Source organism: Lipophrys pholis (genome assembly GCF_963383615.2).
Source record: "Lipophrys pholis genome assembly, chromosome: 10".
NCBI classification, from domain to species: domain Eukaryota; kingdom Metazoa; phylum Chordata; class Actinopteri; order Blenniiformes; family Blenniidae; genus Lipophrys; species Lipophrys pholis.
This window is the reverse complement of record NC_137640.1, coordinates 29,381,665-29,446,576: the sequence shown is the minus strand read 5'-3', so window position 1 is coordinate 29,446,576 and position 64,912 is coordinate 29,381,665. Positions and strand designations below refer to the sequence as shown.

The 64,912-nt window shown below is 44.5% G+C and overlaps 3 protein-coding genes across 12 annotated transcripts in view; 1 reads left to right on the top strand and 2 right to left on the bottom strand.

Moving 5' to 3' along the window:
- The window catches only part of palld (palladin, cytoskeletal associated protein), a 37,127-nt gene extending 25,835 nt beyond the window's left edge, over positions 1-11,292 (top strand). For 2 of the 4 annotated variants that reach the window (XM_080473502.1, XM_080473504.1), the window contains 12 exons: positions 914-1,579; positions 2,335-2,479; positions 2,763-2,864; positions 4,130-4,168; positions 5,100-5,321; positions 5,684-5,833; positions 6,362-6,450; positions 7,724-7,856; positions 9,470-9,677; positions 9,747-9,912; positions 9,994-10,127; positions 10,822-11,292. In XM_080473502.1, coding sequence (XP_080329628.1) covers positions 914-1,579; positions 2,335-2,479; positions 2,763-2,864; positions 4,130-4,168; positions 5,100-5,321; positions 5,684-5,833; positions 6,362-6,450; positions 7,724-7,856; positions 9,470-9,677; positions 9,747-9,912; positions 9,994-10,127; positions 10,822-10,982 — 2,215 coding nt within the window. In that variant the 3' untranslated portion in view covers positions 10,983-11,292. The remainder of the gene's footprint in view (positions 1-913; positions 1,580-2,334; positions 2,480-2,762; positions 2,865-4,129; positions 4,169-5,099; positions 5,322-5,683; positions 5,834-6,361; positions 6,451-7,723; positions 7,857-9,469; positions 9,678-9,746; positions 9,913-9,993; positions 10,128-10,821) is intronic. The other 2 variants (XM_080473503.1, XM_080473505.1) reach the window with 1 other exon arrangement.
- A 529-nt stretch (positions 11,293-11,821) lies between these two features.
- cbr4 (carbonyl reductase 4) lies at positions 11,822-16,954 on the bottom strand. Of its 7 annotated transcripts, none has more exons than XM_080473509.1 (7): positions 16,844-16,946; positions 16,072-16,137; positions 15,358-15,532; positions 14,676-14,796; positions 14,448-14,584; positions 13,715-13,849; positions 11,822-13,630 (listed from the first exon to the last, which is right to left on the bottom strand). In XM_080473509.1, the coding sequence occupies exons 3-7, from the start codon at positions 15,500-15,502 to the stop codon at positions 13,452-13,454; spliced, it is 717 nt and encodes a 238-aa protein (XP_080329635.1). In that variant the 5' UTR covers positions 15,503-15,532; positions 16,072-16,137; positions 16,844-16,946; the 3' UTR covers positions 11,822-13,451. The 7 variants fall into 7 exon arrangements, with proteins under 7 accessions (XP_080329635.1, XP_080329634.1, XP_080329632.1 ...); XM_080473508.1 differs by having other exon boundaries at positions 11,933-13,630; positions 15,358-15,505; positions 16,072-16,134; positions 16,844-16,954; XM_080473506.1 differs by having other exon boundaries at positions 12,384-13,630; positions 16,790-16,951.
- A 3,759-nt stretch (positions 16,955-20,713) lies between these two features.
- sh3rf1 (SH3 domain containing ring finger 1) lies at positions 20,714-64,643 on the bottom strand. The gene is made up of 12 exons (XM_080472774.1): positions 64,406-64,643; positions 63,064-63,569; positions 35,972-36,247; positions 35,311-35,406; positions 33,456-33,761; positions 30,659-30,769; positions 28,364-28,491; positions 27,474-27,644; positions 25,139-25,422; positions 24,765-25,060; positions 24,056-24,429; positions 20,714-23,939 (listed from the first exon to the last, which is right to left on the bottom strand). Exons 2-12 carry the CDS (start codon positions 63,442-63,444, stop codon positions 23,771-23,773), a joined length of 2,592 nt encoding a protein of 863 aa, XP_080328900.1. The 5' UTR covers positions 63,445-63,569; positions 64,406-64,643; the 3' UTR covers positions 20,714-23,770.
- Positions 64,644-64,912: the final 269 nt, after the last annotated feature.

Genomic DNA, 64,912 nt, shown 5'->3' with positions numbered 1-64,912 from the left:
ACAGCGAGGAATTGAGTGTGTAGCACGCTGGTTTCTTGGTCTCAAGAAACAAGTTAATTATTATTATTATTAATAATACTTTTTTATAAAGTTCCAAAAACATGCTTGTCTTTAAGTTGGTCCCATTCAGTGTGAATCACTTGAGACCAGCAGGGAGGACGGCTGCTGCTAACGGGGCTAAACAACACACTGCAAGCTTTGGTAACTTCACAATGTCCTTCTAATTATTGAAAAATACATTTTAAAACACGTAAATAACCTCTTTTTTATGAAAAGGTCATATTGTTTAAGATTGACTTCAATATTCTGCTCTGGGATGGTTAGACATGAATCATGAACTGACCAAACTAACTAACTAACTAACCTCTCTACGCTGCAGGGTGACCAGTTACCTTCAGGTGAGCCTGCTCACTAATCACTACAGTGCTGTTCATGCTCCTGTCCTCCTGACAGAAGACAGGATGGTGCGCTGCTCATGTGGCGGCTTCCCTCTGAAGTCGTCCACGTCCGTCCCCCTGCTCCTTGTCCTGACAGGCCGTCTCCTTCAGAGGAAACGCTTCCCCACTCTAATACACAGCGGTCAGGCTTTGTGTTCACGTCGTTCTGAAGTCACGTCTCGGTGCTCGCTGTGTCTCCGGCCCACTCGGCGGAGCCTTTCATTGGCTTTTTAAGTCTTCACTCACATGTGCAACACAACCTTCCTGCCAGCTGTGGCTGGCTGCAGCTGGAAGGAGATCACACCACTGGCTCGGGCGCAAAGTGAAAGCAGATGCACGATTCTGTAACATTTTTACTGTTAATTGAGAGATGAATTCCATAAAAATGGAAGCGATGTTCAGAATGAGTCAGACGGGATGACTGTTCTTCCATTCACAGTGCTTCTTCTTCTTCTTCCTCCTCCTCTTCCTCACAGGAACGCCTTCCAACTAAAGCAACTACAGGATCAGATTCTGTTGGAGCAGCAAGAAGCAGCCATCTGGCAGCAGCAGCAGAACCAAGACATCCCGCCTCCGCCTCAGCCTCCGCTTCAGGAAGCACCTCCACCTGCTCCACCTTCTCCACCTCTCCCCCCTCCCCCCTCCTTCCAGGAGCTGGAGAGCAGCGCAGCCATGCATGCCACCACGTTCAACTACGCCCGACCCAAACAGTTCATCGCCGCTCAAAGCCCGGGCGGGTCGGGCTTCGTTACCCAGTCATCAGGTTCCTCTGGGTCCAACCTGTCCTCACCTCTGTCCCCACCAACCCCACACAAGCCCTTTGGCCGGATGGCCCTGCCCCCCTTCACCAAGGCTGGCAGCATGGAGTCTCCAACCTCCCCTTCCTTCCCGCCTCCGCCACCGCCCTTCCTCAGCACCAGCAACCTGCCCTCTCCATCCAGCCACGACTTCCCACCTCCACCACCTCCTCCCCCTCCACCCGTCTCTATGTCTCCGGCCTACTCGGACATGTCCTCGCCGTTCTCCTCCGTCCCGCCGTCTCCTGCCTCCAGCTTTCTGTCCTCAGTGTTACCCGCCACTCCCTCCACACCCAGCAGCCCCACAGTCAACGCCCTGGGTCTGCCTAAAGGCAACGGGACAGTGTGAGTGTCAATCTGTCTCTCTCACACACACACACACACACACACACACACACACACACACACACACACACACACACACACAAATGCAAACACAGTCACTAGTGTAGGAACCATGTCACCTGCAGAGCACAGAAATTACTGCCTTGTATTGAGCTGATACAGACTGCCGGGACTGGATTCTGATCCTGGGAATATGCTTATTGATTTAGCTAATAATAATCCGGTGTCCAGGTAATCCAGATCCAATCCAGGTAATCTCTGCAGGGGATATGTACTTTTGTTATCTCCATCAAAGGGCATTCCACCCTCAGCGCTGTGCCAGTAAATTTTCATCGATGATGACTCCTCCTCCTCCTCCTCCTCCTAGTCCCCCTCCTCCTCCTCCTCCTCCTCTTCCTCCTCTTCTTCCTCCTCCTCCTCCTCCTGGCATTCCTGCTGCAGTTGCAAGAGATAAGAAGACACATTGCAGAATGCCATAGCTGGACATGCACAGATAAGGGTGAATGTGAGGGAGCCTGAGAGAGGGTGAACGAGGAAATGGGAGTGTAGATAGTGCGTGTGTGTGTGTGTGTGTGTGTGTGTGTGTGTGTGTGTGTGTGTGTGTGTGTGTGTGTGTGTGTGTGTGTGTGTGTGTGTGTGTGTGTGTGTGTGTGTGTGTGTGTGTGTGTGTGTGTGTGTGTGTGTGTGTGTGTGTGTGTGTGTGTGACACAGAGGTGAAGCAAACCACAACTTAAGTAGTTTTGTCCATCTTACAGCAAAGCGTTTCCGAGGAAGTCCTCGATCACCAAGACGCCGCGCATCGCCTCTGACTCAGACATCCAGGGATCTAAAGACGCAGTCATCCAGGATTTGGAGAGAAAACTGCGCTTTAAAGAGGAGCGCATGAGTAATGGTCAACAGGTGTGTGTCTGTGTTTAGTTACTTTTTGATCTCATGCAATTGAAAATACAAGTGTGTGCGATCAGAGAATGAGCGTGTTCAGTAACACGTCATTAACAAAGATTAACATCATATCATGCAGGAGTTCCTGGCAAGACAAGTTTTTCTTTCATAAAACTGTGTTTATAGTTTCATGCACCTTCAAAATGACTCCAATATCCCATTGAGAGATAATTCCATCCCATGTGTTTGTTGTGCGACTCACACACTAACCCGCGCTGACCCCATTAATCCCTGCTTCCAGAGGTTAACCTATGAGGAGAAGATGGCTCGCAGACTGCTGGGTGCTGACAACGCTGCCACAGTCTTAAACACACAGGAAACAGAGGAGGAGCCAGTCACACAGGTACGGTGGCTCTTTATCAAGATCTGCACACCTGCAGGGAAAATTCACACACGGAGGCATGGAAAACCAACACTTCAACATTTCTTCCTCACATGCATGCACACAGTGCACACAACCATCACCTCCCTGTTTTGTGCTGTGATACTTGGATGGTGTCACTCCTATCTCACCACTGCAGGCTGTACTTCACGTACTGATGAGGCCCTTCCTCTCCCCCTCCGTCACCGTGAACACTGCATAGGAGCGGCGTATGAAAGCTGGGTGTGAACACTGCACACTCATCCACGGGCCTCCATAAAAAGCTCTGTTTATGCAAACTGCTGGAAAAACATTTGTTGTAGCAAACATGCTGGGAAGTAAGACTGTTTGGACTCTGACAGCGAGACACAGGAAAGCAGCTGCAGCTTGGCAGGTTGTCGTAGCCGAAAGATTCAGAGAACAAATTAGCTTGTGTGTTCGTCATTCATAGCTGCATTAATCAAAACTGTTCCGATAATCTTTTATGTAGACAACGCAACTGGTACGTGATTATTGCTAACTGTAGTTCAAGAACAACTGTTGGATTGAATACATGACAAAGAACAGATGAACAGTATATTAGGTGTACCAAAATACATGAAACTTTAACACAATCTTAAATTTACTTTGTGTCCTTCTGAACAATACCCAATGTACTTATTTTACCACCAAACCTTCTATTTTATCTTCTTTTCTTTTTGTGTCATCGTGAAAATGGAGAGGCTGCCGTTCATTACTAGTAATGGAAGCAGCTTTTCACTTATTAATTGATTAGAATTAAAAGGCAGAAAACTGAAATATATAAAGATAATGAATCATCAAGTTCTGTCCTCATTTAGCATGGATATGCGTTGATTTCATGGTTTGTCTGGCTCTGAGTCAGCCTTCAACATGAAGTGTGGATAGTTGAGAGGAACCAGCAGTTCCACTGAACATCAACAGGTCACACGTTGCGTCGACACCGAGACAAAACAAGGCAGACCTCAGTGTGAGCTGAAGTCTGGAAGCACGAGAAGCAACTCCATTGCTTGGGTGTGGCTTGGTAGACCTGCATGCCTTTGTGCACCGACTGCTTTGGCCAGTGCATGGAGCGACCCTGTGTTTTCACGCTGTATGGTGCTTTTCTGAAACAGGTAAGACTGATCCTGAGACATATGCAACACACGCAAGGACAAACTTGTGTTACCTTCCCTGTGAGACACATCTCAACATGACACACAAACAAAACCTCTGCTTTCTCTCAACAGGAAGACAAGCCGTCCGATAGAGACTCTGATCCTCAAAAGGTTATTGAAACCTTCTCATTTTGACACCTGCTAGTTCTTCCCTTCACTGCGTCACTGCGTGGAGCTTTGCACACAAAGCCACCCCGCCCTCTTAGATGTACACAAGTCGCCTTGGGCAAGTTAAAGCCTGGGAATAAGCTGATAAGGGCATGAATAGCAAACACAAGAGACAGAAAAAGTAGTGTGTCTGCAGCATTTGTATGTAAATCTGGTTCTTGTCCTTCAGAATGTGTAGTTATAATAACAGATACTGAGGCATGTTTCCAGTTGCAATACAACACGAGCGTCTATCAGCACCCAGTCCTCGGACTATTCTTCATCACTCTGTTGCCATCATGCACTGCATGCTGCAGCTCTCCTCGGAATTAAAGGAGGGATCCAATCATATTTATGCTTTTTTCAGCAGTGAGCACAGTGTGAACCTAAAGAGGCTGTCTAAAGGAAGCAGCTGCCTCGAAGCTATTACAGGGGTAATACCTCAGCGTACGAGGAGGCACCACTTCTGTGGCTGCGAGCGGCTGAGTGAGCTCAGGAGGATAAATGGCAGCTCTGCAGCTGTGCTCGTGGCCTGTCATTATCTGCGCCATGTGTCATCAGACAGGCCCGCTCCGCAGATGTTCCCCCGCTGCCTCCACAGAGCTGCGGGGGTTAGGGATTGACGGGGTGGTGGGATGGAGGAGTGGCGCCTCTGGATAAAAAGAATTAGGAAGTTGGACGAGAGCTGTGAGTTTGGGTGACGATGAGGACAGGTTGATGAGAGTGAGAGGCCTTTAGACACAGACAAGCAGCGTTTTATTGATGGTTCAACTTCACGCTTTCAAACATGTCAGCCATGGCCGCCTGTTTGTACAAACTGCCCTCTCACTGGTCTACCTGTCCAGTTTCAGTCTTCCTCTGAATCCTACATTTGTTTCTCTCTGTCTGCTTGTAGGAGTACAAAGTGTCCAGCTTTGAGCAGCGCCTCATCAGTGAGATTGAGTTCCGTCTGGAGCGCTCTCCGGTGGAGGAGTCGGACGACGACGTGCAGCACGATGAAGACTCCGCCTGCCGAGGTGTGGCGCCATCCTTCAACCAGAAGCTCAAACACTACAAAGTCTTCGAGGGCATGCCAGTCACCTTCTCCTGCAAGGTCAACGGAGACCCGAAGCCAAAGGTGGGGAATGTAGCAGGCGATGATTGTCAGAAGATAGGTTTCATATCATTCTGAAGCATTTGGCTGCCTTTTGCCTGGCGAGTTGCTGATGTGTGATGCTGATGATGGAGGGTGGAGATATTATACATGTGCTGTGTGTTGAGATAAGGAGAGGCCCTTTGCAAGAACACACACTGAACCGGGAAGGCTGCCCGGCTCTGTTAATGATACGGTGATGACAGGCCTCACCATGGAAAATAAATGAAGTGAGATAGGAGCATAAGAGGCACTATGAACTAACCAGATGTATGTTTAAATAGTGGAACTTGAAGATGAATCCAGTAAATCAGACCTTTTCCCTGTTTGGTCATTCTGTGCCACAGGTCTACTGGTTTAAAGACGGCAAACAGATCTCAAAGAGGAGCGAGCACTACAGGATCAGCCGAGACCCTGATGGAACCTGCTCTCTGCACACGGCCGCGGCCTCGCTGGACGACGACGGCAACTACACTATCTTGGCAGGAAACCCCGAGGTGAGCTGAAGGGCACATCGAAATGAACCGGGGTGAGAAACTGTATTTATGAATGTTCCAGGAGAAACCAAAAGTGATCTGGCCCTACCCATAATGCTCTGCACCTAACAACAAACCGTGAGTGAGCCACGAATAACTGATAAAGAACAGAATCAGTAGTTCTGAAACTTTAAAGTTGACCTGGTCCTCCTACCTGGCCAGTGTATGTAGTAACCCATGACCTTTCAACAGGTTCAAAAACTTTTCCTCTCCACTGCATAGAAGCTTTGAGAGATCAGGACCTATTAGATGGAGAATAATGTGATCCGCCTGTAAGGGGAAGAGGGTGTTGAGCAGGGCAGGAAATGACCAAATCCCTGGCGGGGGTCAGGAGTTCATGTTATACAGGCATTCAAACAGCTTTTTCCAGCTCCAACACTCACTTTTATTTCCTCCTCTCAGTCTGACTGCTGCTTGTGGCATGTCATCACCTCATCAGCTTTCTCTCCCTCCCTCCCTCCCTCCCTCCCTCCCTCCCTCCCTCCACAGGGCAGGGTGAGCTGCACCGGCAGGATGATGGTCCAGGCCGTGAACCAGCGAGGCCGGAGCCAGCGCTCAGCTCCTGGACACATGCGCAGGTGAGGCTGCAGCCTGACAGGAGGTGCAACAGGACAGATCTGTGTGTGTTTTACTCAGACTGCAGCTGCTGGATGGCACATCTGTCGCAGGCTGCTGTTCAACATCTGCAGGACTCCTGGGCTCGCTCACTCACACTTCACACAAATGAAACCCGTTTGGAGAGGCTGATATTTACATTTGTTGTGAGCCAAGTGGCACGTTGTTCTTTGTTGAGCTGTGTGTGCTCGGCGCTGAGGAGAGGGAACACCTGTTTGCTCCGCTGTGGTTTCCATCGCTCCAATGATGCGTTCAACCGAGCCCAGATATTGAAAAACGCACAGATGATCACAGGACGCTCCAATGGCAGGTCACAGAAGATAAAAACCACCTGTGAGCCGTTATCTAGATGTACGGTCCCTGATTAGATGAGAGCTCGGGGATGTTTTGAGCCAGGAGGAGAGATGGAGATAAGAGTGAACGTCTCACTCTGTCTTTGGCCGATGTGCAGGCAGGGTGGTGAAGTCATTGTTGTTCTGAGCGCCTATGAGTCCTGACCTGCTGCAGAGGGCTTACAGACCCTCTCACAAAATAGAGGGTTGATATTATGACTATGAAGATGCTTCAAAAGGAAACGGACCATTGTGTTCGTTTTGTCAAAAATATTTAAATTCTACGTCATCCTGATTTTAAAATTCACGTTGAAGTAGGAGATGAACGTGAAAGGTTTTTATATTTTTATGCAAATTTTTATTTTTACCTTCCTGCATTTGAAAGTTCAATTCTTTTTTGATCATTTCATTTGCACTCGAGGAGTTTTTGACATTTTTGCATGCCTTCTTTCCCTCTGAACATCAAGGACTGAGTATAATCTAAGCAGATGTGGCGTTTTCAGCATGTTTCACCTTGTTGGTTCATTTGTCTGGCAACTCCAGTGTGAACCGTTCAACAACAATTCATTTCTAAATTGCCCTGAGGTGTGAGTTTGCTCTGTGATGGACTTGTCCAGGGTCCAATGTTAAAAGACAAAGACACTTGAGTGAAGAAGCTGAACAAGTCCCTTTTTCTGGATACCTTTACATGATCAGCTCAACTTCCACCTCTGTGAACACAGTTGTTACATGACTAGAAAAGTCCAATTCTGCACTCAAAGTTCACAGTTTCTCTTTTATCCTAACTTGTTTTCTGTCACTGTTTAATCACCTTGTGTATTTCCTGTATCTAGTTCTTTCCTGTACCTCTGATTCTGTTGTTGCAAAGCATGTGGGACATAAAGTTTTGGATTCTTGTTATCAGGCCCAGGTCTAGGTCCAGAGACAGTGGCGATGAGAATGATAACATCCAAGAGCGTCACTTCCGCCCACATTTCCTGCAGGCGCCCGGGGACCTCATCGTCCAGGAGGGCCGACTGTGCCGGATGGACTGCAAGGTAAATACCCTTCAACCCAGAGCTGCTGCCGGAGGCAACAAGCATGCAGGAGGTGAAGGAGGGTCAGGCTACTGCCATTACCACCGACATCCAAACACTTTTAAAACTCAGTTCCAACATGTCTGATTTAACTGATTTACCATCAAGCAGCTTGTCATGGAATTAGTCACTGCAGGTTTGAGTCATAAAAAAGTTAGTGGAGAGGGGAAGTTTTTTAACCTAAAAAGAAAAAAGGACAAATTATAGAGCGTTTGTCGGTTGGGGATGGCATGTCAAGCACTAAACTTTAATGTGACCTTGGTTTGAAAGCCTGAAGTTCAGTCAGAATCGGTCATTTTGACTTCATAACAGCGCAGCTCGCTTCCAGTGTGTTGAGTGTGAAGAGAAAATTGATTCAAACATGGAAGCAAGGCAGAGCTCCACTTTACTTTAACCTGCTGCTTCTATGAAGTCTGTAGCTGAACACCTTATCTTTTCATTCTGTGATGAAACAGCAAGATTGTCTAAAATAACTTGAATGGAAAGGAAAAAAATGCCTGCGCCAAAGAGAATATGTTAATCATAGTAATAGAGAAAGCCAGTGTGGATCCGCCCTTTAATTCAGCGTCTGTGTTGCTTTTAGTCGGCACTGCCACACAAACACTTCCCTTCCTGTGCATTCCACTTTCTTTGGCACACACACACACACACACACACACACACACACACACACACACACACACACACACACACACACACACACACACACACACACACACACACACACACACACACACACACACACACACACACACACACACACACACACACACACACACACACACACACACACACAGATTTTTCATCACTCCCTCCAGTATCAGTGGCGAGGAGCAGGCTGGGAGAATCCCAAGGTGTCACTTTTCAGGGATTATGTAGGATTGGATTTTCTGCAATTATTATTTCCCCTCAAACCACTCCCACCTCTTGTGCTCATTCTCTTTCTTCATCCACTCTGTCATCACCTCCCTGCAGCTCCAAGTGCTCAGGAACTCTTTGAAAGCCGGTACATGTCATAAACAAAGAAAAAGACCCACAGTTCACTCGCTATGAAAACTCTTCTTATGTCTGTCAGAAATAAACCGACAGCCTCCTGTCCTTCTGAGGCCCTGATGTCAAAGATATTCAGAGCAAATATTTACTTCCTGGTCGTGTATCAGTTTTTTTCCGTTGTAAACATGTTTGGTCTGCTGTGTTTTGTGATGTCTTTGAATCCTGTTCTTCATTTGTCACGGAGACGTTTTCCCTGGTGGGCTGGGTGCAGTACGGGAGGTGTTGGGTTTCTCTGCAAAGAGCAGCAGCTTGATTCTCAGGGCGGCTAATTCCCATGACAGAAACACACAGGCGATCGGGCTCCTCCAGATAAACACAACACAGACGGACTAACCAAACACTGCTGTTTTCATGCTCCCGGCAAACACGGGCCGGCCCCACAGAACACATGCAGCTGATATACTCATTTTCTGCAACCAAAACAAGCACAAGCTGCAGAGACTCAAAGCATCTTGAACTTTGGAGCGTGAACGAGCATTCACACACTCACCTAGACCACTTTGGGTTTGAACCACCTGCAGGTGAGCGGCCTGCCCACTCCTGACCTCATCTGGCAGCTGGACGGACAGACCATCCGCCCTGACTCCGCCCACAAGATGCTGGTGAGGGAAAACGGGGTGCACTCGCTGGTCATTGAGCCCGTTACCAGCCGGGACGCCGGCATCTACACCTGCATCGCCAGCAACAGAGCCGGCCAGAACTCCTTCAACCTGGAGCTCATCGTTGCAGGTAAGCAGACGTGACACACCTGAGGCCTGAGGTCACAGGCACAGTCACCTGACTCACTCTCTCCCGCAGCCAAAGAGATACACAAGGCCCCTTCGTTTGTCGAGAAGCTGCAGAACACAAGCGTTGCAGAGGGTCACCCAGTGCGAATGGAGTGCCGCGTCACAGCAGTGCCCTACCCGCAAATCTTCTGGAAGAGGGAGAACGAGTCCTTCACTCACAATACAGACAGAATCAGGTAAAATATAAAACACTAAACCACTTATCACTTTCCAAACTTTATCTATATTCTTAAATATGTGTTGATGCTTGTTCCCAGCATGCACCAGGACAACTGTGGTTACCTATGCATGATCATCCAGCCTGCTATGAAAGAAGACGCTGGCTGGTACACAGTGTCAGCCAAGAATGACGCCGGCATCGTCTCCAGCACCGCGCGGCTCGACGTCCACGGTAGCTTTTATCATTTAAACACACACAGCTCATTCAATCAAACGACTTTTTGACAAAACATTATTTGATAACCTCAATAAACAAGAGGTGTTTGCTTCTGTATATTTCCATATTACTGGTAGAACTACTTTGGAGGAACAGTGTGTCACAGTTTCTCATTTATAACCTTTGATAATAAGCTACAGAGTGGACGACAGTCCCGATGCTGTCCGTCTATATGGCTACTGAAGTTAACTACCTCACCAGCTGACCAAAGCAAGAGATTTGATCTTGAACACAACAGAAGTGGGAGCTGGTTAAAGTCTGACTCATTACTGCCGCCTACTGCACAGAGGTGGAATCGCCTAAATGTCAGACACACACCTTGAAAGCAGCAGGGACACGTCCACCGTCCAGGTTCAGCTGTGTGTGTGTGTGTGTGTGTGTGTGTGTGTGTGTGTGTGTGTGTGTGTGTGTGTGTGTGTGTGTGTGTGTGGGGAGATCTCAGTTATTTAATGCAGGAGCACAAACACCAGCGAGAGCAAAATGAATCTTCAGACATTTGTCACTGTAATGTACAATTAAAATAATGTAACGTAAATGTGAAACCTGTAAAAACAATTCTTTGCTGATTGTCTGGCAGAGCTCAAGAGATGAAAAACAATCCCACTGAACCCAGATAAGAACTGATGAAGCGTCTCCTCTCTGTCCTCAGCTCAATGGCAGCAGCCAAACATCCCCAAACCCAAGAAGGTCCGTCCGTCCACCAGCCGCTACGCCGCGCTGACAGAGAGGGGTCTGGACGTGAAGGCGGCCTTCTTCCCAGACTCCAGCCCACTGCCTGCCGGCAGCCTGGTGGAAAGTGACGACCTGTAGAGACGACGACGGGGGGGGGGGGGGGGGTGAGGACGAACAACCCCAGGAAGCTGCCCTGGATTCCAGCTACTCCTGAGACCCGGCGAGGGCCGAGGGCAGCGTGAGACCTTGTCCACCTCCACTGGACTGCACAGGGACGGATGGCTGGAGCAAGACGGTGCAACCGTGGTGGTTATGTTTGTTTGTTTGTTTGTTTTTTACAGAATGTTTCTCCGAGTTTTGGTTTAATCAAGTGACATCTGGAAAAAAAAAAGACGTATGAGAAGAGACACTGGTTAACACAAACTGGTACGGCTGACTGTGCAAGAAGTGCCTCACATTTGTCTCCAGATACCACCGGTTAAAGAGTAAAACTTACTAGTACTATGCATGTTGAAGTGGTGCCGCCTGCAAAGCACCGACTATTACTGTTTCTCCAAGTAGCGCTCTCTCCAGCTAAGTGTGGAAAATAAAAAAAAATAAATAGAAAGACGGGATTCAAAGCAACATAGCTTTATGGAAGGACATTTTAATACGCAGGACTGTGTAGGACAGTATCAGACGGTAGTTACAGTATCAGGCTGTCTCAGTCATGTCAGATGAGCTTAGCGATGTAGGGGAAGGCCGGGCCTTACACACTTTTTTAAGAAGAAACGAGGAAGGATATAAACACCAGGCTGGTTCATGGCAGAGCCTCTGTGGCGATGAGCTGAACAGGACATGAGGACGATGGAAAGAGCAGGTCAGTCAGAGGAGCGGGAGTATGGTGGAAGTGCAGTTGTGATGACGATAAATATATTAAAACAAAAAACTTCAGAGAGGCGGGTCATTTTGCGGATTTTCTTTCTTCTTTTTTCTTTGACGGTTTTATTTGTAGAAGTGTGAATTGAAACGTTCTCACCGGAGAGAGGGCGCCGCGGACGCTTTCAGTGTTTGTGTCACACACATCACAGATTATCCATTTTATTTTTGTATGGAAAAAAAAAAGACTTTGCTTTCTGACAATCTTGACATAAATTATACCTGCAACCTTCTGTTCACTGATAAAAATAATCCTGTCTGTATCATGAAGTTTTATATATATATTTACTGCCTTAAATCACTTATTGCAAACACTTGGTCTTTGCATGTTCTTCCTGGACACTTGTATGATGTCATAGTACTTTTACAAGGATGTATAGATGCACAACAGTTTTTTGCAGTATTAATGGGGTGGTAAACACCAACATGACAAACAAAGACAGATATATTTATAATCGGTGTTTCTGTAAAACGCTCCAAGGCGGACCTCGCCTCCTGTGTCTGTTCGGAGCTCGTATCAGCCGACACCTCGCTCACTCCTTCCTCTGCCAATCCTGGCCTGTATATGGATTGTTCTCCTGATATTATTTTAGGTTATGAAAGTAAATAAAAGTCAGACTCTTCAGAGACAGTGTGAGATGTTTGTGCAGACTGGCAGACTCCTCCTGAAGAAATAACATGAGACAAAGGCCAGAGGACAGTCATGGGAGTGGGAGTGGAGGATCAGTCCTGTAATGGGAGTTTAAAGTGACGCAGCCATTCGGGACACAAAGAAAGAAAAAGCTCGTTTGCAGTCAGGAGTTTCACACTCATCAGTGGCAGCAGCGTGTTGAACGAACACAGTGAGACAATCACCTCCAACCTCATCCATCCACACTGCAGCTCCAGAGCTGCAACCAGAAACTCAAACATTCCCAGAGCTAAAAATACCCCCCACCTCCACCACTGCCTCTAATTTCCTCCAGCTGCAGCCACACTTGCCAACCCCCCTCCCCCACTCCCCAACGCTCAAACCGGCCCCTGCAGAGGTGGGCCAGGGGGCCGGTGGTGGGAGATGCCGGGGCAGCAGCGTGCCGGCTGTGCGGAGGTCTCCCCAGGGGGGCCGGAGGTGAAACAAAACATGTTCCAGGGTTACGATCGGCGGCGGTGTGCTTTACAGTCATGGAAAAACATCAGCAGTGTTAAATCTACAGATTACATTTAGGAGCTCGGGGGCAGCGAGGTCTGGACCGGGCCAGACACTCTGGAGTCGGCCGTGTTAGTCATGATCAACTGTCGCATGCATCAGGTCACGCTGCTGCGCCTGGACAGTGACTCAGCAGAAAGTCAAACACACACACTGCCAGATGTTTGGTCCTTTTTGTTTTTTAGGCTCCCTTTGTCAACCACATGGAACGGCCTGTTTAAAAACAAATATTTCGTTCACTCTAGTATCACACTGTAAGAAATGAAACAAACAAAAACACCAAATAAGTCCTACAATTCAAGTGAGGGAGCTTTAACTTTATTGAGTCCTCAGGGGAAACAGTGGACGTCACTGTGCAGCTTTAAGTCTAAACCTCCTGATTTCCATCCACATTGTCCTCAAAACAAGAGAGAAGCCTCTTTCTCTTTAAGCCTCTTCAACTAAAACAAAACATACCAAACCAAAAGTGTAGAGGATCCTGCATTCACCTCCTCTGACCCCCCCTACATGGCCAGCTGCAGACCGCCATCCACCACCAACACCTGTCCTGTCACATACGGAGACTCCAGGAGGAAAAGAGCAGCCTGGGCCACCTCCTCCGGTTTCCCAAATCTGCCAAGAGGGATGTAGCGCCCTCTGTCTTCTTCCTTCAGCGCTGCAGTCATGTCGGTGTGAATGAACCCTGGAGGCCGGACAGCGTCGACATGATGAGACACAGAATTAAAAGGAACCGAGAGCTGAAATGAAACGCGGGACTGGGCCGTACCCGGAGCCAGCAGGTTGACTCTGATACTCCGTGAAGCGACTTCTTTAGCGAGGGAGCGAGTGAAGCCTTCCAGACCCGCTTTACAGGCGCTGTAGACACACTGACCTGCGTTCCCCTTGAGGCCCACAACAGAGCCTGTCAGAACCCCACACACACACACACACACACACACACACACACACACACACACACACACACACACACACACACACACACACACACACACACACACACACACACACACACACACACACACACACACACACACACACACACACACACACACACACACACACACGTCAGTCAGATAAAAACACTTTTAAAAAACACGTTTTGACTTTTCCAACAAATACTACTAATTACTAGAATATCTTTCTGTGTGACAAATTAAGAGATCTAACCTGTGTTATCGTTCAAAAAAAGCTTTAGACACTTAATTAATCCCAAGACTCGTTAATAAATTCCTAAATATCCCATAAATGAGTGTAGACGAAAACTATTTGTCAGTCTTGATTGTTTAAAGAAGTGAACTGCTTATGATTTAAAATATGTAAAATGTTAAGAAAAGTCTCAAAGTGCCAGATTTGTAGTGACGAGGCTTTAAATGTCCACAAAAACTAAGAAATACTTTTGTATCTTTATCATAACGGCACAAAAGTCAGTGACAGTGAGGAACACTGCCATCTAGTGGCCCAGCTGACAACATAGAGGCGGTGTGGTAAAGCGTCTGTACCTATATTGAGGATAGAAGCGCCCTGGACATGCAGCATGCTGCGCAGCGCCGCCCTGCAGGTCAACATGGGGCCCAGCAGGTTGGTGTGAAGAAGATACGTCATGTCCTCCTGCTTCGTCCGCAGCAACAAGGAATCCCTGAGGAATCAAGAAGATGATAGTTCATGAAGTTGAAATGAGATCATACATATATGAGACATGTGTTATTAAAACCTCTGCGGAGCCTCACCTGTTGATGCCTGCAGCATTTACAAGATGAGTGATGTTTCCACAGGTTTTCTGAATGGCCTCAAAGGTTTTCTGCACCTCCCGCTCAGCGGAGACGTCACAGCTGAAAGCCACATGATCGCCTAAGGAGCACAAACCAGGGGATCCAATCATTCATCTGTGCATGTGGAAAAGGGTTGTGGAGGCATAAAAAGCAGAAAAGGTTGATCAAACTTTCCTATCAGTGAGTTTTCACACAGAACATAAGAATATAATCCCTTCAAGCTGCTCCGAGCTCGCAGCGGTACCGAGACATTCTACTTGGTCGTGTCCGCTGAGCTCTGAAACCACCGCAGGGATCAAACCATGAAACCACCGCAGGGATCAAACCATGAAACCACCGCAGGGATCAAACCAATGACGTGCTGAGTCGTTTCATTGGACGTCAATCTTCAACAGATTATTGTTCCTGCCTGAGGGACGCTTTAAAAAGGCCATTGAGGCGATGTGTAATCCAAAGTGTAAATAGATGTGGGGATGTTATTGTGAACGTGGCTTCAGTTCACCAGCTCTACACTTTCTCTAAACTGAGCAAACGAGTGGCCGTGATTTCTTATCAACGTGTGACTGGAAGAGCTCCGTTAACTTCCCACTGAAACACATGGATGTGTGTACGTCTGTATGAATCTGCACAGTCGTTTTACCTCCATGGAGAGACGCCACAGTAGCCTGGGCGGCGTCTTTGCTCCTGGAAAGGACAGCGACCCTGCAGCCCCGCTCCGCCAGCAGCAGAGACACAGCCTTCCCAATGCCCCTGGAGCCGCCGCACACCACTGCCAGCCTGGACATGTCCTGCAGAGACACCCCCCCCTCACCCCCCTGAGCAAAGCTCATTCTGAACCTCACGACTCGGTACGACTCGGTACACCTGCTCCATTCGGAGTGTGTGTGTGTGTGTGTGTGTGTGTGTGTGTGTGTGTGTGTGTGTGTGTGTGTGTGTGTGTGTGTTTCAATGTCAGTGGGAATAGGATTCAGCCTCCTGCAGCCATAACTGGGCCAACGCAGGCCAAACAGAAGGAAGGATGCTATGACTTTGTGTCTGAATTGTTCCATATAAATAAAAGGAATCACAGATGTCAAAGCAGCATGAGGTTTACTAATAGATTAACTGTGTAAGGACAACTCACTGCAAAGTCCTGACTGGCCCTCATGGATCACTGATTTACTGTGATTACAGTTGTTCTTGTTATCACTGTGAAAACTGAACATGAGGAATGTACTTTGCTTTATTGACCCCAGTGTGTGAGGATTGTGAGCGACTTCACTACTCGTGGTGTCAGAGTGAAAAAGGAGGATGAATGAGGAGTTGAGAAAGGATTCCTACTGCAACAGCACATCATCAGTAGGGTAAAACTAACCTGCCTCCTGACGGTGTGACCCAGCTCACGCTCCCTGTTCACTAATCCAGCGTTTAGTGAATTCTGCTTCACAAGAGAGAAATTCATATCAAAGTCAAAGGTGAAGTCGTGTGTTGATTTTGTGGCCATTAGGTGGCTGTGTTAAGGATTACAATCTGAATTATAAACATTACAAACACAAAACACTGAGCAGAGACTCCTCTAGACCCTGGTGTGTGTGTGTGTGTGTGTGTGTGTGTGTGTGTGTGTGTGTGTGTGTGTGTGTGTGTGTGTGTGTGTGTGTGTGTGTGTGTGTGTGTGTGTGTGTGTGTGTGTGTGTGTGTGTGTGTGTGTGTGTGTGTGTTTAGCAGCAGGGTGTGTAGAGGTCCACATTATTCAGCTGGTGCACAATATAAGAACAATGTAATGTTGAGCAGGTTGATCCTTTAGTTTAGGACAATCCTTTTCAGATCATTTGAATTAATGATCCCACTTTTGTACCCAAGTTAAGTTTAAAGTAATAGAATAAAGACACTGTGGAGCTTTCCATGTCCACACAGTGAAACAACAAGACTGTCCTGGTGAAAAGGGATCCTAAATAAAGCCGTTTGGACTTTGACAAACAATAACATTTTAAACATTTGCAGATCCTGGTCCACCAGCCAAACCAGCAAACAGCTCAGTCTTATACCTTCTTTGCTTTTGTCTCAGAACTTCGCAAACTATGACGTCACTTTACCATAAACATGTGATTTTCTTGCAGGTCGGGTTTAAACTCCACGCGGTGCCTCACCTTGCTGCAGGGCTGAAGAGGTAAATGTGTTTATAGGCAGAGAACAGGGGGATGAGCGGAGGAGTGGAGGCTCCTGGGCGCCGCCATGTTTCTTGTCAGTGACGTTGCGATGCTCGCGACGGGCCAGCAAGTGGCGCTGTGTGCGCGCTGCGCGGGCACGTTACAGGACTGCGCTTTCTGTTGACCAGGCTTCGCTGAACATCAACAACATTTTTATAAATAAATGTGTCCTTTGGTTCTTATTGTGATGATGATGATGATGATGATGATGATGATGATGAAGGTCAGTTGACTGCTGCAGGATGAAGAAATCATTGATTTTTAATTGTCATTATTTATCCTCTAAGGGATGCATCATTGTTCCCCACAGAGAGTCACACACACACACACACACACACACACACACACACACACACACACACACACACACCTTTACTTCCTGCAGACCTACCCCCCAGCTTGACCCTGAAACTTCTCTTCACACAAACATTTATTGATCTTCATCATCGGAACTTGATTTCTGTCCTCACAAGGAAGGTAAGTCAACATGAAGTGAGTGTGTAAACATACTTTTGTCCCAATAATACTAAATACCTGTTTTCAGGTGTTCCAGGGACCTTACAGTGACTAACAGTGACTAACAGTGACTTACAGTGACTTCAGATGGAATCGACTGCGACTAAAGGACGAGCGACAGCTTCTGTCATACACGACCACCTTCAGCCAGACTCATCGTCCTCAGTGCCGCCACAGGACGTCTGGCCGGCTGTTAGTGTTATTGAAGGGAGACAAATCACTTCCTTACTGGAGGATTTCACTTATCTGATTCTGATAAATCAAAGATGTTTTCTCCAAAAGCTATTCCTCTCAGACACCTCCACCATTGTCCCCACAGTGACACGAGTCAAGAGTCTAGTCAGGTTTCGGTTCACCAGTAGAGAAGCACCGACTCACATTAACTTTCTGCAGATTGATTCTAACCCTAACCCTCCTCGCTCAAATCTAAACTTAACCTGACATTAAAGAGAGTCTGAGCTTGAAGCAAGTTTCACTTACGATGACTTGTTTTCTGTGCTTGAACAGTTTTAAATACACAAGATTGCAAAACCTCCACATTATCTTGCAGCGGAGTCACTCTAAAGTCAACCTCGTCTACTGCTTTTATTCTCAACCTTGACCTAAGCCTAATCCCTCAATCTGTGTTTGACGTAAGAATGAATGATTTTCTTTGTGAGGTCTTGATTTGAAGAGGATTTTAATCTGTATCATGAGAGAACAAACACAGATTAATTTCTCCAGAACATGTTGAGAAGTTTACATTCACACGTGTCCTTCAATCTAGTTTAGTTTATATTGAATTATTTTTCTATAGAATTGACATTTACTATTGCTATTGTTGTCCATCCCAGTAATCCACAGGAGGAAGCTCAGCTCGCGGCTCCACTCTTTTACAATCAAGGATCAAGAAGGACTTGCTGGACACTTTTCACTCCACTAGAAGTGGCTCACATGCCTTCGCTTCAAGTGTGATCAAAAATTCTGGACTTCCAGCTCAATTCCCAAAGTTTCACTGAGTTCCTGCAGCGAGGAATATTTCACAGCCGCTGAGCGTCAAGCTTTTCTTACATGTAGGAGGAAACTGCAGCAGGCAGCAGTTGAAGTCTGCAGGATTCCTGCAGCAGCGACACTGAAAGTGTCCCTCCCTGAAGCAGAACAAGCCAAGCGGCCAGATAATGTGAAACAAATGTGATGAAGTCAGTTTAAATTATATAAAGAGATTCTCTGCAAAAAGAAATGCGATTGTTAGTATTATTAGCACTCAGTGTGGTACCGGCGCCCGTGTATTGGAGCGAGTTATTTCCATGGTAACCCATCCTCTGCAGCACAGTGACCTCTCTGGGTGCCTGTCAGCTCCTGTCAGTGTTTCCTCAGCGCAGCTCTCCGGGGAAACTCACCTCTCTGCAGCGTTTAGCTCTGCTGGGAGTCACAGGACACGTCCGTGTCCACAGCAGGAGCCCCATCACTCCTTGAAACAGACGGGAATCAAGGGGTGGTGCAGACGGAGGGCGCCTGCTCCCAAAGAAATCCTGTTTCATTTCCCCCTTTACTTCATTTGAGGAAACTCAATCCAAACCAGGGTTTTCAAAGTCTGCAAGGACGAGCCTCCCTCAAGAAGCTTTTCATTATGATGTCTCCTTAAAAATGAAAACAAAAACATTTGTAGGGAACATGCATCTGTGGGATGAGCAGCAGAGTCTGAAAAAGCAAACAGCGTTCAGCGTTGGATGATTGAAGTCTGAAGAAGAAAAAGGCAGTTTTTCAGATCAGTTTATTCATTTTAGGCCCCGTTTCCACGACAACGAACACGAGCGTATCCACAAAACTCTCTTCACTTTTGGGGGGTCCGTTTACACGGTACCAGTGTTCTGATCCACTGTATCCACAAAGTTTTTAATCCGGCTCCCAAAGTGGAAAGATTCTTTCATGGTCACTGTTCCCTCCTGCAGAGACTGATGGAGGCTACAGAGCCTGTTACTGCTCATCTCCCCTCCCTCCTGCTCATCCAGTTGTAAACAAACATGGCCGACGCGCAGTGGTACGACCCGCAGTGCTACGACCCGCAGTGCTACGACCCGCAGTGCTACGACCCGCAGTGCTACGACCCGCAGTGCTACGACCCGTAGTGGTACGACCCGCGGTCTATATTCTAGTTTTATGGTCCAGATCAGTAGTTTAATAGTTGAGACTCTCCCTGATATCATCCGATACGTCATCATCAGTCCATACGGATGTCAGGTTCTCTCCATTTTCTTCATGTTTATAACGTATAGTTCTCTGCACACACGTCTGTGTAGTTTCATTACAAAATCAAGCAACAGCGCCCTCCAGTGGCCCGGCATACTAACTACATCATTGTCTCTGTGTCCGCTGCTGCAGTGTAAACACACTACTTTTTTTAGCGGATCAGGTGTTGTCACGTGAAACGTTGTCGTGTAAACGGGGCCTGACTGCAGCCTTGCACGTCGTCATGACGGTCGCCGCCCTGCTCACCGTCCTGTGGGACGGCGTCTCACTGCAAAGCTGCGTGGCCTCGTCAGGAGAAGGTTTGAGAAATTCTCCATGGGCTTCAGCGGCATGCAGCTTCAGGGTTACAGTGTGAGGGAGGAGAAACGAGGGGTGAGCAGGGGGCACATACAGAAACAGAGCAACACCCACAGGCACGCACATCCAAAACTATGAGCACTATTTAGGGTCACAATGTTTTTGGACTGCAGGAGGAACCTGGACAAACCGTCTCACCACAACACGCAGCCGGCAACAAACCAGGGTCGCTTCAAATGTGCCACCGCTTAAAAGATAAACAGCCTTTATGACATTTATTGCCGAGAAGATAGAAATAAATGACCAAAACAAATGTATTTACTTTAGTCTCATGAGAATATGAACTGGAAACTCTTGAACCAACGTAAACACATAATTCTGCATTAGTAAAGGTATGAAACTAGTTGGATGAAGCGCCTTCAGAGAGAATCATTAGTGAAACCCCAAAGCTGCTCAGGAGAAATGTTTGTTTGTTGTTTGTTACAGCAGCATGGAATCCTGACCTTGTTCCTGGAGACACGAATGACCACATGTACCCTGACTTACCCCAAATACGCTTTAATTAGAAACAACTGTCATCGTGTGTGTGTGTGTGTGTGTGTGTGTGTGTGTGTGTGTGTGTGTGTGTGTGTGTGTGTGTGTGTGTGTGTGTGTGTGTGTGTGTGAGAGAGATGGTCTAAAGCTCTGCAGCGTAACACAAGGTCACAAAATAAAGAGAAAACCAGGATGTCATTACGAGGAAAGAGAAAGGAGGCCGTGGAAATGTATGGAAACCTTTAGCTTTTATTGTTATAGAGATTTTCTTTACAAAATGTGCGATTCCCTCAAATACTTCAAAACATTTTTCACATAACAGACTTGTGCCAAATAGGTTGATTTCAGTTTCACCATTTTTCGACATAAAAACAAACTAACTAGACAAAACAAAATAACAAATGAATCAAGTAAGTCACCTTGGCATATAGAAAATCTGTTAAGGTTTTTTTTTTTCTTCTATGTATTCCCATAAATGAAAGTAAAGATGCGTAATAATGATAAGAACTGCTTCATCTGAAACTGTGCAGCCGCCGCATGAAACATAAGGGTGAGGAGTCAGTAGGGTTAGAGACGGCGTTCATAGAGCTGGGAGTCGGTCAGGTAGGTGTGTGTGTGTGTGTGTGTGTGTGTGTGTGTGTGTGTGTGTGTGTGTGTGTGTGTGTGTGTGTGTGTGTGTGTGTGTGTGTGTGTGTGTGTGTGTGTGTGTGTGTGTGTGTGTGTGTGTGTGTGTGTGTGAAAGGCTTACCAGTGAAATGAAAAGACACTGAAGGGTTTCAGAGCCCGAGGTTGGTGTGGTGATTGCCAAGACAACTGAGTGACATCAGGTTTAATCTAATCAATGTAGAAAGACAAGACAAAAACAAAGAATAATAACAAGGCCCTAACAGTGATTTGTACCATCTTTTCCTCCAAACTCCACATTTTCAAACAACTATAAACATATTCCAGCAGTCAGTTACACAGTGGTCCCTTCAGTTAACAAATAAAGACCAAAAAGAAAAATACTGAGTCCAGCAGTGATCTCCTCCTCTCACACGGGTTCAACCCCCCACAGACCTCGTAAGACTTCCTGAAGATCAGACCAATGAGTCACATTACATTACCTGCTGTGTGTGTGTGTGTGTGTGTGTGTGTGTGTGTGTGTGTGTGTGTGTGTGTGTGTGTGTGTGTGTGTGTGTGTGATGACGTGAAAATCATTTAAACCACATTTTCTTAATTAGATTCGCCAATAAAGTCTAGAATTCCTTTAATCTAACAAAGCATGTTTAATATGAACGCTGACTGACGGCAATAAGCAACAACAAAGCATCCGTAACGTTAAAGAAACGTGTTTTTTATCAAAAAAAACCAACTGCATCTCTGGATCCTGTTTCTTTGTTCTGAGTTTGAAGTCCTATTTGTTGCTGCAGTGATGAATCGTGTTCAGACGAAGGGTCCCAGAGGTTTTTCTCCGGCCGTGCCGTAACCAGGACGACACGTCATCCCAGTGACTGTTCAGATATATTCTTTATATACATTATTAGTGGCCTTTAACAATGCGCTTGATTGTTGAAATATGACATTTTGATCTTCAGTGGGAGTCTGACAGCGGTTCTTCAGTGTGGTGAACTTCTCATTGGTACTTGGATTAGAGATTATCTCCATGAACTGAGAGACGAGCTTCGACAATCATATGTTGTCTTTGTAATCTTCAGACAAATATGGCGTTCAAATGATTTGCACTTCATGTCAGTGTTTTGAATTGTGTTGTTATAATATCTATTTGCAGCGTCCCAACTTGTTGGGAATTCGGCTTGTGATCCACTACTGACAGGACTTTAATATTTCCAGAGAGCATCGTGGATAAGTTTCACGGACACAAGAAAGTATTTGACAAAATTTTGTTTTGATGAAATACTTTAAAATTTAGAAAAGAATTCATTCTAAACTCACTAAGTCTTTCCTTTCATATTTAACAAGCACCAGAACTACGACCAAATCTTCTCCGATCACCAAGGAATCTTACAGCAATTCAAGTCAGTACAACACAACAATGCAAACCCAGAAACTAGTTCCCACAAACAGAGAGAGAGAAAAAGAAGCAAGGGTTCAAAGTGATCGAGTTCAATACAAATTTGAGATTCAATAGAAAAACACTAAGCAGCTCTTCCTGCGGAGTCAAATGATAATATGCTTCTTTAGGCAAACATTCTAGGCTTTAGATAGCAGTGTTTTTATTGCCACAAGTCACATTAGGAATGAGTTGAAGGGCGTCTGTCAGGTTAGTTCCACGACTCGCTCTGAGCAGCAGGTGTCGGCCTGTTTGGAACGTGTAAATAAAGATTCTCCAGCGTTACTCAAACGCCACGTCGCTCCTGCTGCCAAGGAGCAGCTGCTCTAGACGGTACAAAATAAGCAATATTTGACTGCAGAGTTAATAATGGAGTGTATGTATGCGAGTGTTTTTATTTTAAGATGAACAATGTTAAGCCTCAGTCTCATGACGAGGCTTCTCCTCCTGCACACGGCTTTGCTCTTTGCATGCAAGTATTTGATCTCTGCAGGTAACAGCCCTTAAAACTGCCACTGCAACAGCCCACCTGGAGACAAAGACTTTTGAAAAGTGGGTGGCTGAGCACAGAACACAGACATATTTCAATATTTCATCATGTGCAGCATTTATAAGGCTGTGAAGTGCAGCCAGATGAGTACATGAATGTGCACTACAACGGATCTCTCTTGTGATCTGGGGCAGGTAACGCCTTTCTCCTCCGACGCAGCAGCACAAGTGATTTATTCTGATCCAGTTCACCAGATATACTGTCTGACTGCTGACAGTTGGAAATAACGGAGAAACTTTAAGAGCAGTCGAGCAGAGAAAAGTATCACTGATGTGATGAAACGGGGCATAAGGCATGTACTTTACTTGACACCTTAATGTGTGGCACTAGGAAAAGGTCAGTCCATGAAATAAGTTAAGATACTGATATGAACAGCTCATACTGGTTGTTTTAGGACTAATTGTATTTGTGTCCTTATGTACAATAAAGTGAGGAACAGTACAAGGCACACATTTAACAGCTGAAATATTACAAAGATATAAATAATCAACAAAAACAAAAAGTTCATGAGTAGTGTGCTCTCCTCTAACTCTTGTCCACTGTGCTTTCATTGATAACGTGTCTCATCACATCTCATATGCTGCTTTTTCGGATGCACCGGTATGATGGCTCCGCCCCCGCGCCCTTGTGAGTGCCGGCGTGTCTGGTTTTGTACCGCGAGATGATTAACGGAGCAGCCGTCACGATATTAGATGCTGTCGACAAAGCTGCCAGGGAACAGGCCGGTCCTGCCGTTCCTCTGCAGCGTGCCTTTGAACCAGCCGTCCTCCCTCTTCCTGTGAACAAACACAATGTCGCCCTCCTTGAGTTCCAGCTCCGCCTCACTCTGGGGAGGATATGACACCACCACCCTGTACCTGGAAGGACAGCCAGAACAAGAGTTACAATGAGAGCTGCTGAGCCCCACAGCCGTTACACTTCCTGTGGAAGAGGACAAATAACCAGATAGGATGCTGTGAAACTGCAGATTTACCTCTCACATATGATGGGGCGTGCGTCGTGCTGTTGAGACACAAGAGAGGAGCAGGGCTGGCGAGGAGGAGGAGCAATAGGCGCACATCCATCAAGGGGACTGCTCCTTCGATGGGAGGAATCTGGGACTGAAGAGGAGGAGGAGGAGGAGGAGGAGGATGAAGACGATGCTGCTGCAGCAACAGCAGCGGCGGCAGGATCAGGCTCCAGGCAGCTGACGGAGTTGGAGGGAGAGGAGGTGTCGGGTCCCACAGCGCCGTGGAGCAACTCTCCTGCTGCAGACTGCTCCGTCTCCAGGGTTGGAGACGAGGGCGGGGAGGGACGAGGCTTCTTCTTGTTGGAGGACAACAGCTTCAAGAGACTTTTCTTCTCTCTCTGCAGGAGTAAAGCAGCATTTTGATGTGAGGAAGCTGCAGGAACCCATCAAGTAACTTCTCACTCCAGAGCTGCAGTTTGACAAGTTTCTAGAAATTGCAAACAGCTTTTTGTTTGAGAATAAGAAATAAAAGCAAAAAGACAGAGTTGACAGTGCATAATAATAACCTCTCCTGCTTGCTACTATTATTAAGCCCCTCCTGAGGCATTTCAATCATCTGTGAGAAGTGAAGAGAGATTCTACACCACGATAGAACAGACAGACTCCAGCTAAAAATAGAAGCTGCAACTGGCAATTGAGGACACATCAGGGTCGGTAAAAATATCCTTCCTACCTTGGCGTCTTTATCCAGCCGAGCTGCGTTGTTGGAAGCGAGATTGTTTCCTGGACCCACGGGCACGGCGAGCACAGGTACGGCTCTCAGAGCGTCGCCCTCCAGAGACGCAGCGCTGACATTGGGTGGAGTCAGGGAGGCGGCGGCACAGCCCATGGCCGCTCCGGCTCGGGCGCAGCCCTGAGCTGAGCTGGAGGGCTGCGGGCACACGGCCAGGTGAGGGATGTAAGTCACAGGTGTGGCAGACTGGATGGGCGTCACCGCCGCCGTCGGCCTGTCCTGACTCTGACACGCAGCTGCAAACAGAGCACACAACAATAAAGTCAATTTAAGTCCCATTCCATGTAAAGAGACCCAGTGACCATTGAATCTACCTGTCCTGGCGGCGTTGCGAGCCTGATTCACCGTCATCTGGGTGTTGAGGTGCAACGGGACTTTTGGCTGCTGTCCTGTGGCCGTTTGAGCTGAGGTGACCACAGCTGCAGGTTGGGAGTTGGCAGGGACACCGCTGGAGCAGACGGTGAGGGGTTTGTTGTAATCAGGCCCTGGGACTACGGCCCCGAGAGGAGCAGACGAGGGGCTGACGATGGTGACCCCTCTCCCAGCCTGAGTGCACAGAGTCATGGGCACTTTGGGCTGGCTGCTCCCAGACGCTGTCCTGTGGAGGAGAGAGGAGGTGCCAAGAGATGTAAAAGTCTTTCATGATGACCCATTCACATAAAAATCAGGTGGGCTGACGCAAAGATTTCAAAAACAATTAGGGTTGTGGATCCCTGAGAACTACGTCTGTATAAGATAGAGATTACCGGGTTAAAATGGGAGAAACCTCATGCTCTTTTGTTGTTTTTGTGTGTAACTGTTGACCGAGTGTCTCCTCCCTTCTGTTATTCTACTGAAGTAAGTTTTGCAAAAAAATGTCAGGATCCATTTGTTGTAATAGTCGTTTTGGGGACAGGTGAAGATTCTTCAGAAAACAACCAAAATATTCAGGTACAAAACAAACAGGTCAATAAATGAGTGAATTATAAGTTCTAACATTTCCAAGAAACAAAAAATCTTGCTAAACATTTCTTGAAACGTCTGGTTAAACTGAAAAACCTCAGCACCAGGAAAGCTTGCTCAACTGTACACCTCTAAGAGGTGAGAAACAAAATCGACCATGGATATGGCTAACAAACCTTTTGGAATATATACAACTGGAACGTCCGATAGGAGTTACAGTTTTATGTTTGCAGTATTCAAATAGATTCTTCTAGACACCAGTTAAGACTTCAGAAACAAAACACATAGCAGAGGGAGCGATTTACCACAGCTTCTGCTGGAAATACACAATAAATACCAAACAATCCCATACCTGGAACAGGTTCAACGGTTGACATTCTGCTTCTAACAAGCAGCAACATTCACCACGTTTGTAGTTCCGGTTTGCACCGAACTGACTGAGAATCAAAACATTTTTGTTTTTCAACAGATTCTGGGAGCTGAACCCGGCAAAATAAATAAGTTGCACTTTCCCATAAGGAATCTGCATTGCAATGAAAAGCAGATTTCATGTAACATTCTCAGCAAAGCTGGAATTTGTCTGTGGTCCTTTTCAGGTAGATGGGGCTCAATAACCTGGGAAGGTCGTCCATCTGGGCGTCTCAGGCCACGTTTACATGTACCTGGGCTTTTACAAAAACAGACATTTCTTCTTCATTTACACATACCACATATACAGCTGGTTCAGAACTGCTATGTGTATAAACCTGTAGGGGGCAGTGTAGCGAGAAGCATGAAGCCATGATAGCCAATCAGAATCCTGGAAAAAAAACACCAGGTCACGAATTGTGACGTAAACATCGGCCTACCCCCCTTTAGATGCAAACAGAGACACAGAGTTTATCCAGATCTCCACCGTGGCCGGAGTTCTCAGGAATCATCGTTTGTGGTGAGTCGGAGCTGGTTGATGTGTAAACGTGCGGCACAAACGCAGAGAAATATCACAGTATTTTTCAAATACCTGGGTACATGTAAACATGGCCTCGGGTCCAGGAGGGCCGCAGCCCTGCATGTTTTCCACGTCTTCCTTCTTTAAGACACCTGAATGTCCTGATGGTTCTTCACCACCTTCAGCACAGAGCCAGATAATGAGCAGCTCATTGCGATCAGCCGGGTTGAAGCAGGGAGACGTGGAAAACATGCAGTGCTGCTGCCCTCCAGGACCTGAGTTTGAGAGCCCTGCTCTAGGGGAAAGAAAACCCAGACTGCAAACCGAGCTGGCACACCCGGTCACAGGGCAGGTTTTGGGGAGTCCACCATGAGAAAAAACCCGGAACAGGAGTCGCTTCAGCAACGTTCTGGCAACTCCTGCAACAGTGTTGGTACCAAAACGTGGTGGCCCTGGCCGTTCCTGTGGATCCATCAGCAGTGTGGAGTGGGGGGACCTGCTGCATGGGATCCAGCTGGTTCTCTACATCATCCTCCCCAGGCTGGCGCCCTGCAGAGGGCACTCCAGCTTCACCTCACCTTTACAGTCAGCTGAGACCAAACACGCAGGTAGCAACTTACCAATGAAACATTATACTTGTCTTGATAATTTTACACATCGGCACAAGGAATTATTAAGACGTGACTGAGACAAACGGATGAGCGACCAAGCACGCCTCCGTGACTGGCTGTGCAGTTTGTTGATGACAATAAATGAGTGACGGTGAGTCAGTGACTGACCTGCTGACTGGACTCATGTAGTTCCCCGGGAAGACTCCGATCTTGCCTGTGTGCATAGAGGTCCCCTTGAACCAGCCATCCTGACAGCGCTCCAGCACTAGAAACATCTCTCCTTTCCTCAGCTCCAGCTCATCCTCCTTACGAGGAGTGTACGGGAACATTGCCACATAGCTGATCAAAAATAAACATTAAAAGGAAGAAGATATTTCAGAAAAGTCAAACAGATATGCAGCTTAAATCCCAAATTTCTTTCCCCTGCTGGAAATGCAAACCACACCAGTGCAGCGTTCATTTGTTCAGAATTCACCCTGCTGCCTGGCCCTACATCTGTCATCATCTCCTCTGAGACCCTCCAGCAGACACGGCGCCCTCTGACCCGGAGAAAATCAGCACCAGAGGACAAAATAATTTGCAGGTCATCTCTCTACAGCAGAGCAAGAACAGGCCTGGAACAGCAGCCAAAAGATGGGGAGTCTCAGGTGGGAGAGAAAAATAAACGCCTCAGTTTGGCGTGCATGCAGCGGCAGACCCACATGACGGCGGGGGAAAGTAGGCATGAGTGGATCTAATTCTTATCAGGTGTGCACATTGTCTTGGGGGAGTAATGAGGGTGAAGGTGAGGAGCAGGTCAAAAGTCAGGGGGACCTGAGAGGATCCTGCAATGGGACCCTGGAGACTGTCACCCGTGAGGTTTTGACCCTTTCAGCTCTGCAGACTCGCACTGACAGCTGGGGGGGGGGGGGTGTTGCAAACAGACGAGAATTTCCTCCCACTGAACCGAGTGTGTGCGTTAAGAGCCCCGGGCCATCAGTGCACAAACCGTTTGTGACATTTCACTGCACAGTTAAGAAGGCTGCATATTTTTGTGTGGGACTGTTGTTATAACTCACACTGTGGGTCTTTGTCTCCCACTTTGGTCGCTTATGCTGGGGGAGGGTCTCTGTCCAGCAGCCAGTGAAAATGCTGCTCCACCGACGGAGGACTGTGGGGGAGGAGGTGGTGGTGGTGGGAGAGCATCCTGTAAAAAGGAAGAACAGTAAAATTATAATTGTACTTCAATAAGGACATGGTTTCTTTACATACGTCCTCACAGCAGTTGACTGTTTGCTTGTTTTCGGTGGAACGCAGAAAGTAACATGAGCCTCAAACAGCAGTGAGACCACGTTACGTAAGCAGAGAAACCAGCTTGTTTATGAGCAACAAAGAAAAGAGGAGAATGAGGGATCATCTGTCATTTAGGTTTTTCCCTCAGGTTTGTCGATACTAAAGAGAGTGGTTTGGCAGGCAGCGCAGCCCCCCCCCCCCGGTGGAGAATCCCTGATTCTGCTTGTTTGTTAGTTGCTAGGTGACCACATAGCTGGATGTTAAATCCATTGCAGTATTTAATTAGGAGCATATGAAATGATAAAACATGTCTGCAGGCACACTTCAGAGCAACCCTCAAACCGAGCATGAGCAGATTCATCTTGACTCTCTTGTTTTCCCTTGTTGAACATCTGTAGGGTCAAAAGAGTCCCAGGTTTTTGACTCGAAGGGAAATGATCGCATCGCCGCCGTTTTCAGGAGATTACATTTGTAGGCTTTTAGAATTATGAGATTAATATGTGATTCCCAGCTTGCGATGTCACCAAAAAACAAAAAGACACGCTTATTGGAACTGTGAAAAACTCAAACCCCAGATGAGGTCCTGGTGCGTGTAAAAACGAAGGAAAGTCCTGCACCTGGCAGGAAAATGAATGTTCTCCAGCACAACACTGGCAGCAGTGAGTAGCGGAGTAATAGCTTCCATGACACACTGGGGGAGGAGAGTGGCACTCAGACAGCACCGTGGTATGTGCACAGCCCCGATGTCTATACGAGTGTCGCTGTGCATTTTGGTTTGCTGCTGACGCTTGAGCTGAGATAATTAGGTTGCCTGCAGGCGAGAGGAATCATCTGTACAAAAACATCATGTAGGGTTCCCAAGTGAAGCGGAGAGCTCAACCTTTTGTGTACACATTCCTGTTCATTCACAAACTCCACATGCTGGACCATGCACACACACACACACACACACACACACACACACACACACACACACACACACACACACACACACACACACACACACACACACACACACACACACACACACACACACACACACACACACACACACACACACACACACACACACACACACACACACACACACACACACACACACACACACACACACACACGAAGTGTGGTGCTGTTTTGTGTGGGCTGCAGAGATTTCGTGACACTTTTTGTAGGCCGTTCTTTTTTTCTTCTTTTGCATAAAAATATCAGACAAACTTGTCATGAAGTTTCTGCATATTACTTTTTTGAGTCCGCTTACATAAAATGGAATAATAAAGTTACATAACTGGTAGGAACCTCACTGACTAGGTTAGAAAGCTACAAACAGGACGAATGAGGAGGGTCTACTCTTCTGAGGAATGTCACCATCGCAGGAAAATGTTTTGAAGCTGGCATTACTGTGCGCAATAGCGCAGTTAAAGCCACCCCTGCAGACCGAAGGCACATTCTGTACATCTACTGATTTTATGCACACATGTTCAACCTTTACATTCCTGTTATGCATAATGCTATCATGTCACCTTGAAGTTTTGCATTAATACAGCTTAGTGCATAAAAATCGACCAAAACCCACTTCAGAAAGAAGCTGTACTTTAAATTGCAGAATTCCAGTGAAGGAACGTCACAATGTAAATATAAGTAGCTGCAGTGCAGATGTACAATTACTCTCTTACTATGTTTCCATACAAGCAACGTCTTAAAAACAGATGCAATTGTTCTGAATCAGACACAATAGGACAACGTCTCAGAACTGCCACTGCAGTGTGTTTTTGTTCATTGCATTTGAGTTCATACATGACAAATTAAACAAGACCAAATCAAACATGAATTGGGCTGAATCCAAAAACATTTTAGTTCTTCTGCTATTGATAATCATTACTTGTTTAAAATAGCTTATACAACTACTCTTCACAGTTTTAGGGATCTGCATTTGGTAATTGTGCCACATTTCAAAGTGGATGTTTGGTTTAACCGCTTTGCAAAACAAGGACAAACTCCTAAGATGGATAAAGTAGTTCAATAACGAAGCACCACAATATGAATGTTATTTTTTTTTACTCTCCTTACAAGACTTCACTCACCACAGCAATAGATGTGTAACTGGTCTCTGGGGGAAACGTGAAGACCGTTGCTGTAGTCACGGGACTGCTAGGGGGAGGGGTCACGATTAGTCCAGTTGTGCAAATATGTACCTGCCAATAAAAGAGAAGCAGTGACTGTTAAATGCATCATACAGAATCGCGTGTCGAGGACATGCATTAAGAACAGGAATATGCCCATGAATAACATCATGTACATCACTGGCTTAGAAGTTGACCTCCAGTGGTTATTTGTGACCCACTGTCACATCACATTGTGTTTCAATGGGTGACTGAAAAGCAGAGGAGACATGTGGCTTTGTAGCCTGGGAATAGCCACAATGTTGGATAGGACCACAGAGAACAGGTGACCACACAGAAAGGCTTTTCATTGGACACACAGAGAGGTGGCTCGCCCCAATCAGCCATCCACGTGAGTCAAGACGGTGTCCTGGCAACAAGGCCATACTGTTGGACATAATATCCCCCCGTAACCTGCAGACTCTTTCCATGGATGACTGCACCAGACAGGACCGCCTCCTAAGGTGAACCTTCCAGAAAACAGGCCTACCAAAATGTAATAGTGCCACTGACAAGGAGAATGCTGTCTGAAAGTCATTGACATACAAGAGTTTTATAAGCATAATCAAGAATTTTCCTTTGGAATATGAAAAGAAAGCCTGTTTACTGTCCTTCACAACTAATGGTATGTTCATTTCCAAGACAGAGTCCTCGGCTCTTCAGGCGACTGGGTCTTACATATATCATTTGATGTCTGAGACGAAGTAGAGCAGAGGTGACGGGACCAGGAGACGCCTGGAGAGCTATTCTGTCATTCATTTAATTTTAATGAAATAGTAATCTGTAAATCAAACATACTGTTTTGCCCTCTTGTCACAGTGGGAGCATCATTTCCTCTTTGTTTTATCTTCCAAGTAGCCTGATGGTGATGAGTGTGAAAAGGTCTTGTAATTTAAAGTGTGTATATGCCTTCTTCATGGAAATATCTTTTCGGTGATGCATAAATCTTATTTACATGAAAAGGTTTCAGCACTGAAAAAAAAACCCAGGAGGACATCCACTTGACAGAAGACAAGCACTCTCCTTGTCTACCTCTTACAAAGGAGCACATAAACACTCACACTGTGGATGAAAGATTAATGATTGAGCTTAATAGTGGATTTTGGAACATATCACTTTGGAAAGCCTGTGCTAAGCAGACAGCACAGAAAGTAAAGTACATTCAAGAGAGAAATATTCACAAAAAGGCAGACGGTAATAAAGAGATTAGTTACAATCTCCCAGACGGTGAAAGTGAGACATCAGTGTAAATCCCACTGCCAAACCGCCAGTATTCAACAACTAACAACCCCAAAAAGACAAACCTCAAACTGTTTTGATGCTGTTATGGTAATAAAAAGCTGTTGTGATGAATATGATGAAGACTGAGACATATTTCCCTTCTATAATAAGATGTAATGGAATCGTTTTTTTCTGCCAAATCTAACTTCTTGTTGATGTTCAACAAAAGATTTATGATTTTTAGGTGAGATTTTTTTTACGAGTTTGTTATCATCATATGACAGAGTGTCACCGACAGAAACAAGTCAACAACGCAGCATATCTGCAATTCTTCTTCTGTTCTGAATGTCAAGCATCGACTCAACGCTCGATCTCAAGTGGCGAGTAACCTCAAAGCAGCTGGGAGATGCGGTCATGCCGGGATCGGTGGGGAAAACCTTTAAGGCTAAAAGCAAGAGTCGTTTTTGTGGATGAATTAAGTCACACATCTGTGATTTCACACGCTTGGATGGAGCAATGGCCTGTTTGGTACGACAGGGAAAAGGGAAGTCAGCCTAATTGCTGACAGAAGTAGAGCGGAGCCTCGGAAAAGCAACAAGCAATGTTCCGAAAAACAAAAACAGCTGAGTGTTTTCCAAATGCATATATATATATATATATATATATATATATATATGCGCTGAACAGGACAGTGATAAGGCAGCTGGTTGAGGGAAACCTTTCAACCAGATCACAGATTAAAGAACAGTCAGAGACTGCAGATACAGATTAGTTGTGGGTTCAACTCGTGTACAATGCAACAAAAAAGTGTATTAATGCGCACGGTATTAGAAATGAGACGACATGTTAAAGCCAAAAGATTTGAATTTGTACATCAGACAGTGCGTCACATACAGACAACCAAGCAGCATATCTGCAGAGTGTTAAGCATCAGGTCAAAGCTCCACATTTGAAGAAGTTCCAAGTTTATTTCACGGAGCATCCTGACAGTGTTTGGTATTTAAGACGACAAGCTGAGCTTTTTTCTCCTGCTGATACTCAAGCTGCTGAACACTCCCATCTCCTGATCAGATGACTTGTGTTGTGATGTGATGAATACCTTTAGTGGATGACAGGCCTCCACTGCAGGTACACCAAGGGACTTTCTTTACACTACTCCTATAGAGCTGTGTTGTTGGATTATATGCAGAATGTGGGAGATAAGGTGTTTTTTTTGCTGGGACAATAAAATTCTCAAAAAAGACATGTGGATGGAGTTCAGCCAAAAATGTAATTATTCTGATAATGGGATTGTAAGGTTTTAATGAAAAGTCTATATACAAGGCTTGTACATCCTGCTCCAAACAGAATCGTTAAATCACTTCTTAATTATTAGAAGACACTGTTACAGCGTCTGTTTTTCAAATGAGTTTTGTATGTTTAGTGAACACTGAGGTTTTAATGGAAAATTTCATCAGCAGATCTCTTGCATCCTCCATTCTTCAGTGCAGAATCTAACCTGTGAAGGCGCGCTGCAGGAGAGTCCTCCACTGATCTCACTGATTCGAGCTGCTGCTGTTGGGTTGCTGGAGCTGATGAGGACCGGGCCGCTAATCTCCATGGAGTGGCGCTGGGGAGGAGGAGCGAGCATGGGTTTGTGGGACATGGTGAGAGAGGTGAAGGAATGTCGTTTCTTGCTGTTCTTCTTCTCCCCTGCCCGCTGGGCACCATTGCTCTGGGGCCCCGAGGAGGCCCCCTCACCAGAATCTCCACTGGAGTCTGACGGCTTGTCCAACTCGATAAGCTGCCGAGCTGCCGAATTGAACTGCGAAGGGGAGAGAGATAACCAGAGGATAGGGTGGGGGCAGAAAAGGACATGATGTTAGTAGGAGGATTAAAATGATCAGGAAAACTGTCAATCTCTATAATCAAAGTCAATGTCTTTAAAGAACTCTCATCTTTGTGTCAGAAGTGTCGACATAGAAAGCGTTTCAATCGTGTCTTATTGATCGGTCCCATGTGTTCTTGGTGGAGGACATGTGCTCCAGTTTTAATAATTCAGCTGCCTACACAGTTGATGTTTTTCTGGACGGATTCACCCTCAAACACAAGCTATAACGGTATGTTGACGCTCAAAATACAGCGACTCCTCCAAACATAGGTGACCTGCAAAGCGGTCTGCTCGCGCTCTGATAAGGGGCTGCTCATGCTTATACCTTTCATGTTAACACAGCTTCCGTCTGAGACAGCTGATGAGTCTGAGCCAGGTATGAAACTGCAGGCTGCTTTTGGACACTGTAATATATGAGTGGCTGGAAGGTAAAAATCAAAGAGGGGGAGCATCCAAAAAAGGCTCATGTTAATCACAGGGTGCTCTCACTTGCCATCACATGCTGCCCCGAGCATCTCCCTCTACTTAAGGCATGAAAGCTCAGTGTATTGCTCCAATCCAGCTCAGAGCCTGTGCAGGTTCATCACCGACGTGTCACCACATTAATAAGGGAGACATGCAGGATTAACAACAAAAACACCAGGTGAGGCTCTTTCACCTTGTTCTGTTACAGACCAACAAAACAGCCAGTGCATATCAGCGTTAACAAGCAACAGAAAGGGCAATAAAAACTCCTCTGGCCATAAAATGACAGTGACCTATATATTCACTGGTTATGCAAAACAAAATGGATATTTCAGGTCACTCTATATTTTTATGATGGAAATATTGTTGTTTACAGAATCTGAGCACAACAATGTACTGTTCAGAGAGAGGACAACAAAATGTTGCATTCTACAACAACAACAACAACAATGAATGATTTCTTTTCTTTGGGAAAAAAATCCCCACTGAGGCCTTGAAAATATAAAAGAAAACAGAAAAGAAAATATTTAGAAAATAAGAAAACTGTTAACTGCTTTGAGAAAACGAAAAAGGAAATCCCCCACAGACCGACACCTCAGCATTGCTTCAATCCAGCGTCACAGTTAAGATAAAGGAGACACTACTCGCACAACACAAGGCTATTTCAGCTTTTTTACATTTTTAAAAATAATTCTTTTGTCCACAGTTATTAATGAAGAATGTAATGATCTGTAAAGGCCAAGCACTTGCCTCCTTCCGTCTAGATTAATCCTAAAGCTTTAAAATGAGCCCTGCAGAGAGGGTAAATCTTCAAAGACATGTTTAGTTCTTAAATGAAACATAAGCATTTCAAAAGGACGAGAGGTATCTTACACCTTTTTTAGGATGGTTGCAGGGGGAAAAAAAACTGTGCAAAATACTTCAAAAGGATGTTGGAACCTTGATCTTTGTGGGATTCCTGCTCCACCCACAATTGGTGACAGTGTGACTTTGGAAAAGCACATCTACATTTTCTTACCTCCACATATGAGATGGGAAAAATTCCAATTTTATCTCCCAACATTCCCTCTGCCCAGTTTTCATCCACCCTGCGGATCACAGTCAGGATATCGTCCTAAAATACAGGAGAGAGAGAGAGAGAGAGAGAGAGAATGATGTGTGGCGAAAAATGTAATTAAGAATAGTGCTAACTAAGTGTGTTGGCCTTCCTTGAGGAACAAACACTAAACAGAAATAATGAGATGGGGACAATGTTTTATTAAATGGGACAAGCCCTGGAGTAAAAAGGAGGGGGTCCCAGACATGCTGCTCTGTTTGGAAAACTACTTGGTAAGCTTGTTTCTTGTCTTTTTTCTTTTTGCTCATGTGGCACATAAACTGATGACAGAATACGAAAACACCAAAGTGGGACCCGACAGCTGGACACATATAACCACTTAATTATTGTAGTTGAGCTGAGACTTGCTGCATAACGCACTCATTCTCCCCAGACTAATTACAGCTGTTCATCAAGAAACCTGGCTCAAAATGTAAACCATTTTCTCTGGGCGTTTTAGATAACAAACCCTGACATTCTGACACACACGGAACTGGATAAAATGAATGCTTGGGAGTCACTGTAATGAGAGGTATTATGGTTTTACTGCACTGACCATGTGTCAGGAGTGTGGGTGTCTCACCTTGGAGAAGGGCAAACAGTCCTTGTCTGCCTCTTTGTCTTTGAGCTCAAAGTCATACAGAGCTTTGCACTGAGGTGGCGGCTGTGGCAGCGGCTTGATGACCTGGACAAAGTTGGTGGGGAAAAAGCCGTGGACTCCGCCCATCTCCCCGTGGTACCAGTTTTCATCCACCTGCCGACGCAGGATGATGATGTCGCCCTTGCTGAACTTAAGGTCTCCTGGTTCCTTGCCGTCATAGTTGTAGAGCGCCTTTGCACAGGGAAGCTGGGGTACACCCTGAAAACAGAACGAGGAGGGGAGAAAAGTGAAAAACAGCAAAAGGACAACGCCGATGCTCTTTAGCAATTGGAGCTGAAATATTTACTTGTTTAGTGAACGACTTTGGGGATAGCATAGCTTTGAAAATTTGTGATAAATAAGGACTGATATGAGGACAGAAACTTGATGTTGTCTGGTTTGGTTTTGGGACAAAGATTAAAAATGTATCTCAGCACCAGGAGACGTTATCCTGCAGATATCCTTTTAGACAAACACGCACAAAGAAAACACTTATCTTATCACTTCACTTATCACTTACTGACTTAGAGTGCTGCATTTGTTGTGCAATCTCCTGTAATTCTATTGGTTGAATCAGTCGTATACAAGGTTTTTATTTTGTTTGTATTGTGCAGCATATACAAATTGAATTTGCAGTTTTATTTTACTCTATTTTGTCAAGTAGTTTTACCAGGCTAGGACACTGGAGGTAATTCATACAGACAACATTAGCAGTGTTGCCACAGTTGCCTAAAAAAAGTTATTTGATTACTGATTACTAGTTACTCATTTTAAAAGTAACTTAGTTACTTTACTCATTACTTGTTTCAAAAAGTAACTAAGTTAGAATAAAAGTAATTTTTTTTTATTACTTTCAGCAGCTTCCGACAACAACCCCCCCCCAACCCAAGAAGGGGCGTGTGTGTGTGTGTGTGTGTGTGTGTGTGTGTGTGTGTGTGTGTGTGTGTGTGTGTGTGTGTGTGTGTGTGAGTCCCCCAGTTCTATTCAGCAATAAAGCAACTTTACAGACAAGAAGCTCGTCTTGCAGGACGCTACAATTGTAACGCTACAATAGTAACTTTACAATGCTAACGTTACAACAGTAACGTTACAATAGTAACGCTACAATTGTAACGTTACAACAGTAACGCTACAACAGTAACGCTACAACAGTAACGCTACAATAGTAACGCTACAACAGTAACGCTATGATAGTAACGCTATGATAGTAACGCTACAACAGTAACGCTATGATAGTAACGCTACAACAGTAACGCTACAACATACAACAGTAACGCTACAATAGTAACGCTACAACAGTAACGCTACAATAGTAACTTTACAATACTAACGTTACAATAGTAACGCTACAATTGTAACGTTACAACAGTAACGCTACAATAGTAACGCTACAACAGTAACGCTATGATAGTAACGCTACAACAGTAACGCTATGATAGTATCGCACAGTGACTGAAAAGTGGTCATATGAGAGTAACGTTACTAAGTAACTAAGTAATGTGTTACTGGCATCACTGAACATTAGTGAAGAACAATATTAAGTTCCTGCATTTTTGTGCATGCTATGGGTTTGAACACCGGTTCATGCCAAAGCTGTAGGATCTCAGTGAAGTCCACTTTTCATGATGGTACTAAGCAGTAGAATGGAAAAAAAATAAAATGACCCTCTAAAGGGACATGTTAACAGGCTTGTTCAGAAGCCCATAAAAAGAATAATCACAGCCGACCTTCAAAATCATTTTCATAGTCACTCTCATTATCTCTGAATCAATACCAAACTGGCCCTATCAGAAAATGCCACCTGTATGTTTTTTTTACAGTATTAGCCAGACTGTGGTTACAGTTAAAGTGTGAGCCAGGCTGGTTGAGAGTAGCTGACTAAAAGCTTAAGAAGGCTGTCCCTTTATCTCTCAGAGGAAGGTTTTTGTATCTCAGACTGTGAACTGGGAGTCCTGAAAGGCTCATTCAGGGAGTGACAATCCAGGAAAAGGGAGACAGCAAGCGAGGGGGAGTAGCAGGAGAGAGCGGCATCAATGTTTTCCTTTCAGGGTGGGTGTTCATGAGGAAGGCTCCGGTCCAAACAACCCCCACCATTTATCCCACTTTTCTTAGACACCATTTGCAGTGATCAGAATCACAAACACTGCCAGCTAACTGGATCTGATCTCTGAAACTGAAACTGTAAAACCAACACAGACTATCAACTGGGATGAGAAAAATGTCTAGAACCCAAGTGAAGCGAGCCAGAGAGATAGGGGTTAAAGCAGAGTTTGGAGCAGGCCTCTGCAGTCTTGTTAAAGGCTAATGAAGCGTTTAAAGGCTCAGAGGAGACTAAAAGTACAGAATGAATCGTGATGGTGAGCCAGGGTGACATTACCCTGCTGCAGAGAAGGGGGGCACACCAGCCCCCTCGCACACTGCACTGAAACTGGGCCTCCTTTCAGGGGAAATTCTGGGCTTTTGAGCCCACCCGGGCCTGGCAGGGAGTTCCGTGATGAAAATGCAAATGAGAGTTGAAGCTCTGCCATTTTGGTTTCAGATGACAGAATAGGTTCAAGCCACACAAAACCAATGCGATGTAATTACATGGTAAATATGAAATGCTTGTCCGTTTGACACTGTGACATTCGCAAGCACTTCTTTGTAATCTGAGGCCAAGACCTAAGAAAACCTTAAGTAGACGCACAGTGTCCAAAGCAAATGCTGTGCAGTTACTTTGACACATGGTGAAAGCGATTGCATCTAAGCCTTTCAAGTATTTGATTGATATAGTAATCGCTTTACTGGGTAGATAAAAAGAGTTTAACAGCAACAATTGTCTCTTGATTTCCACTAATCGGTTCAGTATTGAAGAGCAGACAATGTCTGGTCTCAACAGAATGTGTTTGAGTCCCACACGCTCTCACAGCTGGATTCTGATCTCCCTGTCCTGGCCTCACAGAACACCGGCTGTCAGCAAATTTACATTTCCATGTTTCACTCAGCTCAGCACAATGAGAGGAGTGAGAGAGAAGGACAGGAAGAAAATCAAGAGAGTCGCTGTAAGGGCCTCAGGATTCAAGAGTTGGTGAGAGTCTGTAAAGACAACAACTGGGGCTGGGTGATGGTCGGGGGGGGGGGTTATATCCGGTGTGAGTCCATGGAGACAGAACTGTTGTGTCTGTAGAGAACCAGCAGGAGTAAAGAACCATCATCACCATCGCCCTTGGACAGTCTATATACAAATACACACAATTGCTTATATAGTTTTTGTCTTTACTGATTGTCACCTAGCATCTCTGTCTGAATGGTCCCTGCAAAAGACTCTTTGTGTCTTGTGGCTCTTGGGTTTAAAACTCAAGACAAACGTTTTTGGTCAAAGGTAAGCACTTTGACCAAAACAACCCATAGCCCTGAAGTTGTTCTTAAAGTGTGCAAGTCACACTTTCTGAATGTGATTAAATAGCAGCAGAAGCCACTGTTGGGTTGCTGTATCAGGCTGTTGCCTCTCGTAAAGAGACATTTAATGACTTGAGCCTCTTTGAAGATTCATAATAGCAGATCACCCACAGTGGCAGCATCTTGCTTTGACTCCTGAAAACCAAAAGGCAACTAGAGCATGCACTCAGTAGAGCGCATCCCTTCGCCTACGCCACATTTGCTTGTGGAACAGAGTTATCATCGCTAGCATGTTAGCCGTTAGCTCATATCAATGCTAACTAGCCTGTCAGATAGCAAGATCATAGCTGCGAGCTCTGGAGCGAAGTTAGCAGTGTGCTAGCAGGTGGCTAATGGCGGCTTCCCTGCTGCACTCTGACTGACGGCTCACCGCCGACCTCCAGTGTGTCCACAAGGGGGTAAATATCTAACCTCTCCAGAAGCGGATCCATCCACGATTGGTCCGTGGATGATGACAAATCCTCCATGAAGATTTATCCGGGTCAGTAGTTTTTGCAAAAAGTTGGTGACAAACAAGCAATTGCACACACATAAATGAATAAACACAAATTATAGTGCTTACAGGAACAAATGTTCATTTACTTTTAGATCTAAAGCAAAATTTAAGGATCAATGGTAAAACAGCAAGAAATGAGCCTAAAAAAGCCCCAGAGGTCGATGGCAAATGGCAAAAAAAAAAAAAAAAAAGAAAAGTCAATTTAAAGAAAATCTAGTTTTAGACGGCGGTGAACTGCCAGAGGTTAAAAAAGAGTAATGTTACTAAACACTGAAAAAGGCCTTTTTAAGGCAACAAGAAAGGAGTAAGCTTAATGTTGTTCTGCAGCAATAAAGGTTGATCAGGCACTGAAAGTTAGTGCTACTAAAACCTATGTTTAGAATGCATTAGGGTTAAGATGGTAGATAACAGATTAAATATATCAAAGAACTAATATTTTTTAATTGATCAACATCAACTAAGTTATTTAAAAAGTCTACTACACCGGCTACTGTGATTTAGAGTTAATTTTAGGCCACTATTCAAAAAGTAAGAAAAGTCCTTCTCTAATATAATGAGTGTAGCTGAGGTGCAAATTCCATTTACCCATCAAAGCATTATAAAAGCAAAAGCAGAGGGCTCGTGAGCTCTCAAAAATTAGACTCAGGTAAACTGTAAAGGCAAAAAGACGGTTGCTGTGAGCAGATGTGATTATGTAAGACAGTACGATGTCTTGAAATTAAACATTCATTCTTAATATTCCAGGAAATGATGACGTCAAATAAGTCTGGCTTGTGAAATAAATTGGAGCAAAAGAAAACCACAAAGAAATTAGTCAGTATTCTAAATCAGTCGGTGGGGTCAGGGACTCCTCTGTGTCCCCGACACTTTCTAGAGCCTGACTGGATAATAATTCACCTCTAGGTTTGTGAGAGATCCAGCCAGATAAACAGAGTAGACCCAATAAGCAGCGCATCAGCTGGTGTGTGCAATTAAGCCTGTACTACAGATAATGCAATTAAACCAGTGTGCTAAAGGAATTTAGCAGTTATAGTGTTCTCTTCCACAGTGCTGGATTATAACTGAATTACCAGAGTGTTCTGCTCCACAGCACAGCCAAATGTCAACAACTAGTCTGTAGACAGGCATAAAAACACAGCGCACGCACGCATGCATGCATTGCAAGTAAGACTAGGTCAGATGGGGATAATTGCACTAACAGCTTGCCTCTACATATGTCAGGTTTACAGGAGGCGGTTTTGGAGACATAAAGAAATAATAGGCCTTCTGTGGGAATGTTACACACAGTTGCAACACTCTGTTGAACATGTAGAATATAAATGCTTCAGGCAATCAAGCAGTTCAACCATATCACAATAAACCTTGCATCTGCAATGCATCAAACCCAGTGTGAAATAAGTTTCCTCATCTTTTCATCGGGGACACAGGTAACTTCTGCTCTATCAGCACCTCAGGGGCTGTATGTAACCACAGCAGACAGAACCCTTTACCCCCTATGTGTACGTGCCAGACATGACTCCACTCCCATATGGATACCTCCAGCATCTCAGCAGGAGATGAAGAATGAACAGGGGGCACTACTGCCAAAACACAGTGTGCAAGGTGAAGGGGGAGGGGTTATGGCTGGTTTGCCCTACACAACATTTCCAAGGCAAAAACATGTCCGACACAGAGTGTGCAAGCTGGATCCACTTCACAGACCAGGTGGTCACTCGGTGGACATTTGTTGTTCATTATCAAGTTTCTGTTCACTGCAGATCTCACCACCTCCACTGCAGCACAATTACCGAAGCATAATGAGAGCGAGCCATTCTCTGGTCATGGACCATCTTGATTCCATTAGAGCTGCATTACTTCAAATTGATTCCTAATGGATTTTTCAATGACCACTGTAGATCTGGCCTGTTCCACCATGTCTAAACATGGGTGTTTTTTGGGTGTAAACTACAGGAAGAGAGGCAGTGATATATAACTTCAGAAAATTTCTAGAAGAAAGACTTAGTTATCAACAAGAAAACTACAAAGAAAACACTGCTGAGTGAATTATTATGCAGACAAAGGCTAGCTTTATATATTGTGGTTATACTTACATTAGGCACATTTGCTTTAATTACAATTTGCTCTGGAGTGATTCCCCTTCAGTAAGTGTGTGAGATGAGTTCACCCCAAAAAGCATTATGAAACCATATGATACTTTTCATGTGGTTCTTGTCCACTTAAAGAAACAAAAAAACTCGATTGGTCTCTGAATGTAGCGTGTGTGAACGACATTTAAACAAAACTGGCATCATCTGTACCGGAATTCATCCAGTTCATTACTTTGGACAACAGTGGAGTTCAAGCTGCTGTTTTCACTCATTTAAAAGCTCTCAGCTGACGAATATATAACCTTAAGTGGAAACTGGCTGTGCACAGTTTTATTATAGCATTTAGGAAGGTTCTGTCACATAATAAACATTAGAACTATTGCCCAGGCACTGTATTTGTGCAAATCCTTTGTCACGATGTAAAAACTTCTGTGATAGCAAACTGAAACAGGCGAAAATGCTTTTTCTTTTCTTTTCCCTGTTTTAATATTATTGGAATATTCTAAATGTACTTGCACTCGTGCAACATTTGCAAGAATTCCTTTGGGTTTTTCTGCAACCCGTGTGCTTCTCTGCTTAGAGTCGGTGACAACTGTCTGCAAATCAGGAGGTTTTGTGTGACCCCCCGACAAAAAACAAAACAAAAAAGAAACAATGGTTTTATCTGATATGCAATTTGCTCTGAAGTTGTGATGGTTTAGGAGACATTTTTCATTGTAGGGTCATCAATGAGACGGCATGAAAACAATTCAATCAGGGGGAAAAATTGCCAAGTAAAAAGTAGGACCAATAAAACTTTGAGTCAGTGATGTTCAAATAATTCCTTCCCATTGAGCACTTGTCACAGCTCAACATGATGACACAGCTTACTCATCTGGAGCTGTTGTCTCTGTCAGTCTGAGACAAAAGAAAAACTTCCCTTCTCTGGTTTCTATGGAAACTCCACACAGGAGCACTTTTTTGGCTATTTATGGGTCTCTTGACAGCGCAGTGAATCTTATCAAAGAGAGTCATTTAGAATCCAGCCGGGGTCCAGCTCTGGGAAAGGGTGCCATCATTGATGGGGCCCAGAATGGTGGTAAAGTTAATGTGCAATCACCGCAAAGAAACACTTTGACATTTGGGGAATAAACTCTTGTTTTTTTCAGACAAGATTTAGATGAAAACAAATCAATGCCACTTGCATGCCTACCTAGTAAACATGAAGGCTCCAGCCAGCTGCCAGTTATCTTATGTTAGTATAAAGTTTCGACATGGGGGGGGTATGGGAGAATGAGCCAGCCAGTCTCTATTGGGAAAGTAACAAAATCCACCTATCAAAATCTAAACTTGTATACATCAGTTTGACTGTCTGACACTGACTGAACAAGATTTACTTGAAAAGGACATTGAGTTTCATTATTTGCTGATGTAAAATCAACACACAAAATCAAAATGCAGACATTTCCCCCATGACACTCAGCACCAGTCGAGTGAGAACTCTTTGTATTTGACTACAATTTGTAAGGAGGAAAAGATGCAATAAACCATTCAAGTTTTCCAAAGATGTGACTCCATGACATCTCTCTGTGCTTGTTTGTTTCCCTCGCTACATACCAAATGAGGATCCCACACATTAGTCTGCAGGCACTAAAACACTGCGAGCAGTCTGGAGGCCAGATGGGAGCTTGGATCACATGTGAGAAGAACAGGAAGTTTTCAAAAGCACTTGAAACTCTCCTCCTGTTCCTCCTCCTGTTCCATGGTCAGCAAAAGCATCTGTCACTTTGCCTGATAGTAATTTACTGAGAGGGACAATGTCTGCTGCAAGGTACAAAAGCACAGTGACCAAACAATGACCCCAACAATCTGGAGTTTACTGCTAGTCCCCGACCTTCAGCCCTACCCGGCCGGTTCACGGGGATCCGGGGGCAAGGCGATGATCAAAGTCAGTCCATTTGGAGCTGGGCTACAGGCCCCGTAAGGCTGCCATGTGCACAAGGCGGAACGAGATTGAGATTCCTGCGTTACGGTGGTGAGGTCTATAAAAACATTCAGCACATGGGCACACCATCAAGACGTTTCTGTGCTGAATGCACTTTGTAAGCTACAGATTAGTCATCAGAGAGGAAGCCTTTTAACAGGAAGGGAGTGAGGATTTATGGGCAAGCATATGCACACTGTGGATGTGTCACACATGTGGTCTTCATAACGCGTTTGTGTTTGGGTGTGAGTGTAGCTGCAATGTGAAAAGGCAATTACACAAAACCACTCACACACAAACTAGACCATCCCTTTGTGTTAGCCTGCATGGGCTGCTTTCTTTACCTGGCCGGCCTCAGATGGAGAGTAAAAGGGGCTGTTCTGGGTGGCCATGGGATCACCCAGTCTGCTTGTCTGACCAAGGAATCAAAGGACAGAACTATTTAACTCCGTGCCAGTTCACACACCGGACTTAGCAGTTGCTCTCACTGGGACACTTTCACATTTCAGAGCAGAATGAGTGAGAAGGCAAAGAACAAGTGCAAGCTGGAGAAACATGGGCCAAGCAGCAGTGTGCAGTCAAAGACGGAAAAGAATAATGCACAGAGAGGAGTGAACCGGAACCTACGATGTGGTCCTGTGGCAATGGCAAAGGTCAATTGGCCCCAATAATTTAGTAAAGCAAGACAACTGTCAAAATAAAAGTACTACAATACATAGCTGATGGGCCACTGATTATCAGACAAAATCATCTTGAATCATTGAATGTGTCCCAGAACAAATCCATCAGCTGGTCGTAAACTACCAGAGAACTAGATAAACACAGTGGACATAAAGAGACTAATGCTGCAATTATAATTTACAAACTTTCAGCAGCAACTGCTGAGTAATACCACAGTAATCAGTCCAGAAGGAGGATCACCAGCATCAGTTCATTCAGTACTGCAATTATAAGCTCAGATGTGTCCTTTGTGCTTTATTTGATAATCACAATTATTAGTGAGGATTAGCACTCTGAGAGGCATTGCACATATAAAGTTAACTTGCATCCAGGCTACAGCAGGATTAGTTCACGAATGTCACAGTATCTGAGTTGAGTACTAGTCAATATGAGCTGAATACTAAGTATTTCCTCACATTACTATCCACTGTGCTGGTGAAAGCATGCAGTGTCTGAGGCCTTTTGTTCCTCTTCGGCATTCAGGGTGAGCCACCTGCTCTGCTCTGCTCAGACTGACTTAAATTTGCAGAGGGTGTTGCAAGTTGGGAGAAAATCAGACAAGAAACAGAGAAACCACCCACTTTGTTGCCGAGGTTCAAGATCAAGCTCGGTTGTCTTGATCTTGTTGTTGAATATCTGTTTCTCATATGCCTGCTTATCTTTCAATCGTCCTGTCATGTCTCACTAGTGGGATACTGCGGTACATTTGCTTGTATAGGCTGATGTTTGTCCACATCTACAGTGAAAAAACAAAGTCAGGATATTGACACAGCTCTGGGGAGGGTCCAAAGAACAAACACTGCATCCGTTCTTTGACTGAAGCAACAGCACAGCACTTCACAGTGATTGTTTTACTTTTCAGCCGAAGCGTCTGAGATTTGTTCCATCCTTGACTCAGTCCTGATCCTCCACATAACTATCTTGACAATTTCCAAAGAGTCCCATCTGAAGCACTGAATGCACAAAATAGATATGGATTTAGGGCCCTCAATAGTTTCTTGTTCTTAAGTAAAGACACAGACACTGGTGATTTAATAGAATGCAGGTGATCCCTGACCCTCACAATTCACCTCACGCAACTGGGTAAGTTTAAACTTAACTGTGTGACGCAGACATGGTGGTTCTGTGAACAGAGCATGACTGACAGATGCCAGTTTACATGACAGGAGGTGTACCCGTCTAAGATTAAGGAAATGAAAGAAAGATAAATGACAAGTCAAACTGACAGAAACACAAGAGTTACTATTTCAAATTAAAAAAGTTCAAATCACTAAAAAGTTTTTCCAAATAAACTCTTCAGTCAGGTTTTGACGTAGTTCGGTTCTTTGTGAAGCAGTTTGGTCAGTTCCTTAAATCCATGATCCAAAAACAAATCTCGTTTTCAAGTTTTGTTGCACCACCAGAAAACAGAAGTTCTTCAATGGGTGGGTGTCTGCAACCTTTTTTTAAGCACCACCAGGTTGTAAGCACTATAATATTTCCACGGACCAGCAGGACGGTGTGTCAGGGGAGGTCACACACGTTATAAAGGGCATCATCTAGAATTTAATTATTACGCAGCTATGTAAATATAATTATTATTTTATGTGATGCATTTTCATTTCTGTTATCATTACATTGTAGTATATATAATATAACATATATACTGAGTCAGTGGAGCCCGAGCTTGTTTCCAAATGGTTCTGAAAGAAGTGTGTTCCTTATGTCCAGTGCCCTCTGGAAGCAACTGTGCCTCAAAGCCTCTGCTATTTTACAATTCATCTAGCCATGGCGGTAGCTGAAACAGCCTCTCTTTAAAGTTCCCGACAGGATTAGATCCTCAACGACAGTAAAGAACTTCTCTGCTTTAGCAATGCGGTGAGCCTTGGTGGCCTTCAATAATTGTTTGTGTTTCATGTTGTTGTTTTTTTCTTTCAAAAAACTCCAAAGTCTCATCTTTTAATTCGGGGTGCTCGGTCTCCATGTGGCGCTGCCGTTTTCGAGAGCCGGTCAGTCCCCACATATTACACAGAGTGGACCTGGAGCATGTGAATCACCTGTTGAAACCATAATTTAAGTAGGATTGCAGGTACTTTATTTTAAAATGTAACTTTCTTTTGGGTGCCAGGTTTGGGATCCTTCAGTTGTTTCATCCTTTCAAAGAAGCTCTTCAGCCGTGTTTGCGTGCATTAAAACAACCCTGCTGCGAGTCAAGTGCTGGAAAGAAGCCCGGACAGGAGGGAATGTTTTAAAAACTAAACTCAATGTGGAATAATGGAAATTTGAATGTTCATTTTCAAAATAAAAGGTTTTATTCTTTCTTTGCAGTCCAGTAGAAAATGATCTACGGACTGGTTCTGGTGGTTGGGTACCCCCGTGCTATGCTCCACAACAGCTCGTTTATCTGCTTTCCTTCAGATCTGACGGTTCAGACTGTAGTTTTCCCAGTACAGTTAGGTTTAGTCATGAAGAATAGTTAACTGTCAGAAGAAGGCACATTATCTTTTTAGCACTAATAAAATAAAATAATAATGCATAATAGATGTGGGCTTTTAATCACTACGTTTGTGTGGACTGATTTCAGCCAGATGGGTCCTTAGAGGTAAACAAAGCAGCTGGCCCTATTCACCATGTAACAGTGAAGAAACAACTCTACTGGTACACAAAAATAATAATAATAAAAAAAACAAAACCCTAGTTCAGTTTGGCTTGTCCACCAGAAGCAAAACCATTGAGCTCTGTAATCAGGATGTCCCCATACTTTGGAACTAATTAGTATGATGAGAATGAATATATCTATGTTGTACCACATAGATCCCAGTTGGCTGGCTTAAATCCAAGTTGACCTTTCAACACAGCATTGTCAATGCGTCAGTTTGTGTACCCAGCACACACCTGTGTTTTTGTGGGTGTGCGCCACATAATGGGCCCTCATGTATCTCAATTCAGTCTGTGAGTCATTAAAACAAACATTGCTCTGATTCTGTCAGGCCAAAGTCATAGTGCGTGCGTGTGTGTGTGCCTTTTAGTGCTCAAAGTACACGGGCCTCTAATCAGAGCAGTTCGGACGGGATAGGAGTATGCATGTAATGCTGTACTCTGTCCTTATTGCAGATGGGAGAGCAGAAAGAGTATTATGGGTGCCACCACCCCGAGTCTTTGCCGGTACTCTCTCCTATTCAAGTTGCTTTCAATAATTAATCACATGCTGTCAGTGAGAGACCCCACATGCGTGTAGTAACTGAGAACAGAGGCTTTCAGTAGGTTTTTAACACTATGTAGTCCACCAGATGGATTTGATTCATTTTGAGCTCAATTTGGTCTTTGATGCTTTAGAACATTTAAAATTCCCATTTACACAGAAATAATAATGGTGTCCAATTATCTACTTAAAGTATTAACACTTGAAATTACAACTGAAGTAAAATACAATGTTTAAGCTATTTTCTATATAAATTCGTTATCAAAAACAATAAAACATGAACAATTATTTGTATATGGATTTTGTGTATGTATATTTCTGTTCCTATTCCTCATATGAATATTCAGGTAAATAGAGAATGTTTTCTATAGTCTCGAGCCAAATGGATCGCTTGTCTGAAAACCGTTTATGAGTCAATAAAAAATGAGATGAGCAGATGATCTCGTGTGTATGTACGATGGCTGCCTCATACACAGCATCGTGTTAATATATAGAGCCACACATTTATTTTAACAGCAGCCATAGCTCACTGAGTTACTTAACTTTTGCTAAACCTTTTTTAAGAAAAGTGGCAAGTCAACATACTTTATATATAGCTTCAAATTTGATTCATATTTCTAACTTCTAATGAATGAATTTATTTGGATTTTCTACATGTGCATACAAATATATATTAATCATTTTGATGACGTGTAAAAAAGAAAACCCGGGGATGACAGAAAAAAGTCATAGAAGATAACTTATTTCCAGTGTAATAATTATTGACTCGAGTTTATTTGGATAACAAAGCAAACATCAGATTACTTTTATAATCTAATAAAAATGGCAAATGACTTACAGAGAGATTAGTGACTCACATGCTTTTTGTTTACAACAGACTCGATAGCAGTGTGCGTTTTCATACATAACTGTCCTGATTACAGCCGTTTAACCAGCCGATCACAAGAGACAAAACGGTGTCATCGCTTTTCACTCATCAAGAGTGTAACTCATACCACGAACTCTAAACTGACTCTCAAACATTCTTCCTCATGCCATGCTGGAAGTTTGGGTGATAAGTCATAATCGATTACAGTTTCATTGTGATCCTGTTTTCAGCTGGCTCTATTTCCCAGCCTTATCAGTGGTATCAGACTCTCTTCTAAATCACTAAACAAGGTATTGACAGTTATTGGTATCTAATGCAAATCAGCCGATTGGAATAATAAAATGTTAGTAAATAAAGCTTTAAGAATGAACATGTTAAAATAAATATATGTCACGACTTAAATCCATAACGTGCTTTTCTCAAAGCAGTTCAGTTTCCAAACCTCTTGATTATGACCACTGTTCTGCCTGCATTAGGATGTAATACGTCGGCCAACAGTACACAGGACTCTGGACTCTGGACTGCAACATTAATGCTATCATCACTGGAGCTTAAATCTAAATGAACAATCACATCAAGCTGTAGATGGTGAGAAGTCACCTTTGAAGTCAGTGTTCCATCACAAAACGGAGACAGATGACGTCACGTGGGGAATACTGCAGAATAACTGTAACACAGAGCCTCAAAGAGAAACAGGGAAATTCCTCTGAACAGAGCTGATGAGCTTACAACAGGACAGAGAGATATTTTAGAAAAAATTTAAATATATTTCTTTTGAGGAAACATCACCCATGAAGCAAAAAGGTGAGCTGAAGGTGGTCTGCTGCATGTGGCTTGAACATGCATCAAGAGCCAATAATAGGTGCTGGAGTCAGAGGTCAAACAACTGAAAACGAACCTCTGAGCAAATCAGGATTCTGCCTAACGGATGGGAACTGAACACTTAACATGCCAGTAGTGAAACGGTCCATGGATGACCAAACCTGGCCCACCAATCACAACATGGGGTGGGAGGTCAAACTGCTGTGTTAAGGCCAGGCAGGTATTAGAGTTACCCTGGGAATATGAAGGCCTGGGGGGGGGGGGGGGGCAAAGCACGCAGTCCAACAGCTGACAAAACATCAAAAGAATTGATTCCCTGAAAACTTTTGCAAAACAATTTGGTGTTGACCACAGGCCAGGCTGGATGACACTGTTATACAAACAGTCTCTACAGACTCTAAAGCAAACAGGTGGTAAGTTGTTGGCCCCCATAAGAGTTTTCACCAGGAGCCACTGGACCACACATAAAGCAGGATCTAAAGAAAGCCTTTTGTTGGCCAACACAGGTGTGACAGGACTGTGCTAAAGCAGGGCATGGATCCTTCCTTTACTATTGTCAAGCTGACAGACTGAGCATGAGATGTCCCATGGATGGAAGAAGCAAGGGGGGGACCAGGGTCCCAGAAAATGTGGCATTTTGATTGAGGGACCACCCAGAACAAACAGGTGTCAGAACCACTACTGTAAAAACAACAACCACACTAACACATCTTTGTTCACAAATCCTTCACAGTTGAGTTAAATGTGATCCAAAATTTAGAGAGGGAACTATCTAAGCTATGCAAAAAGAAGAGGTCAGAAGGCTTGAAGGCATTCAGGTGTACAATCACATCACGACTCTAACTGCACCTTTATCAACACAACTGCAGACCTTAATTCATCATAATAACAGACCTGTAACTAATCATCATATAACCCGTCACTGGGGGGGGAGCGGGGCACTGAAATTCTGTTCGGAGAAAAAAAACATGTCAGTGCCTAAAGGTTTATTCTACACGGCAAATGTGAGCTGGCAAGTAGGACGAGACCAGGCAAGCCCCGTGTTTAGAGGAGAAACAGTGACCTGCAACTGCTCACAACATTCCTCAGAGACATGAGCTTTCACAAAACATCCTACTCCGTCTGGGAACAGTGAGTGAACAAAGGTATTTTCCTCTGTGTGTCTGGGCTGGAAAATCCTGATACCTCAAGACAAACAAAGAAAGCCACACACCCTACATCAGAGGAGCAGAGAATCCTGAGGCGAGCAGGTAAAAAAAAAACTGCACCTTTATCACATGATTGGGCCTTTTGAATTGAGTATGTTGTGAACCTATAGGCTCTTTTGCAGAGCATGACCAGCACTGCTATCTAAAGTTGCAGATGGGTGTTGAAGTAATGAGAATTGCGATGATAAAGTGACAACGAAGCAAGATGTTCAGGTGATGGCCTATTTTCCCAAATGCATGATGGGACAGGCTTGATTTCTCTGTAAGCCTTGCCCGGACAAATGACACACAACACAACTTCATTGTGTCACTTAAATTATCCAGTACAACAGGTTGTATGAAGCTCCATATCAAGCTACTCCAGGAATGGGTTTCACATGTGAGTGTACCTCATGGAGAAGCTGGTCAGAGACATAGATGAATTTTAAAAACTGTAAAATGTTCATCACCCATTTTATCATCTGACTGTTTCAAAGATTTCAACATCTGCTCATTATTACATCATTTTCTTATTCACATGTTTTGAAATCGGGTTGTATAATCTAAAATTGTAATTTGTGTGGTGTCAAATGACAAAGACAAATGGGGGTGCTCCAAATGATGCACAACAACTAAATATTATGCCTGTGATTTGGTTTTTGCTTTAAAACAGATGGAAAATGCTTGTTCATGTGGATTTGTTTTTTTTTCTTCTCTTTTCTCTGTTAAAAGCACCTAGAAATGACTGTGTTGTATTTGGTGCTATATAAATAAAGTTGAATTGAATTGAATTGAATTGATTAGAAATTTCATCAAAAAGCTTTGAATAGAAACACAATGGCTTATCTAAAAATTCTGAACAGATGTGGAATCAATGCTGAGCAATAAGCTGAAAGAAGTTGGGGACTTTGGGGGCATGTCACTTTAATATGAACAGAATGGGGAGTTTTTGGAGAGCGAGATGGTTTCTGTGTATCACACATTTCTCTGAAGTGAAGAAATGGCTTGTGTTCCAGCTTTGGTTAACATTTTCTTTCAGGCCTGTTTGTGCAAAGGCGACGCATAGAGACACAGTGAGTGAACACTCATAAGTGCAGGATGAGTTTTCACACAAGAAAATAGATCCTTTGAAGTGAGAAAACACTATATTGACACGTTTTTAAAATCATTTGTGAAATATCAAGATATAACAAGTAGCCCATAGACAGAAGATTAAAAAAAGGATTACAGTATATACTGGGTTTTAAAACTTCACTATGAAACAACCAGTTTATTAGGTACACCTGTTTGACCAGTCATTAATGCAAATAGCTAATTAGCTGTGGCAGCTGATCAACGTATTTCAGCATGTAGACATGTTGACTGAGAACACGTTTACACGTAGCTGGGTATTTAAAAAACTGATATTTCTCTGCGCTTGGGCCTTGTATTTATACATAAACACAGCTACGAGTCTCCACAGATGATTCGTGAAAACTACAGACAGTGCGGAATTAGAAAAACTCTTGGGGTACGTCCGAAAAGTCCCTCCTAACTCCTTATCTATGGACTTTACCTTAACCAAGTGGATGACGTCACGGGGTTAGTGAAAGGTGTTAGGAGGCTTCCTAAAGGTGTTAGTGAAAGGTGTTAGGAGGCTTCCTAAAGGAGTTAAGGAAAGGTGTTAGGAGGCTTCCTAAAGGAGTTAGTGAAAGGTGTTAGGAGGCTTCCTAAAGGAGTTAGTGAAAGGTGTTAGGAGGCTTCCTAAAGGAGTTAAGGAAAGGTGTTAGGAGGCTTCCTAAAGGAGTTAAGGAAAAGTGTTTGGAGGCTTCCTAAAGGAGTTAGTGAAAGGTGTTAGGAGGCTTCCTAAAGGAGTTAGTGAAAGGTGTTAGGAGGCTTCCTAAAGGTGTTAGTGAAAGGTGTTAGGAGGCTTCCTAAAGGTGTTAGTGAAAGGTGTTAGGAGGCTTCCTAAAGGTGTTAGTGAAAGGTGTTAGGAGGCTTCCTAAAGGAGTTAAGGAAAGGTGTTAGGAGGCTTCCTAAAGGAGTTAAGGAAAAGTGTTTGGAGGCTTCCTAAAGGAGTTAGTGAAAGGTGTTAGGAGGCTTCCTAAAGGAGTTAGTGAAAGGTGTTAGGAGGCTTCCTAAAGGAGTTAGTGAAAGGTGTTAGGAGGCTTCCTAAAGGTGTTAGTGAAAGGTGTTAGGAGGCTTCCTAAAGGAGTTAGTGAAAGGTGTTAGGAGGCTTCCTAAAGGAGTTAAGGAAAAGTGTTTGGAGGCTTCCTAAAAGAGTTAGTGAAAGGTGTTAGGAGGCTTCCTAAAGGAGTTAAGGAAAGGTGTTAGGAGGCTTCCTAAAGGAGTTAGTGAAAGGTGTTAGGAGGCTTCCTAAAGGAGTTAGGAGGCTTCCTAAAGGAGTTAGTGAAAGGTGTTAGGAGGCTTCCTAAAGGAGTTAAGGAAAAGTGTTTGGAGGCTTCCTAAAAGAGTTAGTGAAAGGTGTTAGGAGGCTTCCTAAAGGAGTTAAGGAAAGGTGTTAGGAGGCTTCCTAAAGGAGTTAGTGAAAGGCGTTAGGAGGCTTCCTAAAGGAGTTAAGGAAAGGTGTTAGGAGGCTTCCTAAAGGAGTTAGTGAAAGGCGTTAGGAGGCTTCCTAAAGGAGTTAAGGAAAGGTGTTAGGAGGCTTCCTAAAGGAGTTAGTAAAGGTGATCACGTTAGTCTGGCAGTGAGACAGCACTTTCACTTAGTGACGTCATAATAATGCGACGGCGGCACAAGTCAGTGACGTCTGCCATGGTGGGGAAAGAACTACAAGTTTCCGAAAAAATGGACTACAAAAGGTTAATTTGGGTTCTAGATGATTTCAAGTGGTTCTAGGCAGATTATTGCTTTGCTAACTTACATGATCTGCTCCTTTTTTAGTCATCCTGAGTTTCCCTGAACGCTCCGATGAGCGGGCTCCTTTAAATGTCGCCGCAAGGAATTGTGGGGGAACATGAGCTGGTCTCCTTTGATAAAGGAAGCATCAGTGGTTCCTAGGCTAAAGGAGGTTCTAAAGGAAGCATCAGTGGTTCCTAGGCTAAAGGAGGTTCTAAAGGAAGCATCAGTGGTTCCTAGGCTAAAGGAGGTTCTAAAGGAAGCAACGAGCCTCCTTTCCTTTGCTTATTGAGAATTCAGACAGTCCTTATCATGGCCGCCACACAGAACACTTCTGGGGTTGAGGAGAAGTCGATAGTTAAGGAGTTAGGAGGGACAATTCGGACGTACCAAGAATGTCTCTGTTTGCATCTAAAGGGGGGGAGGCGGAGATTTACGTCACCATTTGTGACAGTGTTTTTTCCAGGGGTCTGATTGGCTATCATGGCTTCATGCTTCTCGTTACACTGGCCCCTACAGGTTTGGCTGCTCATAGTAGGTCTGAAGCAGGTGTATATATACGGAAGAGCATTAGGGCCACTTAAGAAAAAAAAATCTTCATGCACTTCAGAAAAAGTCGAAAATCAAAGTCAAGATTTATTTTTTTTCACGGTGGAAAAAATTTTTTTTTTTACAAAGTCCGTCCATCCACATGCCAGCAGTGTGACTGCATCCTCAAATTGCATCCTCAAATTGCATCGCAGGCGGTTTAATGAAGTGGTGAAAAGATGCTTCAGGACAGAATTTAGCTCATAAACACGGTGCAGTTATCATCAGTATCAGGACCAGAAGAGACAGAGCAGCCTGCTGCCTGGTTCTGTAGAGGAAGTTCATTGAATATGAAGGACAAAGACACGGATCCCGGGCTGCTTATTTAAATGTGTTGTTATTAATCAAGGAAATCCTGTCCATAAGCAGTAAGCAACCCTATATAGTCACAATTACGTGATTTGATGTGATTTTACATCTATGGGCAAATGATGAGGGATGGACAGACGTCTCTCCGTGAAAAAAAAAAATCTCGACTTTGATTTTCGACTTTTTCTGATGTGCATGAATGGTTTTGTTTTTTTTAGCCTCCTAAAAAAATTTTTTTTTTCAGTGGCCCTAATACTCTTCCGTATATACATGTCTGTGTCAATGAAGATCTTTTAGTGAATCTGTTTATATAAAAACCTGGGTAAGCGTAAAGGTGGCCTGAAGTTCAAACCAAGCACAAGACTGGGGAAGAACATTTTAAAAGACTTTGACTGTGGCATGGTTGTTGATATCAGACGTCCTGGTTTGAATATTTCACAGGCGGTTGATCGAGTGCCACTTTCATACACAACCATGTCTGGAGTTTATAGAGAATTGTAAGAAAATGAGAGAAAATACCCAGCGAGCTGCAGAGCTCTCCTTCAAAGTGTCTTGTTGATAACAGAGTTCAGAGGGGAATGGCCAGACTTCATCCGACATGATAGAAAGTAACTCGTATAACCCTTGGTTATGACCGAAGACTGCAGAAGACCTTGTCTGACTGCACAACATGTGGAACCTTGAAGCAGAAGAGCACACTGGGTCCCACTCCAGTCAACTAAGATCAGAAAACTAAAGCGACCATTCATGCAGGTTTCACTCGATTTCTGTTGGAACATTTAGACATTTAGATAATAGGGTCAGAATTTGGTGTAAACAACAAAAGAGAAGAATGGATCCATCATATATACAATTGAGGCTGCTGCTAGTGCTGTAATGATGTTTTCTTGGCACATTCTGAGGTCCTTGCCAATGAATGAGCATGTTTTAAACACCTCAGCCTTCTTGTGTATTGTGGCTGACCATATCCACCTTGTATGACCATAGTGTGTGTACTCATCTCCTAACTGGTGGTTTACAGGGCTTTACACAACATGACATAAAGATCAAAAAACCTCAAACAAGAATGTTGATGAGTTTACTGTACTCAAATGGCCTTAACATTCACCAGATCTCAATTCAATAGAGCACATCTGATGGAATGAGACATTAGCATCGTGGCTGTGCAGCTGACAAATCTGCAGGAACTGTGTGGCGCGAGCACGTCTATATGAACCAGAACATCTGAGGAATCTTTCCACCACCTTAACTTTATGCCACCATGTTTTAAGGTAGTTTTGAAGGCCAGGGGTTGAACCCAGCACTAGCAAGTTGTACCGAATGACATTTAACATTGTGCTGGTACATCTACTTTGTGTACTGTCATCACAGGCTTCTAATTAAGTTTTTACCACCTTAGAAGTCTCAAATTGCTTCACACTATTCACACAGCGAAACACACACTCTCCATAGGGATGAAGGAAATGAACTGCCACACTGGGGAGAACCGACTCTACCACATGAGCCTCAGCTGATGCTACATGATTTGCTGAAAAGTATATTTAAGGTGACAAAGCTCTGGAAAATCTTCCTGGATTTGAGAATTTGTGTCACTTTACAGCTTTTTAGTATTCTCCAACTGTCGGAAAGTTCTCAAGCAGCAAACAACAACAAGAATAAAACACATGTCTATCACTTAAAGATGCATGAGAAAAATATGTGAAAAGACACTGTAGATGCAGACAGACAGGTAGCCTCACCAAAAACAAGTGATTTCTTTCTTCTGAACGAGAGTCAGCAGTAACAGGAGAACAGGGAGCAGTACCGACTCACTGTCTAATAAACTCTAATCTCATTAGACCTTTAACGGGCTCCAGCCTGGATTTAGACAGCGAAGAGGGAGGAGGTACAGGGCAGCAATGTGTGTGTGGGTGTGTGGGGGGGGGGGGGGGGGGGGGGGGGGGGGGGGGTACAGCTCGTGTCAGTTACTCATAAGACAAAATTACAGGTGGCTCTAAAACCCCCTACATGTACTGTCCTGAAAGGTCACAGCTACTTGCAGCCATCTGTGGGAAATACAGAGGAGGCAGCAGTGTGTTACGGGAGAGCAGGAATGAATAGACCAAAGCCTCATGAAAAATTCCCAGTGGAAAGCAGTAAGGATGTGTTTGCCGGCATGTGGGCAGTGCGAGGGTGTAATGATAGGGTTGTGTCGAGCAAGCAGGAGGTCAGCCAGTCGGCTAAAAGGAAAGGTCCCGACAACAACATGATGTCATCAAAGAGGGCCAGCGTGACTCATCGACCTCAGACGAAGGAGGGACACAGGAATTTTAATGACATATTTCTACATGACAAACCCATAAAAAGCATTCTTTCTGAAGAAATAGTCACTTTAAAAACAAAACTTCAGCAACGTATTGTGGGTAAAAAGAGAAGTAATGTCCAACAAACCACAGAAGATTATACCACATAAAAAAAAAAAGATATGTTCAGATTCATCCAGAAGACCAAAAGATAATAAGAAATAGGGCCTGGATGAATGCAGGATTAATCAAACACAAAAAGACTATAAAGAAAATGTTGTCATTAAAGCCCCAATAACTGTGTGCCTGTGTGTGTGGAAAATTAATGAACATCAACAGTGATGTATTTGTTACAGAGGCTAAAAATAGATAATAAAAGACTATTTCTGAACCATGGAAGTTAAAGCTCAACTCTCCAGAGACCAACAGTGATAACTAAAGACATCCATGGAATTCTCCCTCTAATTCCTCTCCCCTCTCGCTGCTTGGCTCCGACCCCTGACTGCCACAACTCCCGAACCTTGACCTCTGACTTCCAGACAGCTCCATGGGCTTTCCTCGCTCACATGCAAGAGAATTACCTCGAAGCTATCTGTTCTCAATCTGTGTGAACAACACACCATGTTATATGAGTCAATAAGGGCAAGAGGAAGACAAAACATCCATGTAACTGAGCACCATGACGGTGAGTCACAACCTGACAGCGAAGGGCCAGAAAACCACAGCGCTAACATTCAAGCAGAGCCCTTTCATTCCCCACCTCTTCAAAAGAAATGCCAGGGTGCTGTGTCAAGATACTGCCGCAACCCTGGAGATGGAGAAGAGGAGGGGCAGAAAGCCCACTGTGCAAGGTTACTCTCAAAACATTTGTCCCTTTTGGTCCCGGCGCCTTCACTTAACACTCATCAGTTTCTGTTTCTGGTGGGTTTCCACTCACACACAATCTCTCTAGGCCACTTTTACCACTGTGGGTCAGTCAGTGGGATCAGAGGAGACTCCAAACAAAACCCTGTTGTGTATGTGTCAGGCGGTCCCCACCGCTCTACCCTTTCAGCTATTCTCTGGGCAAAGGGGAGTCGGAGGTGGAGCGCTGCCTGAACAGAGGAACAAGCACCAGAGAAGCTTCTTAACGTTACCTCAAAAATCAAGGGAAAGACGGCAAAACAGAAGAAGAGGGACGGAGGGTGAGAGTGTCACCCAGAGGCAGTGAAGCATTAAGTCCTCATGGCGTGCCGACCACAGATCAGGCTGGGCCATCAGGCTTTGATCGCTGCCTTTTATGTTGTGAACATGAACATGCACAGCCATGTCTTTACCTGTTCTCTGTCCTCAGCGGAATGCCCCAGGACAACAAAGTCCACCAGCAAGACACCGACTGTCAACATCACTATGATTCAACAAAATAGCTTGAAAAACAAAGAAAATAGGATTTTAATGCACCTCACTACCTTGGAGAGTAACACAGCTTGAAGAGATTTTATTACGATTTCATAATAAAATCCTTAACACAGAAAAACAAATCTGAAAAATGTGTCCGAATCCAAATTTTGGTAGTGACAAAGAGTTTCATTTAACAATTGGGGATGCAACGCTTCTCAGTAAAATATTGAACGGCTCGGTTCGCCCTTATGCTGTTTTACAGGTCGTGTGTGTGTGTGTGTGTGTGTGTGTGTGTGTGTGTGTGTGTGTGTGTGTGTGTGTGTGTGTGTGTGTGTGTGTGTGTGTGTGTGTGTATTCCTACAAGCCGAGTTAACGTCCAATCACTGTTGTGGCTCCGCCCACAACTGGAGCTGGGGAAAGTGACCGTCGCCTTCCGTGTCCACAGCGGCCTTTTGTTTCTTGCATGGTAATGCACCGCATCTGAAAAGCGAATGCTTGTTGGGCGTATCACTTGTGGGCCACTAGGCGTGTTGACAAACGCATCACTCAGGAGCTGTCTGCTCCTGGAGCTCAGACCCAGTCAATATGGCGGCTCGGACACAAACTTTCTCTTTTATTACTAAAAGAGTTGAGCAAAAAGTATTTCTGAAAAGATTTTAGACAAGAAATAAGCTGTGCTGTTGCTGAATCTGTTGTCAATTTGGTTCCTCTGCAGCTAGTTTAGACGTTTTATCAAAGTTTTTTGATGATTCGGACCTCCGCTCCCTGCCTTGGCTTCATCACACTCAGATGTGGGATCATTTTGGTTTCACTGTGGAATACACCAACGAGGGAGTGAAAATGGTGAAGAGAAATTTCACTGTCAGCAAATGTTGCTTAATATGTTCCATAGGTAAAAAAAAAAAAAACCACGAGCAACATGAGCATGCATCTCCAGCATAAGCACCCTGATGTAACGCTTTCTAACAGTTGATGACCCGAGCAGGTAACACTGGCGAAACAACAACTGTCTATCGAGAATGCTTTTCAACACATCTATAATGCCACCTTAAAAAAATCTTGTTCTCTGAACGCACAAAACACGTACTGAAACCGAACTGAAACCATGGCCCAAACACCGAGGCTCAGACCAAACCGAGGGCCAGCTGTACTCTTATCTTAGTCAACTCATTTCTTAAATTCTCCTTTCCACTGGTCATGTTAACCCAAACTCACCCATCACCAGATAGTGATGTGCGAGCCACAAGAAAAACACTTTATCAATGAAAAGTGAGAGAAACCTGATTGGGGAAGATTACCCCAATCGGGAGTGTGAAGAGAGAAATCTGCTACAATCTTCACGCGGTAAAAAGTGACGGCTATCCTACACTCACTGGCCACTTTATTAGGTACACCTGTCCAACTGCTTGTTAACGCAAAATTCTGATCAGCCAATCACATGGCAGCAACTCAATGCATTTAGGCATGTAGACATGGTCAAGACTAGTGTTGTTCCGATACCAATTTTGTGTCCCGATACCGATACCCGGTTGCATAGTATCGGCCCATACCGATACTTGCCAATACCGATACTTGCCTATGCCCCAGTGTTTATAAAAGATATGGCCTGTTTTTCTTCCAATTCCTAAGAACTGCATACTCACTTGGTTGTATAAATCATTGCTATCATGGCTTCATCTGGCTGCTTAAATCTTTGTGAAACAGGAAAACAATACCAACACATTAAATGTAGGACAACTTTTTTATTTCCTACCTGGTATGGGTGAAACTGAAAAAAGAATAAACTTTTCTTAAACCTGAGTTTTAGCTCACAAATACCAAAAAATAGTGCAATATCCATGTACTGGTAAATACATGTAAAACAGTAGTGCAACCCCAGATAAATCTAAATCAAAATAATATATAATATAGATATGAGGCTTTCCTTGGCACTGAATACGTCCCCATACATGGATCAGGAGTCAGGGCAGCAGTGAGTGAGAGTAAAAACACACGGCGCTGCATATCGGCGAGTTAATAGTTCGTACCTGCCAATACCGATACCAGCTTCTAGTGTGGTCTGAAAAAGAGAAAATATCCAGTGAGCGGCAGTTCTGTGGGCCAAATGCCTTGTTGATGCCAGAGGTCAGAGGAGAATGTCCAGACTGGTTGGAGCTGATAGAACGGCAACAGTAACTCAAATAACCACTAGTTACAACCGAGGTATGCAGGAGAGCGTCTCTGAACGCACAACACCTGGAACCTTGAGGCGGAGGGGCTGCAGCAGCAGAAGACCACCCCGGGTGCCACTCCTGTCAGCGAAGAACAGGAAACTGAGGCTACAGTTCACACAGCCTCACCAACATTGGACAATAGAAGATTGGAAAAACGTTGCCTGGTCTGATGAGTCTCCATTTCTGCTGCAACATTCGGATGGTCGGGTCAGAATTTGGCGTCAACAACATGAAAGCATGGATCCATCCTGCCTTGTATCAACGGTTCAGGCTGGTGGTGGTGGTGTCATGGTGTGGGGGACATTCTCTTGGCACCCTTTGGGCTCCTTAGTACCAATTGAGCATCGTGTCAATGCCACAGCCTACCTGAGTATTGTTGCTGACCATGTCCATCCCTTTATGACCACAGTGGACCATCTTCTGATGGCTCCTTCCAGCAGGATAACGCACCATGTCATAAAGCGCCAATCATCTCAGACTGGTTCCTTCAACATGACAATGACTTCACTGAACTCAAATGTCCTCCACAGTCACCAGATCTCAATCCAATAGAACCTTTGGGATGTGGTGGAATGGGAGACTCGCATCATGGATATGCAGCAGACAAATCTGCAGCAACTGCGTGACGCTATCATGTCAATATGGACCAAAGTCTCTGAGGAATGTTTCCAGTACCTTGTTGAGGATTAAGGCAGTTCTGAAGGCAAAAGGGGGTCCAACCCGGTACTAGCAAGGTGTACCTAATAAAGTGGCCGGTGAGTGTAAGTCGTTGTGAACACTTAGGCCCCGTTTACACGACAACATTTCACGTGACAAAACTTAATCCGCGAAAAAAAAGGAGTGTGTTTACACTGCAGCAGCGGACACAGAGACAACAATGTAGTTAGTATGCCGGGCCACTGGGGGGCGCTGTTGCTTAATTTTGTAATGAAACTACATTATTTACATTTCTATCATCCTTTTGTATTTTATTGCCTGTTGAATCTGTTTCAATGAAGAAGAAATTGATTTTGTAGGACGATCCTGAACCAGATATCACAAATAATATAGTACTTGTATAGTACTCGTACTAGTAGTAATATAGTACTAATATGAATACTGGAAATTAACATTTAGCTGGAAACTAAATGATTACAGCAGTGTTCACTAAGCATCAGTGAAGCGCTTCTGTTGTAGCATTTGTTTGACAAACCAGCAGTGCCATTATCAGTGAGGTGATATTCAATCCAACAATGAAGTAACTGTATCAGTCAGATATAAATACTTGCGACACTGCTGTATATTGGGCTGCTTTAGTCAATACTTAAGAAATGGGGAATATTTTTTAATAGCGTGGCAGCTTCTAATTTGTGGGTGAGCAATTAAAAAACACTTGCACATTGATCAAGTGTGTATTTCTCCAGTTGTTGAACATTAAAATCATATTTCAAAGATATTGCGACTGTACTGTGAACTGGTTATGTTGTGATAATCGGTTTCTGAAATCACGTCGCTAAAGTGTACTTGATACTACAATACACTCCACACCTACACTGAGAAATTGAGGTCAACTGTCAATATTTAACACAAAACAGAGGGAAGAGAATTCTATCAAACGTTTCAAATGACCACCAACAAACAGGCTTTTCACAAACCAGGGAAAGTCCAAAATGCACAAAACAGCTTTGAAATGAGCGCAAATCCTCTGAAGTGATACTTTGGCAAATGAGGCGAGTCCCCCGGTGGCAATTTACAGCGAGGCCTCTGATCTTCATACCTGCATGGCTCGGCAGATACATTATCAGCGCTTTGACATTCCAATGATTCTACACACGGGCTTGACATCTTTTCATCTACTCTCTCCTCCCTTCACAGAGACTTACAGTCCCTCACAGTCCGGCCCACGGGTCTTTCTTTTTATGCTCTTTCGCATTTTTGGGGCCATCTTAACGTAAACTCACTGCAAAAAACATTACACTCTTAATAAACTAAATTAAACATGATAAAATGTTATATATATATATATATATATATATATATATATATATTTAGGAAAGTAATTCACATCTCTATTCTAACCGGTGTAAACAGCTCCAAATAAGCACAATCAGACACAAGAGCATATCTAATACATCACATTATATTCCATCTTTTGTAGAGGAAGAAAATTTGAATTTAATCTCCTTTTTTCGTGGTTGCCCGTCTCTTCAGCTGTATCTGAATAACCAGCAGAAACGCACAGCATTTCATAACTTTCTTTGCCTCAAAACATACTTAACATCTCTTGAAACTGCAGATTGGAAAAAAAAAAAAAAAGCAATATTCAGTCCCACCCTGCTCTTCTAACAAACATTCACCAGAAATTCTGCCGCAACGATTCTAGATGAACTTTGGCATGTGGCAGTGTCAGCAACGAAGACACAACTAAGAAGAGCTTTTATGGGAAATGGTGCATCTATTGTTGGCACAGAAAGCAAAATCACTTGGTGGTTCAACTATTAACTGCTCTCAACTGGCTGGCGTTCAGATCACCATGATAACCGATAATCCACAGCAAAGATTAGAGAGCCAGTAGTGCAACATGCTGCTTTTAATCCACACAGATTTTCTCTGTTTTGTTTCAGATTGACCCTCATAATGGGAAACACAGATTCAAACTCAGTGATCCATGCACATGTACTAACCCGGACAAGGGTGCTCTTGGCCTGAGCCCGCTGGGGTTGTGCTCCTGGAGTGCCCTGGTCCCTGGTCCCACTTCCATGCGCTCTGGCCACAGCTCCGGACGTACCGTTGGTGCAGACTCCTGCTCCGGGACCAGCCCTTCGAGGCCTCTGCTTGATGCCGTCCAACAGGCGCACGAGGAGAATGTTGCTTGGAAGCTCGTCCACGGCACACTCCACCAACGTCCGGCACTCCGGGCAACGCAGCTCTCCACGTGAGCCGAGGATGCCCTGAAGGCAGCGGCGGCAGAAGGTGTGCTGACAGGGGAGAACCTTTGCTGAAGCGTCCAGCCGCTCAAGGCAAACTGGGCACTCAAGCAAATCCAACAGTACTGATTCGTCCATTCTCTGTGTCTTCTGCCGCTCCTTCAGCAGGCAAACATGACGAGGATGATGAGGTTTTTGTTCAGCAGATCAAGTGTTGTCATGTCACTCCCATAACACGGCTATTGCCATGGCACGTGCATCATCTATACAATGAAAAAAAAGGTCAAGACATGCAAATTAGTCAACAGTGTACACACAAGAAGTGAGTCATGGCACAATAAAGATCACAACCAATGTTGTGTTACTTCAAACACTAAGCATGATAAACTATACTTTAACAATGGGAGTGAATATACCTATGCCAACTATCACAGTGTGCTTACAAGAGGAGCTCACAAAGCTTGAAAAAACATTTAAACGCGGCCAGGTCTGCCTCTGGATTACGGAGCAGGGCACTGAAAGGCAACGTTAATCTAATTTACTCGACAGCGGATAATTACACTTGGTAACTGTGATCTTGGATCCGTGGACACTTTAAATTGACAGAGTGGGCACCCGGCCATGAGCTCGACCCCAGAGAGGACGCAGGCAGAGGAACACCGAGGCTCGTCTCTGAACGTGGACAGGATTCCTCCCGAGGACGCAACAAAAACACCCCACGAGCACGAATGAAAACAAATAACCCACAAGTAGGAAAAACAAGTTGGTGTGACTTAAATCCACGACAGGAACAAGTGCTTATATTGGATGTTGCTCCAGAAAAGGTAAATATTACGCAACAGTTAACGGGACTACAAACACGTCCTCACCCTAATGTGACTTTTCCAAAACAGTAATAATCCGCCATGTGGACTTTCCTCAAACATTTCCCCGACATTAAAACTATTTCAAACTAAAGCAAGCTTCCTGCCTGATGTCTCTACGACACAAGGCGGGCTTTGGTGATTTTAGAAAACCAGCTTCCACAACTTTCTCGGGGTGAAACAAAGTCTGCTGAACACTTCCAGGTCCTCCGACCCGCCGGGGAAACCCAGCTCACCTCCTCTGGAGCAGGACTCCTCCTCTCGGTGCCTCGGATCTCGGTCTTTCTGCCTCCTTGCTAACGGTAGTAGTGAGCAGGCGACCTGGAATCAGCGGCTGTCCTCCGGGGACTCGGCGGAGGAAGACTCTCGTTTCCTCCTCTGGTTTCTCCCTCCGTGGAGAAGAAACTCCAGGAAAACCTAACGTGAAAAACACAAGAGGCGAGACAACGGAACTCCTGCCGCACCGAGCGCCATGCTAGTCCTCCTCCTCCTCCTCCTCTTCCTCCTGCTGCTCGGCTCGGCTGGGCTCGGCTCCGCTCGGCTCAGCTCGGCCCGGCTGCTCCTGCTGCTCCTCTTCCACCACAGCCACGGAGGGCGGGGCCTTCACGGCCTGTCGGGACGCCAGAACTGCCACGAGCTGCACGAGCTGTGACGCTCCCGAAGAGCACAGTACCATCCAGCTGCCACGGCAGGAATTATAATTCATACAATGAAAACAAGTACACTGTTTTCATTTTACTTCT

Excerpts from the sequence above, each read along its gene's own strand:
- cbr4 (XM_080473506.1), bottom strand. Across the intron at positions 15,533-16,071 it reads GTCACACCGTCAGGAGGCAG|GGGGGTGAGGGGGGGGTGTC; the intron begins GTTAGTTTTACC and ends AGCTTTGCTCAG. Across the intron at positions 13,850-14,447 it reads CGCTTCTATCCTCAATATAG|GCTCTGTTGTGGGCCTCAAG; the intron begins GTACAGACGCTT and ends GGGTTCTGACAG.
- sh3rf1 (XM_080472774.1), bottom strand. The coding sequence starts at position 63,444 with ATGGACGAATCAGTACTGTTGGATTTGCTTGAGTGCCCAGTTTGCCTT. Across the intron at positions 35,407-35,971 it reads ACTGTTTGCCCTTCTCCAAG|GACGATATCCTGACTGTGAT; the intron begins GTGAGACACCCA and ends CCTGTATTTTAG. Across the intron at positions 25,423-27,473 it reads TACATGAGTCCAGTCAGCAG|GACAGCGTCTGGGAGCAGCC; the intron begins GTCAGTCACTGA and ends TCTCCTCCACAG.